The sequence below is a fragment of the Callorhinchus milii genome, unplaced genomic scaffold, assembly GCF_018977255.1.
Source record: "Callorhinchus milii isolate IMCB2004 unplaced genomic scaffold, IMCB_Cmil_1.0 Scaffold5, whole genome shotgun sequence".
Taxonomy (NCBI): domain Eukaryota; kingdom Metazoa; phylum Chordata; class Chondrichthyes; order Chimaeriformes; family Callorhinchidae; genus Callorhinchus; species Callorhinchus milii.
In genome coordinates, this window is record NW_024704746.1 from 45,094,582 (window position 1) to 45,163,132 (window position 68,551).

The 68,551-nt window shown below is 41.2% G+C and overlaps 1 long non-coding RNA gene across 1 annotated transcript; it reads left to right on the forward strand.

The window, feature by feature from the left end:
* Positions 1-14,609: 14,609 nt before the first annotated feature.
* LOC121849236 lies at positions 14,610-59,536 on the forward strand. The gene is made up of 4 exons (XR_006085168.1): positions 14,610-14,694; positions 21,035-21,120; positions 29,951-30,005; positions 59,293-59,536. It is a non-coding gene; the product is annotated as an uncharacterized LOC121849236 (long non-coding RNA).
* The last annotated feature ends 9,015 nt before the right edge of the window (positions 59,537-68,551 follow it).

The following is a 68,551-nucleotide window of genomic DNA, read 5'->3' on the forward strand; positions in this document are numbered from 1 at the left end:
AATGCCGCACGAGACGGTGTGGGGGCTGGAGTGAAGCCATTTGCTGAGACAGCTTCCATTTGCTGATAACCCAGCAGAGGTTGGGGTTCATTGAGCTTGAGAATTAGATTGCTGAGAAAATTTGCATTGAATTGAAGTTTGGGAGCATTGTGTGTTTGGGACAGATAGATTTTGTGAGATTTTACCTTAGCTCTTTTTAAATCGATTTTGTTTCAAAATAAAAATGTGTCGAGTCAATACGAGAAAAGTTTCTTTGTGAAAGTAGAAGTATTTTCCTAAGACGGAGAAAATTTGTCTGAGAAATATAACAGCGGAAGAGGTTTGGTATTCCATCCAGAGCATTGGATGTCATTTCTTATCAAAATATCATGCAGGTTAACCCCCTAAGTGATATGCTAAATTAGCTAAATCAACAATTTTTGTTTGGTTTTATTGAAAAACAGTGAATCTGAAAAGCAGTGTTGCAGACCAGGCTGGAACCTGGAGCTGATATTGGATGGTGAAGCAATTGGCTTGCTTCTCACACATATCCTAATAATGCTGTAGTCCCAAAGCAATAAGATTTATTCGACTGTTAAATCTGTTGAAGGTAGCCCGCCGGTGGAGAAAACCACAGACTGTGTTTTTACATTCTGAATTTCTATAAACAGCATTTGCTTACATGCCAAATCAGCCCCTGAGGTGTACAGTATGGAATTTAATTGGAAACAAACAATAAAAAGGTTGCTATTTGTAGCATTAGACCCAGCAACCACACAATGAACATCAGAAATTCAGTCATGTTGTTCTGTACTAACTATTATATCAATATATTAGTTGATGTATGAAATTAAAATCTTAAAAAGCCGAATTGACAACTTTCTTTACCACATAGAGACTGCCACTAGCTTTTTAAGAACAAAAAGAATGAACAAGGATTTAAATAGTATACATTAAAAGCAGAATCAGTTTGATGACCAATTCGTTAACTGGCTACTGGGAGGGAAAGCGAAAATTTGTTCCTACCACAGATGAGTGAACCAGGTCTTTCGCTTTTTTGTTTAACTGAATGCTAACCAGCTTCAGAATAGCAGAGCCTAAGCCTCCTAATAACTAAATTGAATTTGCACAGTTGACCACACCGATTTGCAATTTTTGTTCATTTTCTTTCGAGTTTGGATTTAAATGTCCTATTGAAAAGCTAGTCCATATGGAGCTCAATGCTGGATCTGACTAAGTCAAATTAGATGACTTTGATGTTTAGACTGACTAAAAAAAATCTCAATTGGATTTTTTTCTTTTTCTTTTTGATCTGATATCAAGTTAACAGATATCATTACACACTGACATTTTCTGTCACAAACAATTTATAGGTTGTCTGTCTTCAGGGATATAAATGTTCCAGCTTTCTCATCAACACATTTTGGATCTTGAGCAATGGAAACAAACATTGATTTCTGTATTTGTAAATGTTGAGAGTCCGAAGTAATACAGATTCCCTACCAGGCGAAGATCAACAACTCTGAAGTGCTTTGAATTCAGAACTAATTTATCATAATTTAACAACAAAATTGAAATAGCAACAAAAGAACTTGTTGTAAAACAGAGTTGTCACACTCTCATACTGTAACATTTGTTTTTGGGAATCTCGGCTTGATACACAATCTCATGGTAATAATATATGGCATCTGAAGATCATTATATCATACCTCACCCTGATAAAGTGCTTGTTTCTGTTTATGTGTGCATGATGAAAAAACATTCTATTTTCTCTAACTGTCTTTTCACAAAAAAATTAACTGACCAGACATGCATAAGCTTTTTTGCTCAATATTATACTGAAATGAAAATATGTCTGGCAGTTGTCACATAGTATAAAAATGAACAATGGATGTAATGCTTCAAGTGGTGCTGACGCTTTCCATTTCCCCTTAAACAGTTTTGTTTAATAAAAATAGATACATTTTCCAGAGAGCAGCTGTTTGCAAGCCTTTATGTAATTTAACATTGAGCCTGTTCTACACTCGGACTCTTCTGTATTTCTTTGATTTGTGTATAATATATTGCATACCTTGACTGAGCTGTTCAGGTTAAATATTTAATGATAAGAGAAATGTGAGAGAAGTTATTGAATGAGACGTATTACTAATTGGGACACTTTCATCATAGAGCATTGAGAATAGTGGATCCTCACAATAATGATAAAAGCTTCACAATTTATTAACTTGCTAGTCACAAAAAGCATGAATGAACCGGTGTGTCAATTTATGCAACCCTGACTTCAACAGCTGCATTAGAAAGGAAATAAGGCAGCACAGCTGAGCTCCTAAATGTGACAATTCTTGTATTTGATATAGCACCTTAACATGTTGTCAAATGTCTCTGAATGCTTTATCAGGATTTACTGTAAAGTGTAGTGACTGCATTTAGTGCAGATAGACAAACACGGCAGCCAATTTGCACACAGCAATGTTCCACAGCAACCATGAAGTGATTGACCAATTTTATTTAGGGAATTGTTGGTGAAGCCACTTGGAGAAACTCCTTTTTTTGTCAAATTCTGCCATTGGAATGTTAATGTTCACCTGAACAGGAAGATGAGACCTCAGTTTAATATCTCGATGTCTGAAGGATAGAAACTCCAACAACGCAGCACACCCCTAGCTTTGCATTGAAATGTCAGCCAGGGCTGATGGAAAGCCATCATACACAGCAGTAACCCTGACTATTATTACTGCCCACTGGCAAGCTGCTGTTTAATATTGTTCTGCTAAAAAACGTAGCACTTAATTTATTTCAGATACAAAGTGTTGTAGTTACTGAATTGGCTGATCTCATTTGGGGCAGTATAATCTTCCTGAGATATGAAGAGAAAAAGAGTTGGATTTTTGCACCCGAAAGGGATGGAATGATGACCAGTTAGGGATGGAGTGATGGGAGTCAGGGATGGAGTGATGAGGAGTCAGGGATGGAGTGACGAGGAGTCAGGGATGGAGTGATGAGGAATCAGGAATGGAGTGATGAGGAGTCAGGGATGGAGTGATAAGGAGTCAGGTGTGGATTGATAAGGGGTGCATGTGTGTTATTATGACCAGGTGCAGGTGGTGCTACATGAGCAGTGATGGTTGGATCGGAGTCTAGGCTGCTGAAATGGTTGGTCCCTCATGTTGTGCCGGGCGGGCGGCCACATGCTTGGACGGTTAAGAAGATGACTCGATGCCACCGGGCAAATAGGTGGTGCCGGCACCCATTGCCTTGACAAGAAATGGTAAGTTACGTGTTTCTCCGGAAAATAAAATGTACCGACATCAATGGAGAGTTATCGAAAAGGGAAATAGCTGCACACTGAGTCACTCAGGTTCGTCACCTTTCGGAGGAGACGGTGCAAGGAGTGCAGTAGAAATCACTCACGATTTACACTCGCCGTAGTTTCAGGTTTTAGTGACCTTTTCACTTTTCAAAATCTTTATTATGTCAACTAGGCATCAGGAAACCCTTCGCATGTGTGTGTGTGTTCCTATCTATAGGATTTATGTGAAATGCAGAAGACTATTTTCCAATTTTGTGGGGGCTTATGTTTCAAAGGCATTTTTATTAAGGGTTTAATTGATCATAAGTACTGTGAGCCGTGAAGTCATGATTAACACTTCCCCTCCCCTCCTCTTGGAAAATGTTAACAACCCAGCACCCCTTCACGGAAAATGTCCCTGTCTTTGGGAAGTTTTCTGCTAGGTAAACCGAGGCGTGTGGAGTAAGGAAACTTGCCCAATGTTTTTGCCCTACCGGGAATTCAACCCAGGTCTACTCGCTTGCGAGGCGAGTGCTCTAACCACTGAGCTACTGGACTCCACGCCTCAAAGCCTCTCTTAAACATTCACCAATAGGTTCTTATGTTTCCAGAAAATTGTAACTCAATTGGCTGCTGCAGAATTTGTTAAAAACAAGCTTTTCCTTCATCCACGGTCCATCCTGAATTCATTCTCCTTCTCCAGCTGAATGAATGAGACCTGGCTCTGGCACCCCATCGGCGAACAGTCACAGTTTCTTCTCTGGATGGAATTTTCCTCTTTTCCTTCACTATCTTTTTCTCGGCATCTATTCCTTTACTTCTGCCACCCTGTTGTATGACACCTCTCAAATAAAACGAAAACATTTTCCACTCCAAACTTGAAAAAGGTTTCAACTTTACTCCAGGTCCACAGTCTTCACTTTCTCACCATTATCAATCATCTCTGGGCTTTTAACCTTCCAGGTGTTTTCCCATGGGCTCTTCTAGATCACATGTTTTATCTCTGACAACAATCACCTATTTTGCATCTGAACCTATGCAACATCCCCATACCCCTTCAAGCCTCAAACTTTCGTACATGTGTCTCCTTCCCTCTTGAAACTCACAATGGACTCTGCCTCTACCAACTTTCTTGGCAGGACATTCCACATCCCAACAGCTCTCTTTGCTTCAATGAAAACAGACCCAAAGTCTCCAATCTCTCCTCATAACTATAGCTCCCTCATTCCTAATGTCATTCTCGAAAACCTCCTCTGCATCCCTTCTATTTTGTTGGATTATTTCTTATCTCAGTCATTATTTGCATTAACAGCAAGGAGGAGACTTTAGCTCCGCTGTGATCCAGTTAAGATATAGATGTTAGCTACTCGACTTCAACAGCAAGGATGTATTTTGTGTTTTCCTCTAATTTTTCTTAGAAAAAGCCTTGAGTCATTTGATGTGCCCTGCCCCAACTTAGTCAGTTGAATATTTTGTACGTTTCTCCGGTTTCTGTGACTAACACCTTGGAGATTTGAGTTTAAAACAGCAGCTCCAAGAAAATCTATAGCCAGCTTCTGACATATCTCAAGAAAAATCAATATAAAATTGTCTGATTTATAACAAAACAAAAGGTTACCTTTTCTCAGAAAACCTATTACAGCTTCCATAAAATGTTGTGTGTTCTTTTCATTCTGTTGCTATCAAAAATCAATCCATCCACACTTATTATAAAATTCAAGGTTAGAGCACCATTTCTATGGTAGGATTAACTTGACCTTTTTATATTATGTTTTATGTTGCATCGGAGCTGGGTAAAACCAGCTGCTTAAAATAACAGGATCATTAATTGTGCTGTACTCAGGGGAATAACTAAATTTAGTAATACAGTATTTGATCTTGAAGAGTATAGGAGCCAGCATTGAAGATGAAGTATCTGTAATATATTAGCACACAAAATAGGAAGTAAGAGCTGTGTAATGTTTAACAAGATTCAAGCCTCTTAAATTTTTTATTATTTACGAAGACATACAGGGAGAAATTCCACCTGGGTCTAGATTTACTCTACTCTATTTTTGTAGAATTTTGTGCAAGTTGTTGAATTCAGTCTTAATATTAAAACCTTTTCTATGGTTCTATAAAGAAGCTGTAGAAAAGCTGCTTGAAAATTAAGGCTAAGAATTTTAAGAATTAAGAAAATGGAATAAATCTAAACCCAAGTAGAATTTCTGCCCCAGAGTAGTACATTGCCCGGGGGGTGGGAGGGGGGAGATAACTGACAGTGAGGGTCTTACCACCCCCACCAAATGGATATGAGCAAACCCTCTGTGTCTGAGGCAGAATTTCCTGTGCTGTGGTGTCTTGTGATGTGTTGTGCTGTATGTAGAGTCCTGTAGGATAGTGTTTAGTGCGCTCGCCTCGCAAGCAAGAGGACCCAGGTTTGATTCCCGGGCAGAGCAAAACCCTCGGCAAGTTCCCTTACTTTCACATACACGTCTCTGTTTACCTAGCAGTAAGTATGAATCCAGTTGTTAGTCGATTGGTGGATTGCTTTTCCGGTGGATAATAATCCCTCCAAAAGAAAATATTTTTAAATAATGTGGTCACTCAATCTACGATGGTCTGTGGGACACTGCTGTGCGCAATTGGCTGCCACATTTCACCCATAAAATATACAGTCAATTCACTTTACTGCATACTCTGTCAAGTGCTTTCAGACGTCTCAAAGATGTGATAAGGTGCTAATTCAAATGTAAATTATAGAACCACAGGAATTTACAGCACAGAAGCAAGTCTTTCAGCCCACTGTATCTATGCTGGCTCTTTTAAGAACAATCCTTTCAGTCCCATTTATCTGCCCTTTCACAAAACCTCTATAATTTACTGCTTTTTAGATATTTATCCAGTTTCCTTTTGAGGATATAGTATAGTATTCCATATGGAATAATCATTGACCTCTCTGCTGCCTTTGACACCATTGACCACTCTATGACCACCATTGGCACACCCCACCCTCCCTAACACACAAATGTGGTGTCTTGAGCTTCATAATTGTCCTGGAATCGAGGGAGGAGGCAGACAGATAGAGTTGGATGTCATTTGTACATGTGGAAGTTGACCCCATGTCTGTGGATGATGTCAGCAAGGGAAGCATGTATACATTGAAGAGGAGAGGACCGAGGACAAAGCCCTGAGGAACACCACACGAGACTGTGCGGGAGCTGGAAGAGAAACTGCTGGTGGAGATAAATTGGAGGCGGTGTGAGAGTTAAGATCTGAACCATTCAGGCACATAACTTGAAGATTGAGTGAGAGGAGAGGCAGTGGAGCAGGATGGAGTGGTCCATGGTATCGAAGGAAGCAGGGAGGTTGAGGAGAATGAGGAGGCAGAGGGAGCCCTGATCACAGATGGACAAAAGGTTGTTTGTCACCTTGACCAGAGCAGTTTCCGTGCTGTGAGCAGCACAGAAACCCGATTGGAAGGGCTCATGAAGTGAATGGTAGAGAGGAATGAGTGAAGCTGGGAAGCAACTACTCTTTCAAGGACCTTCGAAAGAAAAGGGAGGTTGTAGATGGGTCAGTAGATAGAAGGCAGGGATAGGTCCAGGGAAGGTTATTTCAGGATGGGAGTGATTGTAGCTGTCTTTAGGGGGATGGGAACGGTACCAGATGAAAGGGAGAGATCGATGGTGTCGGAGAGTAGAGAGGCGAGGAGCTGGCACTGGGAGGTAAGGAGAGGGGTGGGGATGGGGTCAAAGGGAGCAGGTGGTGGATTTCTGCTGGATATGGTGGTGATGAGAGAAGAGGGGGACACAGGTTTGAAAATGTGGGAGGAGGGATGGGTAGGGGTCGGAGTGTGAGGAGGGAGTGCTGTTGGGAGGGTGGAGGCAGCTGAATGGATCCCCTTAATTTTGGACTTGAAGAAATCCAGCATCTCCTCACAGCTTCATAAAGTTGAAAACTTCATTAGGACTGGGACAGAAGGTACCTTCAGTTACATCTTGCCTTCAGATTCATATGTCCTGATATACATGTGTCCTGAACTGTGACTATTGCTTCCAGTTGGATGGGAATTGATGGAATTAGCTTTGTAGTCAAGATTTCACAGTAACATCTTTACAAAATACAATAATGTCCTCCAGGTCCGCCACATTTCCCGCCTCCGACCATACTTTACCGCAGCCAAAACACTCGTCCATGTGTTCGTCACCTCCCGCCTCGACTATTCAAATGCCCTCCTCGCCAGTCTCACCAGTTCCACCTTCCACAAAATCCAATTGATCAAATTCCGCCACCCGCATACTTATCCGTTCTAAACTCTGCTCCCATCACATTGGTTCTAGCCAGGCTCCATTGGCTCCCTGTCACTGAACAGATCGATTTCAAGATCCTCACACTGGTCTTCAAATCTCTTTATGCCCTGGACTTCCCTACTTCTCTGACCTGCTTACTCCCCAATCGCTACCCACTGCCTATGCTCGACTGGCTCCGCCTCCTGCATGTCCCTTGTGCCCTCCGTACCACCATCGATGGGCGCGCTTTCAGCTATTATGCCCTGAAACTCTGGAAAACTCTTCCTCGATCCCTCCACCTTGCTGCCTCCTTTCCCAGCTTCAGGTCATGTCTGAACACCAAAGGCTGGCATCTGCGGTTTAATTTCATCCTTCATCTCCATAAATTCCAAGTACTGATGCATTCGACTTTGGCAGAAGACGTTCTTGGCCAGAGCAACCACTGTGTTTTTAAGTCCTCCAGTATAACACGCCAAATTTCCAAAATCAAGTTCAGAAGATGAGCAATGCATGTAATATGTATTGCGTTAGGAAGCAATCCCCACAGAATTGTGTTAAATGCTTTGATCATGTCCCTTGTGCCCTCTGTACCACTTTGATAAAGTGCTTGCAGTTGCCACTGTCTGTGGCAACTGCAAGCACTTTATCAAAGTTAACCATTTTTACATTTAAGACTCTTAGAAGAGCTTGTGACACAGTGTCATGGTTGATTCGCTGCAAGAATTCTACTCCAATAAGAAGAGGCTTCTCCCCAACTTTCTGCAGTGGCTGTGCCAGCACTGCCAGAACACTGCACCCGCTGGAATCAGTGGTCTCATCCAGGAACAAGTACACATCCATGTCTTCAACAAGTTTCTTCAAAAATGCTTCATGCTCAGGAATAAGCTCTTTCAAGTATGTATTACAATGCTTTGATGGTGTTGGATTAGTCCCTCCTAGTTTTGTGTAATTGCATACAAACTCTTGGAAGGCAGGAGGTTTTTCAAGCAGTTTGTCTGCTTTAGTCAAACACCTCACAAAGTCCAATATGAATTATTTCCTCTCCATAGATGATGCAGTGGCTCTAGAGAAGCAGGTTGTCAGAGCAAGTTGCAGTTGAGATCCAGATCAAAAGTAAAGTGAAAGCAAATAATGATACATTTTCATTTAACATTATACATATCAAAAGTATTTTACCTCAATTTTTTTTCGTTATTGCCGCTGCCTTGCATTCACAAAGTTTCCAAGATTTCATGTGCTCCTCAATAGTTTGGTTGCAAACACGGTCAATTGTGTGACAGCAAATGCGACAAAACCAGTGCCCACCGTCTTCATAAAAGTCATCTGGACAGAGTACAATTCTATCTGAGGGACAGACGGAAAATGAGACGTGTGTTGCCCCTTGGCTTCCTCACGGGATTTACAAAAACGTTTGGACATTTATTTCCTGAAATTGTAGTTATGTTTAAAATACAAAATATTTTAATTTGAATAGTACAGTACTTACCGAGAATTTGTTACAGTAGTGTGTGACGCAGCTGCTTTTCCTATCGAGGTTTACTCACCAGCGAAGTCTATTTCCCGCACACGCCGCCTATGAGGGATCGGCTCCACTCCGGCCATAGTAGCGTCCGTCGAGCAAACAACGTGAGCAGCCTGGGGCCTAGCGCACTGTGTGTAAAGTTCAGTACCCGAGAGGCTGTTTGTGGTCACTATCTTTTTCATGATGTGTTAAAATAATAAATTGCCATCAGCTTATTAAGAATCAGTGTCAAAGACAGGCCAGCCACATTTGTTCCCTCATAAATGTGAATCCAAACATTCAATGTATTTCTCTTTACATAATGGTGGGTTCTCACTTGGCTCCATGATGCACCTGAGAGGTGTTACTCCAATTGACTGTTGTTGTCCTTCTCTTTGTGTCCCTGATGTTTTCTGCAAATTTACAGTGACATTCGTATCAAAATGCTGTTACAGTGAATGATGCCAAATTACAGGGTTATAAATAGCTGCCAGTGATTTGCAGAACAGCAGTGCAACTGTTGATCTTGACAGTATCAGCAAATATAAGAGAGACGTTTGAGTGGTAAATAAGTGGTTCATAAATATCTGAGAAAATTCAAGATTGAGTTGTTGCCTTAACTGCTGGATGAATTGTATTCTGTTCATCTTTGCCTGGTGTCCAGTCAGATTTATTATGTTGATTTTCACCTCCTCCTGTTATGCAGAGGGTATGTTTAATTCAAGAAGGACTTTATGATGTCGATGAACGTTTTGTAAAGATTGTGGAGGTAATGGCCTCATTAGGTACCGGACCAGTAGGAGGAGTATTCAGAAGTAGATAAGAAAGAATAGTTTTGACATTGTGCATTTATATTAATTATATATTACTGTAGAAGCTCTTCCCTACAGTTAGGGACCCCTTTTCCGGGGTTTTGGTAAAATACTGTGAAACATGGGCTATGGGGAGATAGCGAGGCAATGGGATTGATTTGGATAGCTCTTTTCAAAGAGCCGGCAAGGACACGATGGACCAATGACCTCCTTCTGTGCTGTATAATCTTTTGATTCTATGAACCACTAATGATGATATTCCTGTTTTTGTGACACCCTCACAAGCAAGGAACGCAGTTTGACATTTTATCCAAGATGAAATTATATAATTGGGCCAAATTTGGATCTTCTCTAGTGGATTATGAAGTGATCCATAGAGGTCATATAAAGTGATTTTATTCTATTTTCTTTTCTAATTTCTAAATTGTTTTAGTAGTGTTTGTTAAACAATTCAATAATAGAACTCTCTCAAGATGAAAATTTTACTTCTGTGACTGTGTACTCAGTTGTGGATTTACAATTAGGCAAAAATCTCACTGAGAGCACTCTCTCTCTCTTTAATATGAATTTAGGGCCAAAAGGTCCTGTATGAAGACAGAAAAGGAACGAGAGAGAGAACTATTGAAGAGCAATTAATTCATTAGCAGTAATAAGCTGTGAAGGTAGGATTTTTGTGAAGGGTTTCAGTGAAGGTCATCTCATGCATTTATAACACTCATTAGTATTATTTATACGAAATGCTCTAAGTGCCCATTGGTGAGTGGGCTCAAGTGTTTTAAAATGAAACAATTTAGTACCAGGACTTAAGTTAGCTTGTGACTTGCAGAATAAGACCACTTTGAATGAGTTAATACATTGACTATCATTTTTATATGTAGGAATATTGCTGACACATTAGTTTCCTTTGATTACTTAGTAGTTAAGGTAATTAATGATGTCATTTAAGATATTAGACACAACCCATCCAAATTGCGGGCATCAGGTACACAATACAAAACAGTCATTTGCTACTTGGTTAAAGTAGAGTTCTTTAAATTGCACAAAGTAAATAACATCTTATGGTACTGTTGAGTCCTGAGAAACATATGGCTGTTATATGTTTGTGAAGATTATGTGAATATGAACCAGTAGAAACCAAGGTGCGTAACTATCATAAGACCTGAAAGTTTCATAACATGGAGGATGAACTTGGGACAAGACAATTAATTAAAAGTGTATACTGCTGTGGAGAGGGTGAGAATTTGATTGAAAACTTGAATTACTATCCAGTGACCTTTCTGTATAAATCAAGATTAGACTTGCTCGTAATGAGCCTCCTCACAGCCCCCATTATGTTTCCATTACTATCTCACTCTGTATTGATAAAATGAGTAATGAGTCAAGGTATGCAAGATCTCTTTCCCAAAGTCTCTTTCAGCTTCTTCTTTGTCAAGTTCTATTCCATCCATGGAATACACATGGATTCTTACATCCTATGCACAGTAAGTTGCATTTGTCTGCATTGATTTGCATTTGCCATTCATTGGCGTATGTGCATACCCATCAAGATCTCTGTGCCAGACCTTTGTTGCCTCCTATGATTCCACAGTTCCCCCAAACTTGGTGTCATCTGCAAATGTCACTACTTTACATTGAATCTAGAAATCTATTATTATATTCAAGGTACAGGAAGGCGTCTCAGCACTGGCCTCTGAGGCACTCCACTTTTTACCTAGCTTCCCTACCAACAACTCTGCTTTCTTCCCTTCAGCTAATTCTGAATCTATGTCCATGTCTTGTGATATCCAGTGACCTAAAATTGTGAAAGAGAATGTCAAAACATATTTTCTAAGCACCTTGGTCACTTCCTCAAAACGTCCATGAGATTTATCAGGCAAGATTTTCCCTTTCTGAACCCAAGTTGGTTGTCATTTATTAACTGTTTTCATAGAAATAATCTCCCATTTCCTTAATGATAACTGACTCCATCATTTTCCAAATATTGAGGTTAGGCAACAACAACAACTTGCATTTATATAATGCCCCTCACACAGGATAGTGTCCCACGGTACTTGACAGTGGTAGAACACGACCCCGAGCTGGGGGGAGAGGGTGTACAACAACAACAACAACAAGATTCCATTTATAAAGCGCCTTTCACGTCAGGAGGACGTCCCAAGGCGCTGCACAGTTGGGTCATGACCCGAGCAGGGGGGAAATGGTCAGGGTGAGGGGAGGGAAGGGGGGGAGCGAGGAGGGGGGAAATGGTCAGGGTGAGGGGAGGGAAGGGAGGGAGGGAGCAAGGAGGGGGAAGAGAGTCGAGAGGGGAGCTGAAGGCTCGGTCAAAGAGAAAGGTTTTGAGACCGGCCTTGAAGGAGGAGAGGGAGGAAGCAAGGCGAAGGCACTGGGGGATAGAGTTCCAGAGCCTAGGGGCTGAGAGGCTGAAGGCCCGACCACCGATGGTAGGGCGATTGGGGCGGGGGACGTGGAGCAGACCGGAGCCGGAGGAACGGAGGGTACGGGCAGGTAGGTAGGGGGATAGTAGGTTGGAGAGGTAGGAGGGAGCAAGGCCGTGAATGGCCTTGTAGGTGAGGATGAGGATCTTGAAATCAATCCTCTGGGGGATGGGGAGCCAGTGGAGGCGAGCGAGGGTGGGAGTGATGTGGTCCCGAAGCCTGGTGCGGGACAGTACACGAGCTGCAGAGTTCTGAATGACCTGCAGCTTGTGGAGGGAGGTGGCGGGAAGGCCGGCGAGGAGAGAGTTCCCATAGTCCAGCCTTGAGGTGACAAAGGCGTGGGCCAGGGTTTCAGCAGCGTGAGGGGTGAGGTAATGCCGTAGTCTGGCGATGTTCCGGAGGTGATGGAAGGCGGTGCCAGTTGTGGTGCGGATGTGAGGGAGAAAGGACAGCTCAGGGTCGAACAAAACGCCGAGGTTCCTGACTGGCTTTGAGAGGTGGAGAGTGCAGCCTTGGATGCTGATGGTGTCGGCGCCTGAGGTGCGGAGGCGCTGACGTGAGCCAATCAGGAGGGCCTCGGTTTTTCGCACGTTGAGCTGAAGAAAGTTGTCTCTCGTCCAGGACTCGATGTCGGACAGGCAGGCTGTCAGGACATCGGTGGTCGTGGAGTTGAGAGTAGAGGAGGAAAGGTAGAGTTGGGTGTCATCCGCATACATGTGGAAGTTAACTCCATGTCTGCGGATGATGTCACCAAGGGGGAGCATATAGAGGGTGAAGAGGAGGGGACCGAGGACAGAGCCCTGAGGGACACCACATGAGACAGTGCGGGGGGTGGAGGAGAAGCCATTTGTCGAGACAAAGTGAAGACGGTGAGAAAGGTACGACCTAAACCACTCAAGGACAGTGCCTTGAAGGTTGAGGTGGGAGGACAAGCGGTGGAGTAGGATAGCGTGGTCGACCATATTGAATGCTGCCGATAGGTCGAGGAGGACGAGGAGGCAGAGGGAGCCCTGGTCACAGATGGTCAGGATATCATTGGTGACCTTGACCAGGGCAGTTTCTGTGCTATGGGCAGCACGGAAACCTGACTGAAGGGGTTCAAAGTGTAGGCACGGTCAAAGAAGAAGGTCTTCAGGCATGATCTGAAGATGGGGAATGAAGGAGCAATGCAGAGGGATAGAGTCAGAGTGTTCCAACGTTTCGGGGCAAAGTGGCTGAAAGTGCACTTTCAGCCGGAGGGCACGAGGGACATACAGGAGGGCGGAGCCATTCGAGCGGTGGTTGGGGAGTAAGCAAGTCGGAGAAATAAGGAGGTGCCAGGGCATGAAGGATTTGAAAACAAGTGTGAGGATCTTGAAATCAATCCATTCGTCGATAGCTAGTGGAACCTGGCTAGAACTGGTGTAATGGGAGTACAGAGTTTAGTACAGGTGGCAGAGTTTTGGATCAGGGTTTATAGTTGCTAACTATAATTCTGTCACCTTTTTGCTTGCTTCCAGCGTGTTACAACTTCACTAGTGATGATTAACTCTCACAATATCTGTCAGTGCTGTACAAATCTTCTGCCTCAATTCCCTAAGAATCCTGGGATACAGTTTTTCCATTCTGGGCAATTTGTTAGTTTCAGCTCCTTGATTTTGTCTGGAACCTCAACCCTATTTATGTCAAACATGATCAAAGATTTTTTTAAAAGAGACAAATAGAGAAAAGGAAAGTAGGACAGAATGGAAGTATAAAAGGGATAAAAGAAGCAAAGTTTAAGTGTTTAACATTCTCTTTAATTAAAATTAACTTTCAGTGTTCATTGTTTAATGCATTTCTTTAATGTTGCATAGAGCAGTAACTAGTTTTTGCTTTTGGGATCTGTGTTCTGCTTTTTCCAACGTTCAGATCAGAATCTGGTAAGATTGGCTAACACAACTTTTACGATTATCTCAATTGAATTACCTCAATAGCCCTGTTTTTGGTCACCATCAATTTCATTTGCACCCACTTCATTCCTTCCAAATTTATTCTGTTGCATATGCCGTTTAAATGGGTGCAAAAGATCAGCTCAGACTAATCCAGACTGACAATAAAACACCAGAAAATGGCTCTTCAGTTTCTACAAAATAAGAATGGAAATATATCAATGGAGTCCTGTTGTTTGGTGGTTAGTATTGGATACTCCTTTAAGAGTAAATTGACAATTAACAAAAGGACCAATAAGAAGAAGGGCAGGAAGTACAAAAGGACAATTATTGACAGTTTAGGTTAATAAATTAAAAATCTTCCAACACAACCTTGATTTGGTTTGACTTATTACATGGTGTCAGTAGTGAACCGACCTTGGACTGAATTAGACTGAGATTGGAAGCCGAATTAAAGAAACAAAATGCAGACTAGAACAAAAGAATATGGGGCCAAGGTAAGATATGTGCAAATATCTAGACCACTGAAGTTAACTAGCAACCTGATCATAATAATTTGGTCACTCAATCCACGAATGTTTGTGGGATACTGACGAATGGTTGTGGGATACTGCTGTTTGCAATTGGCTGCCGTGTTTCGCCCACAAAATATACAGTCAATTTACTTTACAGTATATTCTGTGAAGCGCTTTGACAAGTCTTAAAGACATGATCAGGCACTATATCAAATGCAAGGATTATTATTATTACTATTCAAAAAGAGAAAGGAGATTTCTGCAAATACTCCCCCCAAGGTCCCAACCATTATGCACAAATTGCTGCCATATTTACCTGCAAATGCAATCACTACAAATTCACAGTAAAATCCTGTGACACCCATTAAGATGTCTCTTCTCAAGCAAAGCATTTAAAAAAATGAAGTTCAAATGCCTCTAATTTGCAGCCCATTAAATCTTCCTGTAAAACTTATCATGCACCCACTGAGAATATTTTATGAGGAATAATAGTTAAATATACACTTCATTGATATCAAAATTCTGCTCTTAACTAAGGAAGCTTGAGAGGTCTAAAATATCCTAAACCAAAATACTGTAATATTTTTCACTGGATTTTGATAAATTTTAATAAATAACGGTTGATGTGCATCCAGCCAGTGCACCAGAAAATTAAATGAAAATTTAGATGCCAAATTGACATTTGATCAAATTCAAACTGAATTTATATGAATTATAAAGGTATGAGATTTCACCATTTCAAATATGTGGAAACTCAGAGGAGAAACTGATTAAATCTATTTGTTGCAATACATTTTGGATTCATACACTAGCTGTACGCGTTGGAGCCACGCTTGCAACCAGTTTCATTTAATCGACCTTCTCTCTTTCGGCTGACATTTTTATTTGTCTGTGAAAGGCTTTATCTTCACTTCTTAGGCATCTTTATCTCTTAAGATTAAGAAAATGTGCTATTGAACTCATTCGCATACCTTGTTCACATATTTGCACATATATCCTTTTGGGAGGACTCAGTGGGAGGACTTCTGACACATAGACAGATATTTTTGCCTTTATTAGTATAAATGTACCTCTCTAGAAGGGTGTGTGACCTCTGTTGCTACTTTGTTGCAGCCTACCATGCAAACCTTTTTTGGGGGGGCTTAATTAAAGCATTTTAAAATATATTTTTGAATATAGCTCATCAATGATAGGAGATTCCCCCCAAAAAAATATGGCCATGACTCTTCCCCCATGCAAGACCTTTCCAATGAGGTTTAATCATGTCTCTATATCAATCGGTTAATTGCGTTTTTGGCGGACACACAGACACACACACAAAAACATTTTGTCTTTATTAGTATAGACTAGTTGTACCTGTTGTAGCTTCGCTTGTAACCAAAGGATCCAATAAGGAATGTAGATTGACACACAGACAAACATTTTGTTTTCACTTTATACTCAGCTGGGAGGACTCCTTTTGAGAGAACTCCTTTTGGGAGGACTCAGTGGGAGAACTCCTTTAATATATTTTCTCTCACAGTCTCTCTCACTCTCTCTCAGTCTGCTTCTTTCTCTGTCTCTCCCACAAAACACACAGTCACTACACTTTATGATATATTCTCTCACACTGTCTCTCTCTCTCTCTCTCCCAGTCTCTCTGTTTCTCTCAGTCTCTCTCACTATTTCAGTCTCTCTCTCACAGACTCTCTCTGTGTCTGTCCCATGTGGGAGGACTCTAGCTCTTATGACTACCAGAAAAAAGTAGCATACATTTGTTACAGAATATAGATGTATCTCTCTGAACAGTGTGTGCTTTCCTCTGTCGCTACATAGTTGCAGAATATGATGCATACCTAATATTTTGGGGCTTAATTAAAGATTTTTTTAATATAGCTCATCAACGATAGGAGATTCCCCCCCCCCAAACAAATCGGCTCATGACACTGCCAGGTGCAAGACCTTTCCGTTGAGCTATAAATCATGTCTCTACGTCAATTAGTTATTGTGTGACTGTTGGATACACTGACACACAAACAGACACTTCGTCTTTATTGATATAGATGAACTTAATTGGGCCATCTAAGATAGTATCTCCCTCTGATTAATCTTGTTATAGATATGACTGTCAAGAAAAATGTCATTAACATGTGAGATCATCAACACTGAGTGTCAACACAAATCTATTTTCATCTCTTGACCTAGGTATGAATCAAGACCTGATTGATGGGAGCCAAGTCTCTCACTGGGTGCAAGGGCCCTACATGAAATACATTTTGCTTGCCTCAACCAAGTTCTTACTGAGTGCAGATTCATGGTATAAAACTAACCATTCTTGACTCAAATTGAAACAAAATTTACAATAAATTACTCTTTAATTCTGGAAAAGCAATCCGCCAATCAACTAACAACTTACTGTTAGGTAAACAGAGGTGTGTGGAGTAAGGAAATTTGCCTAACGTTTCACCCTGCCTGGGAATCAAACCCAGGAACTCTGCTTCTCCTGAAACACTTGAAACTCAACACCTGCTCCCTTAATCCTATTCCCACACCACTCCTAGTCCTTCCCCATGCCCCTGCTATGTGACATTTTGAACGCCTCTCCCTCCACAGTAAGCCTCCCCCCAGTCAATCCCTGCCCCCCAGCCAGTTGTGTAAAAAACTTTGAATTATTCCCCGGTATCAAAGGCACCATATAGATATAAGTTGCATTGTATTATACTTGTCTAGAATGGTGTGTAGACTCACTTCTAGGTGGAACTTATGCTTCTTGCCTGATTTAGGAAAGTATTAGGTGCAGGTTGGCAAGAAGAAAGGCTGAGGTACCCCAGAGTGTGCATTGAGGAATTGCTGGAGTTCAACTAGTTAGAAGTTGCCATTAGAAATATTGTCTGGCAGGCTTTCTCCTGCTCATCCAACTCAGAACACCTATCCATTAAGACTTTGGCTTGGATGGTTAACAGGAGCTGAGTGGGAAAACTCACTGCCCCCATGATTGGTATGCCCTCCAAGTCCTGCCAATGATCCAGATGACTTATCTGTCACCAACAGCGCCTTTGAATAGTGTGAATCCATCTCGCTCAGGAACCAGTCTACTGAGAACCCCAACAAGGATTGATTTGATTCTAATATTCCATTGTCAAGCACATGATCTTGGAGTAATAACAATAATAATAATCCTTGCATTTCATATAGCGCTTTTCACGTCTTCTAGACATCCCAAAGTGCTTCACAGAATATACTGTAAAGTGAATTGACTGTATATTTGTGGGCAAACGCGGCAGCCAATTGCGCATAGCAATGTCCCACAAACAGTCATAGATTGAAGATGACCAATTTATTATTGTTTTTGTTTTTTTGGAGGGATTATTGTTAGGCGTGTGGAGTAAGGAAACTTGCCCAAGGTTTCGCCCTGTCTGGAATTGAACTCGGGTCTCTCGCTTGCAAAGCGAGTGCTCTAACCACTGAGCTACAGGACTCCAGGAGTAAGGACCATTAAGGACATTTTTTGACCAATTTTCATTTTTTTCCAGTGAAAGTCAGTTGGTAAAAACAATTTTCACCTGAATTTAATTTTTAAAATTGAAAATTTCAGATTTGTTTTGGGATCCATGAATGTGCACATGCATCCCATAACTGTTTTTGCTGGAATGCCGGTTCCCGCAATGTGCACGTGTTTTTAGGATGGAATTTTTTTTAACTGCTACCATGAACAAGTGGTCATTAATTGAAGGTTATGAAGTGCAATTCTTAGGTATAATCTGTGTGTATGCCTTGCACACTATGCAGCAGGCATCCTATCATAGAATATTACATCACAGAACGAGGCCATTCAGCCCATCATGCTTGCGCCAGCTCTTTCGAAGAGTTACCCAATCAATCCCACTCCTCCGCTCTTTACCCATATCCTTGCAAATTTTTACTCAATTACCTATCTAATTCCCTTTTGAAAGTTGTTATATAATCTGTTTCCACCACCCTTTCAGGCAGTGCATTCCACACCGTAACAACTCTCTGTGTAAAACAATTTCTCCTCATCTCCCCTCTGGTTCTTTTGCCAATTATCTTAAATCTAGGTGCCCTGGTTCCTGACTCACCAGCCAGTGGAAACAGTTTCTCCCTACCTACTCTTATCAAAATGCCACATCATTTTGAACATCTCTGTTAAATCTCCCCTTAACCTTCTCTGCTCTAAGGAGAACAATTCCAGGTTCTCTAATCTCTCCACATAGCTAAAATACCTCATCCCTGGTACCATTCTGGTAAATCTCTTCTGCACCCTCTTCAAGGAGTTGATATCCTTCCTAAAGTGTGATGCCCAGATTTGGACTAACCAGTGATTTATAAAGGTTGAGCAGAATCTTCTTGCTGTTGTACTCTATGCCTCTATTTATAAAGCTATGCATCTCATGTGCTTTTTTAACAGCTCTATCAACCTGTCCTGCCACCTTCACAGACCTGTGAATGTGAACCCCCAGGTCTCTCTGCTCCTGTACGTACCATTTATTGTATATTGCCTCTGTTCATTCTTCCTCCCCAAATGCATCACCTCACACTTCTCTGCATTAAACTTCATCGACCATGTGTCTGTCCATTTCACCAGTCTGTCTATGTCCTCCTGCAGTCTGCTACCATCCTCCTCACTGTTTACTACGTTTCCAAGTTTTGTGTCATCTGCAAACTTTAAAATTTTGCTCTCTATACCCAAGCCCAAGTCATTTATGTTTATCAAAAAGAGCAGTGGACTTAATACCGACCCCTGAGGGACATCACTGTCTACATCCCACCAGTCTGAAACACAACCACTCACTACTAGCCTCTGCTTTCTGTCTCCCAGCCAATTTCATTCCATGCTGCCACTATCCCTTTTATCCCATGGGTTTCAATTTTGCTAACTAGTCTATTAAGTGGCATCTTATCAAATGCCTTCTCAAAGTTCATATACACTACATCAACTGCACTAACTTCATCAATCCTTTCCATTATATCATCAAAAACTAAATTAAGTTTGTCACGCACGATTTGCCTTTAACAAATCCTTGTTGACTATCATTAACTAACTTATATTTTTCTAAGTGAAAATTTATTTTATCCCGGATTATGGTCTCCAGAGATTTCCCCACCATCAATGTTAGGCTGACTGTCCTGTAGTTACCAAGTTTATCCCTCTCCCCTTTTTTGAACACGGTTGTAACATTTGCAACCTTCTAGTCCTCAGGCACTACTCCCATATCCAACGAGGATTGAAAGATTGTGGCCAGAGCGTCCGATATTTCCACCCTAACTTCCCTCAGCAACCTAAGATGTATCCCATCTGGACCGGGAGACTTTCCTACTTTGAGCGCTGCTAATCTTTTAAGTACCTCCTCCCTTTCTATTTTTACGTATGTGATATACATTTATGGCAGGCTCAACAGCCATCCTGTTGTTGCAGATTAGCTTTTATACAGATGGACTCTGGCAGGTTTCACATATCCTCTGGCAGATTTCACAAATTCCTCTCAGCAAATTCTTTACAGCAGTTGAAAAGGTGAAGTCATGTTGCCTCGTTACAGCTCACCAGCTGAAAAAGTAACAGATCCCTACATTATTGGTTTATATATGCAAATTGTTGTTGTTTATGCAAGGATGCCAATGAACACTTCTAATCAGATGAACATCTATCTGGTCATCTGTTGAAAGCCGCTCAGTTTAGAGAATATCTAAATATCTCCTCTTATCGAATGTCTTCAATACTAGAGATTTTGCTAAAGTGCATCAGTTTACCTTGGCACATCTTGTTATTATGACAAATTATGCAAATAGGTTTAATTCATTTTGGAGGTAAACCAATTGTCATTAGCCCTCAGCAACAACCTTTTCCACATCTCTGGCACAAACATCAACATATCAAAATGATCAAAAGGAAAAAAAAATTCAGATAGAAACAATAAATCTTTAAAATAAAAGTTGAAGATGAATCTGTTAAATATGAGAGCTGTCAGTCCCCAACATTGTAACACTTTTTCCTTTTTACTCAGCTTTAAAACCAAGAATTCACGAATTCGAAAGTTCTTTGCACTTGGCCCTGATAGTGTCCTTTAATAATCCTTATATTTGGTATAATGCCTTTCACGTCATGAGAAAGTCCCAAAACACTTCACAGCATATAAGTGTAAAATGTAGTGACTATATGTTTTGTGGGTGAATGAGACAGCCAGTGGCGCACAGCATGTCCCACAAATTCACTTCCCACATGAAGTGAATGATGAATTTTATTTGGAGGATTGTTTGCCAGGATATCAGAAGATACTCCCTCCTCTTTTCGAATAATGCACAAGATCTTTAACGTCTATCTTAAAAGGGCCTCGATTATGACGTATCATCTGAAAGATGGCACCTGCCTCAGAAGCGAGAGTGTTTAACCTTAACCCCAACCGGAGAAAGAAGGTTCGTTAAAACAATATGGCATTTTTGTTTTCCACACTTGTCTATCTACTTAGCCTTCTCAAAAGAATTAATAATTCAAACGCAATAAAATAAGCACAATATAGTGATTATAGTAAAAATCCAATCTGACCTGTTGGATGGAAGGGTGGTTGATCTAAGATCAGTGAACTAATTTAAGATACAATAGGGTTTCTGTTGTGAAACGTTGACATCAATTGGGCAAATTCTGGATCAGAATCTGTTTGATCTTATGATAATTACAGTTATTTTTGAACACTTTGGACAGAATGATCTTGTTTCAGTGACATGAGAATCCATTTATATCAATGAAAATCCATGCCTGGTAGTTGTGTCAGTTGCTTGGGCTCTAAATAAGCTCAAATGATTTACTAGACACAGTATTTTAGCATTTCATCAATACAATATATGTGCTTTTGACCTTTAGGCAACACCTTTCACCAGGGTGGTATGATCGTGACAAGCTTTGAAATATCTATGCAGACTGAGCAAATGTTCTATGATGTGTGCATAAACACAGGTGCAAGAACATATGCCTCTGAGTACTGACTACACTCACCAGACACAAATTGAGATATTTATGTCCCATTATAAGGACACATCATCAAAGTCACCTACACTTAGCAGTATGAAAAGTATCTTGAATATTTGAATACTTCTTTGATACTTCATACTTTTAATGCTTTAAGAACGCATACAATGCTAATAAAAAAGCAGAGACAGTACATTAACCACGCTTACTGGTCTGAGAACGCATAATTACAATATTGAGTGCTTCACAATATACATTTTAACTATGTATATGCTTTGCTCATATTTATAGTAGGTTTTTACCTTTAAACAAACAGATTTACTACACATTAATGTCAAAATATCTCAACATTTACTCAAATAATATTATTGCCTGTATTCATAATTCTGATTGTTTGGGGATATTCAAAATTTGCAAATTGCCACCTGACCTGAGTATGTACGAAGAGTGCCATTTGCTCTTGTTCACTGAATCAGTTTCAACTTTCTGTTCTGTGTAACTGTGTAATGAGTCCAGATTACACATGACCCACAATCATACGCTGTCTCAAAATCTTCAATCAACAATTCACCCGAATTTATTGTATCATTTTATTGTATCAGCAGATGAACGTGCACAATATGCATTGGTTCTTTTAAGCCAAAACTATTCTACCTTTACAATGAAATGAGAAAGTTTGATGCATTTGGAGCCATTTTGTATAATGACTTATGAATCCAGTCAGATTTTAAGGAGCAAAACATTTGAATTGTGGGTATTGTGTCTTTAACACATCTTGTTTCAGAATTATTTAATATCCAGTGCCATCTAGTGTTTGACTATACACGTGGCACCAAGTTTTTTTCATTGTATTGATAGTCTGTGCGATATTGACCGTATAGATTTGATCAATGCAATGCTAATCAAAATGGCAACTGTCCATTGAACACTTGAATGTTTTGTTAAATCTGACACTACCTGGGAATGTTTAAACAGAGAACAACTGGGAAGATATTCCCAGGTAATAATCACATTCAGACATTCCCCTTGCCAGACTCCATTGGCTCCCAATTACGGAACTGATCGATTTCAAGAACTCTCTCTTGTTTTCAAATCCCTTCATGTCCTCGCACCTCCCTACCTATCCGACTGCTTATCCCCCAGTCCACCACCTGCTGTCTCCCCAAGGCTGGCTGCAGCCTCCTGTTTGTCCCTTGTCCCCTCCGCTCCACCATCAATGGTCGTGCCTTCAACAACTGCCTCCAAAACTTTGGAACTCTCTCCCTCTTTCCCTACCTTCAAATCTCACCTAAACACCTTCCTTTTTAGGAACATGGGGACATAGGAATTAGGAGCAAGAGTAGGCCATTCGGCCCCTCGAGCCTTTCCCGCCATTCAAAATAAGATCATGGCTGATATTCTAACCTAACTCCATCTGCCAACCTTATACCCATATCACTTAATCCCTCTATCCTTCAGAAACCTATCAATCTCAGTCTTGAATATGTTCAAGGACTGAGCATCTACAGCCTTCTGGGATAGAGAATTCAATAAATTCACTACCCTCTGAGTGAAGAAGTGTTTCCTCAACTCTGTTCAAAAGGGCTGTCCCTTAATCTTAAGAATGTGACCCCTAGTTCTAGATTCTCCTACCAGGGGAAATAGTCTCGCTCATTTTTTGATCATGTTTACAATCACCTGTCCCCTCCCTCTATCCCTGGCTCATTGTCAGACTCCGCCACCATCAAGCACTCGCTATTTAAATGCAAGTTGTTGTTGTATTCAAGTGAGTTAACCTTCACCTGAACTACAGGAATAGGATTGCTCAGAACTGAATCCCATACTGTTATTGTATTGTGTACTTCGTGGAGTTAGAGGTAGGTTGGTTAATTTTACTTTTTTTTTCCTGTCACTGTGGCAGCCAGTGATGATTTGGTTGCTTCCAAGCAATAATGTTTAATGAAGCCTCATTGAATGATTGTCACCAAATCAAGGGACATTTAGCGAGTAAAAGTTGTGATAACTCATTTGGTAAATGTGTATAAAATATAATATTCACGAACCAGGCACATTGCATTCACTTTTCAGTTTACAATTGAAACACAATACGTCAAACGTGAAGGCCATTTTCTTGGTCAACCAGGTGTCTAACACATGTGGAAACCTACCACCATGCTTAGAGTATCCAAACCAGAGTTTTATGCATTCCATTTACACATGGAGATTCCAGAGGTGATTATGGAAATTGAAAGTGCACTTTCTCTCCGGAGGAACAAATCTTGCTTTTCTAATTCCAGAAAGTATTAGGCGAGGTTGGTAAGAGCCAAAGTTTGGGGCCCCCAGATAAGCTTTCCCACAACTTGTCAACCAAGGACCACCCAACCAGTTAGGGTTTTTTGGTTAATGGGAGCCGATTGGAAACCATCCCTCCTTCCGTGATTGGTCTGCCCTTCCAAGTCCTGCTGATGATTTAGCCTGACTACTCATCAGCAGTGCCCTAGAGCACTGGCTCAGGAACTGGACCATCAGTACTGCCACAGAAGGTGGGCTCAATTCTGATATTCTGCTGCCAAGCATAACACCTTGGAGTCAGTTCAGCTTCATGGAGACCCAGCTTACCTCTCTCAAGGAGGATAGTCACTAGTTGGTCATTTGACAGCTGAAAAGCATGTGTTTGAGCCCTCACTAAGTGGATGGCAAGTACAAGAAACTCCCTGTGGGCTTCTTGGTGGGCAAGACAGCACAACATGATGTGCGTGAGAGCATTGCCACCATCTTCTTGCCTTCGCATTGAGCAATGGTTCTATCAGTTGGAGGTGTAGAGCTTAAGCAGCAGCTGCTTACCTTTATAAGCTAATAAGGTTGATTCCAGGGGCTGGATGTATGAATTTATGATCATGAGTTCAGACTCCCTGTAACGCCTTGTAGCAGCTGTCGCTGGAAGCCTCAGAGTTTCCTCATCAGATGGACATCTTTCTTCAGCATGGTCGGAGGATATTTACAGGGCAACTTGCGACATGTCAGCCCCTTGATGTTCTCAAGATCCAAGTGCAATGTCACAAGGCAGACTTATCCAGCTGTTTAATCCAGATCCTCATGGGAGGGGCCTTGGTAAATAGATGTGTCTGCTGTGCAACTGCTTCCACCTCCAAGGTGTTACGTGATGGTTCACTGTAGGCTGGAGCTCTCCCTCCCTGCAGCTACTTCCCATGTTTGCCAGAAATCTACCACACTGCTTAATCCTGGGATCTGCAAATGGGCCAGAGGAAGCCTCTCTTCTGCATCCCAAGGAGCTTGGATTCATAAAAGAGGACTGTTTGCCGCCTGCAAGTCCACACATCGTTGTTGCAGCTCCTGTATTTTCAACTGCGCTATTTTGACTTCTTGGTTTAAACGGTTGTTATTCTTCTGTAAAGCCCCTGTCTGGTGAGCTCCCAGCTGTAGGCTGCTACGCATTACTTCCAGGTCTTGATTCCGCGCACTTAACTTATCAATCACCACCTGTTGCTCCTCCTGAGCCTGATAACTTTCCTTTTTTAAACTCAGTGTGCGCCTCTAACGACTTAGATAACTGCTGCTGCAGCTTCCCGACATCACCTCCCTGTTTCCATAACACGATTTTCAGCACTGTTCTTTTAGCCTTATCACTCAACCTTCGCTTTGTGCCTTCTTCCTGAATACAGTTAACTATACCGATCAACCCTGCCTCCAGCTATCTTTCCACTTGCCAATATACCTCCTGTATTGGGCCGCGTAGCTTCTTGTTCAACCCTCTCTGGAACTTCTCATGCCACCCGTACGTCTCCATTGTAGCTTCGCTTGTAATCCTATCTACCAATTGGTTCCACTCCCAGTGGTTTTTGAATTCTGTTCCAATACTAATGAGTCGACGCTTGATGCTCGATTAATATTGTCAATTCCTTCTGACGGTATAACCGCACCGTTCCACACTCGCGAGTCACGCCGTCAAGTCCTTCTGAAGGTTACCGGATTGGCTTAACAGATTTATTTTGCTGGGTCCCTGTTTGGGCGCCAAATATTGGATATCAAGAAAGGTCACCCAGCATTCCGTTTAGGCAAAATCTGTTAAGCCAAACTTTACTAGTTCCATAAAGTTACACCATAGAGGGATTACAACAAAGCAATACTACCGCGGGTCGAGACGTTCAGCAGTCGAGATTCCAATCTGTCTTGTCTGGGTATTCAAGCTTTTTGATCTTCCATCAAGTCTTCCCTCGTGCTCCTCCAATCTTTCCCTTCTTCTTTTTCTCCTTTGTTCTCCCTATCTTTATACTCTCATCCCACTTCCTCTGTACCTTCCTCCGATCTCTTATCAGTCATTTACAATCCGTTATTAACATATCCAATCATGTTTCCTTCAACCATCTTTCTTTGTACTGACTCCATATGTTCCATGACCTCTCATCCATTTTGACCCATTGTTAGTATGTTAATTCTGCACCCTTATGCTAGCAATTAATAAGAATATCAAAAGGCAAAAGAACCATAGGGCAGATGAGCAGATTTTTTTTAACACAGTGAGTTGTTACAATATGGAATGCATTGCTTGAAAGAATGGTGGAAACACGTTCAATAATAACTTTCAAAAGAGGATTGGATATTCACTTGAAAAGAAAATTATTACAAGGCTATGGGGAAAGAGCAGGGGAGTGGACTAATTGGATAGCTCTTTCAAAGAGACAGTACAGGCATAAGGCTGAATGGCCTCGTTCTGTGTGGTGGATTCTATAATTTGTTGTAAACACAAAGAAATCTCACTATTCAAAAATCCCTGGTGTGGTAAATATTCCTTGGATGCATTAAAATGTGCTTTTTTAAAAAAAAAGTATGGAACAGAAGTACATTCTTAGGCCAGAGTAATATGGATCTTTCTTCACCGCAACTGAGAGTGGAAGCCTACTGCTATGGAAGTCATACTGAAAATGGTGTTTGGGGTCTACTTCTACCACATCTGAGTACAAAGAATGTGATAGATACTGAATGTTTTGTTAAATTGACTTATTAATGAAGCATTTTGAATGCAATAGAGCATATTCCAACACTGTTTCCATTTGTTTGGATTTCATCATATAACTCAAGGACACAACAAACTGATTTTCTGCCTTGCTTCTCATATTATCTGTCAAAATCATAATCCTATCCAATGGGACAATTTTTGACCAGGGTGTGATTTCTTTTCACTGAGAAACCTTGGTGAAAGGTGTAGGCCTGGCATTGGCTAGAAAAGATTGTGAAACAGCTTCTCCTGGATGAAAGGAAATCTCAGGGAAGCAGGAATTCTTGGTCATCAAGTATATAAATATACAATAAAAATCTTCAGAGGAAAATAAATAAGAATCTTCTAAAATTTGTGATACTAACTCTTTGGAATGGCAACGACACGATTTTTGATGAAATATTTATTTTAAAAAATGAATAAACTCTATTCATACAACCCAGAAAGAAGAGACATTGATTGTTGCATGACTTTTGACATATCCATCAAAAAGGAAAATCAATGTGTGGGCTTCCTTCCTCATGTGAATCAAATCTGAATTGCAAAATAGATTAATAAAGAATAAATGGCAAACCTACAGCACTTTCAAAAGTTATTCACATCAGAGAGACTTAATAAGCTCCATTCCAAATAATCTTAAAATAAAATTGGAGATTTTTATTGATTATAATTACTGAATATTTTCATGGAATGCTGAAAACACTTGAATGATGGAGTTGTTGAAATGGAGTATATCTTACCTTTCTCTTGCTTGGCCTCATTACCTCTCTGCAACAAAGCAGGTTTGTTGTTTATTACCCTGGTGATATGAAGTTCTGCAGAAGCTGGAAAATAAACAGTGACAGACAATTTGGGTTCAGAGGCAAAAGGAATCTGAGTTGTTACTTTTTCAAACTTTGATTTTGAAAATGATTGGGTAGAAAGGCAAATCAATTGTGTATAATTATTCTAATTATTCTTAAATCTTCCTCCAAATCAGCAGTTTTACTCTGATGGGAAAATGATTAATTTATCTTTTGGTTAACTTTTAGGCTTTTGCAGTCGTTGATTGATATTTTGATTGGCCTAGCTCAGCAGCTGTTATGTGTTGTAAATGAAGAACTGTTCATTACTTTTTAGCTGCATCTATCCAGTATTTTACAAAAGATCACTACTCTTTGTGTATTGTTATGCAAATGGAGTTCTGGAACACGTCCCTAGACAAATCACAAGAAACACGTCTCCAAACACTCTACTTGCTTTCCTCAAATCAACAAATCACTAATGAAAGTTTCAATGTATAACTTTAAATAAGGAAATGGTAAAGACCTTAAATCAGCTGGGATTATTACTACCTGGTCAGTACAGGTGTTTCTCATTCTACAGTGTTGCATGAGTTAACTTCAAATACAAAATAGCACAGTTTCAATTTTTCACCTGTCATATCAATCATCGATGTGGCCATTGAATTGCAAATCCTTGCGATTGCCAATTGCGAATCCTGGGATATTTATGCTGTAGACTTCTGTGCAGCCCACAGACCAGAAACAACTTTGGTCAAAGTGACAAATGATATTTTGTACATCTGTGACCAGGGCTCCCTCTACCTCCTCCTCCTCCTTGACCTCTCTGCTGCCTTCGATACCGTTCACCACTCTATCCTCCTCCACTGCCTCTCTCTCCTCAACCTTCATGGTTCTGTCCTTGAGTGGTTCAGATCTTACCTCTCATACCGTCTCCACTTCATCTCCACAAACAGCTATTGCTCTCCAGCGCCGTCTTGTGGCGTTCCTCAGGGCTCTGTCCTTGGTCCCCTCCTCTTCAATATCTAGATGCTCCCTCTTGGTGACATCATCTGCAAACATGGGGTCAACTTCCACATGTATGGGGATGACACCCAACTCTATCTCTCTGCCTCCACCCTTGACAGTAGGACCACTGCTGTCCTGACAGAATGTCTGTCAGACATCAAGTCCTGAATGAGAGCTAACTTTGTACAGTTGAACGCCAACAAGAACGAGGCCTTCCCGATTAGCTCCCGTCAAAGCCTCCACACCTCAGGTACTGACAGCATTACCATCCAAGGATGTACCTCACTGAGCCAGTTCGGAACCTTGTTTGTCTCTCAACTATTCTTTCTACCCCACATCCATGCCATGACCCGTCTGCCTTCCCCCACCTCATCGCCCGGTTCCGCCACCGCCTTACCCCTCAGAACGCCCAAACCCTCATCCACACATTCATCACATCTAGGCTCAACTACACCCTGCTCCAACTCCCTGCTTATCGGCCTTCCCAACTCTTCCCTCCACAAGCTGCAGATCATCCAAAGCTCTGCAGCTCATCCAAAGCTCTGCAGCTCATGTCCTCTCCCGCACCAGGCTCCATTATCCCATCAACCCACCTAGCTCCACTGGCTCTCCATCGCCAGAGGATAGAGTTCAAAATCCTCATCCTCGCCTTCAAGGCTCTCCACGGCCCCCAGCTTGGGTCTAAATCTCTGACTGTTCAGGACCTCAGGACATCCTCCCGACGTGAAAGGCACTATACAAATGTAATTTAAATGTAAATGACAAGAACTGGAATAAGACAGTTTCAAGATCCTTAAAACTTTTCTAATCTGCAAAAGGAGGAGACTTCCAACCTGTCAGTCCAGTGTGATTGAAAACCAGGTGCCAGAGATGTACTAAGACTTTGGGATTCCCCCAAATTAACTTCAAAATCCTTTTTTTAAAAAACCTTTAAATCTCTACACTGTCTCATCCTTTTTCTTTGGAATCTTTCAGTCTAATTCCCCTGCTAATAATAATAAATAATCCTTGCATTTGAAATAGCAGCTTATGTCTTCCAGACATCTCAAAGTGCTTCACAGAATATACTGTAAAGTAAATTGACTATATTTTGTGGGCAAAACAAGTACCTTGTTCTCTTCTGATTCTACACTTTACACTCCTCCCATTCCATTATTAATGATTGAGCATTAAGCCCTCCTAAAGCTTCTTAATCCTTCTTGCTTCCTTCTCTATTTTTGAAACCCTCAGAAATAAAATGGAGCTAAATTTGTGAGGTTAAAACTATTCAATGTGATGGCTATCAATAATTTATCAGAATTTACAATTGTTTTGCATTTAAGGTAAAATGATGCATTCGGGCAGAATATCTGTCTTAATTCCAGAAAATGTTTTCCTCTGTCTGATTGCTGTTAAGTACAGTCAAGATTTTGATAAAAGTGAAACTTTTTTTAAAGAAATTGTTAAAGAATGTCCTCTAACTTCAATTTTGTTTGTTTAAAAATTATGTTTCAGCCATTATCTAGTGACGAAGCATGAAATCCATAACCCTGAAATATAATTTTACCAGGTAAGCAGCTTATGCTTGAGGCCTCAAATCTAGTCAACTCTGCAGTAGCCAAACCAATTTGTGACCTGAAGCAAGCATCTCACAGTAATCTAAGGAATAATTGGTAATGGATTTTTCTGTCTGTCCTAATAATTGGACTTGGAGGGGTAGAGGTATTTGAAGGGAAAAAATGAAATCTACATTTATTCGGTGATTCTTTTCCTCGTCCTCAGAGAAAGCTGAGCAATTTCCAACTGCAATTTGCCAGTGTTCAGTATTCATGGGGTGAAAGAACTGCTTAAGCAAGTAAATCTATAGGACTGTAAACAACGTTCATTTTTACAAGATCACAAGCGAGTTTAGATAACAACAAATTTGTATAGAGCCTTTCACGCAGGGAGGATGTCCCAAAGTGTTGGACAGTCATGGACTGTACTCGAGCGGGGGTTTAGATTCAGGAGGGCTGGAGGGCGGGGAGGGTTGGGGTAGGAGAGTGACCGAAGGTGCAGTCGAAGAGGAGGGTCTTGGACATATCTTGAAGGGGGCAAGGGAGGGAGCAAGGCGAAGGGACTGTGGGATGAAGTTTCAAAGGGTGGGAGCACCCTTTGAAACTTCATAAATACTCTTTCATCTTTCCATGATAATATCAAGCTATTTCTTGAAAAAGTGGAATATCCTGCTTTAACCACTCTTGTAACATGTGGTAACTTGAAATACAAGTGTTTGTCCTGAAATTTCCCTCTGCAAACATAAGGAAGCTCGGAACAGAACAATCCTCTTCTCCCCTACCCACCACCTCTTCAATGTCCCCTCTCAAGCAGCTTCGATCCTCACTTCAGATACCAAGTGTGAAGAGGTCCTGGATTCTTTTTTATCTCCAAGACAGACAACATTCGCCTAGCCGACTCCTTATCCGTGTCCTCTTTTTCCTCCCCCCCACCCAATCCATGTTCCCTCCCCACCCACCCCATGTTGCCCCCCACCCATGCCTCCTTCACCACCCGCTCCTCCTACTACAGCTCACACTCTACACTCCTTTGCTCCCATCTCTCCTTTTTTCTTTCTCCCACCATCACCCAGATGAAGCTCACTACCTGCTGATCCCTCCAACCTCATGAACGTCAGACCTATCTCAAACCTGCTCTTCTTGGCCATATTTATTGGCAAATGTCATTGCAAATCAACTTCGCTCACACCTCTCCCTCCACTCCCTACTCGAAACCCTCCAATTGCCCTGCCCACAGTACAGAGACAGCACTCGTCAAAGTAACAAATGATTTCCTCTCTCTCTGTGACCAAGTCTACCTCCTCATTCACCTGGACCTCTCCAACGCGATCACACCATCCTCCTCCATTGCCTCTACTCCCTCATCCACCTAGTGGGACCGCACTATGTCATGGTTCGAGTACTACTCAACTAACCACCAACAGTACATCTCAGCAAATGGTTTCTCCTCCTGCCCCCGCCCAGTCAACTGTGGGGTAATAGATGAAAGGCATTGGAATTTGCAGTCAACAAACTAATTGTGCAATTCGAAGGGGAAGAAAGAAGTTGCAGAGTTGTTGAGAGCATCATCAACCAAGCTCAACTCCATTCCATCAAGACATCTATTCATAAAAGTTAATAAGATTCATTGGAAGGAAAGGCACTGTACAGAAATTCTTTTCAATAAAAATGCAACCGTTTGCTGGTATTGTTTTGGGAAGGTCAAACTTCAGGGGAAAAAAAAATCAGTTTGGTGGTAATGCTTTAAGAAGTTCAGAAGTTTTAGTTGTAGCTTGCTGTTGGTTTGGATGCTGGTAACTGCTGAATTATTATTGTGCAGCTTATTTCAATGGAGATGGTTTATCTTTCAGTTGCTGTTGTTTTTAATGATGCGGTGAATTTTGAATGGACTGTGTATGCACTGATATCTATTTTCTCATATTCCACAATGTGGCTCTGCTAAATTTTAACTCGATCCCCACAGAATGTAAAATATTTGCACAACATTTGGAACAAGATAAACAGATTAAGGTTTAAATTATTCTCCAATTTTATTTATTATTTGCATAAATTGTTGGAGTGCTTACAATACACAAACATAACGAGCTTCAAATTTCTGATCTTGTATAAGATTAATTGCTTAAATTAATGATGAACTCTGGATAATAATCAATAATTACATTTTACAAATGTATTTTGCAATACAGGAAAACTATGAAACGTACTGAGTCACCAATTAGCTGTCAGGAAGTTGGAATTTCACTAGATAAATTAGTTCAAATAGTAAACAAAGAAACATGAACAAATATTTCAAATAGCCAATAGAAGCATTATCAGCTGAATGGCCTGCATCTATTGTATAATGTTCTATAATTCAATTTTAAGATGTTGGACAATTATTGGAAATGGACAACAATGGATCAAATCAAAGAAAATAATAATACTAGTCCTTGCATAGCACCTGATCATGTCATCTAGACGTCTCAAATAGCTTCATGGGGTACACTGTAAAGTGGACTGACTACAGTAAAACTTTCATAAGTCTGATCTGTATAAATCATATTATTGCCCAAGTCCCATTCAATTTCCTATTAAATCCACTTAAATGAACATAAGTCGTAATGAATCATAATGCTGCTTCCGCATTTGTTTCTATCAAATTTACTGACTGCCAGGTCAAAATTTATTTTCTCCCACCTGTCTTTAATGGAACACCGCACATGCACACTCCAACATTCTCTACGTCCTCTTCCTCAGGGGTGTAACATCAACATCGTCATGCACAACGGTGGGGGGGGGGGGGTAGTGGTGAGGGGCTGAAAGGAGTGAAAGGCACGCCTGCTCCCCCTTTCTCCCATGATCCGTCCTCTCAAGGCAGCAGAGAGGGAGAAGGGAGACAAGGGTAGTGATTGAGAGCGAGAGAGCATCAGGAAAAGGGGGAAAGAGAAACAGCGAGTAAGAGAGAGAGGGGGGAAGTAGGGGCATTGTTTTGTAGTTGCATTGAGGGCGTCATTCAACTTCATCGAAAGATTCATTGTAACTCACTTTCCCAGTTACTGTATTAACTCAAATGCTAATGCAGAAATGGCCTTGGCCTTTGTACTCACTGAGTGCTCTGCTAAAACAGACTGGTGCTCGCTGCCTCTCTACCAATAAGTAATACACAGGTACACCAGCCAGGACTGCAGCGCAGACAAATCCAGTATTCACAGGGTTTGAGTAGAGTGTCATGATTGTAAAGAAGATGCATGTTCTAGAGAAGACCACAGGAATGATGAATGGAATCTACAGAATTAAATTATGCCTCTGAATGTCACGCAGCATGTTATAGTGTGATCGGGTTGCAAATTTAAAACTTTAGATGAGAAACCCTATTGTAACAAACCCAGGGATCAGGTTTGCCTGGTAGATCTTGAAGCGGCAGGGGAATACAAATGGAGCAGCAGAGCACATTTGTTTCTATGCTTCTGGGAAACACACCATTGGAATGGAGCGTCCAAATAACCCAGCAGCTGGCTTATGAATGTTGATGTTCCAGCCGAAATGTGTACATATGGGGAACGAGCAAGTTGACTCCTATGCCTGCTACAGGTGTGGTGAACGTTTATGAGGAAATAAACATTTTGTTTTACCAGATAGCCTTGTTTTGGACACTATATCTTGAGTTCGCATATAGTTCACATTTCACCCTTCCTATGAAATCTAATCACAGTACCCTAACTCGTATTAGGTTCTGAACACCCATCTCTTCAGTTCTTGCCAGGCTCCATTGATTCCCTGTTGCAGAATGGATCGATTTAAAGATCCTAACTCTTACTTTCAAATCACTGTGCACCCTGGTAACCCCCTTCCTCTTCTATCTGCTCACACCTCACTCCATTGCCTGCTGCCTTCGCTCAGTTGGCTCAGGTCTTTTGTACGTCCCCATCCCCTCCGCTCCACCATTGGCAACCATGCTTTGAGCTACTGTGCCCCGAATCTCTGGAACTCCCTACCTAAATCCCACCATCTTGTCCCTCTTTGCCTGTCTTCATATCATACCTGAAGATTATCCTGTCTGACTGTGCCTTCAGTCACCTCCCATCCCTTTTCAGCTCAGCGTTAAACCACACTGTGATTAAGAGCTCCGAAACTCCACCCCCCTGAAAGGCACTATATAAAAGCACATTATTGTTGTTGGAATCCAACCATATTCTCATGCTGATGCCCTCTGGTATTCTGATTCTCTGTATCCTCTTGGGAGAGGTGAGGAGAACAGTGGGAGAAGCTAAACTGGCTCCAAAGTGATGTAATTCAGCAATAAAATATCCGAGTCAAGTCAAACTGTTCCTTTGTTCATTTTCTTCTTTCTTTTACAATTTCTAGACGAATATTTTTTAAGCTTTGCTATTCATTCTCTTAAATTTTCTTTCTTCTCTTCCCTGCTCGATGCTCTCTACCATCCGTGTGAAGTGCTTCAAGACATTCATCTTATGTGGAAGATGCTGTAAGTGGACCTTTGTTACTCAGCCAATGAAATTTTACTTAGCAAGTTATATAAGATAATAATCCTTGCATTTGAAATAGCGTCTTTAAAGTCAAAACCTCTTGAAGTGCTTCAGAGAGAATTGTTGTTAAGGGTACTGACAGTATGTCATACAGCACTCCTATTCCTTATTATTATTTAGAGCTTTACAAAGATTTACAAAGAATGTACAGCACGGAAACAGGCTACTCAGCCCAAATCGGTGGCTATACTCTACAAGAATCTTCACCCATTTCTTACACCCTCCCAAGCCCTTCTATTCCCATCTCTCTCATGTGAAGGACTGGCTTCCTCTTGAATGCACTTCCACTATCTGATTCAACTACTGCTTCAGGCAGCGATTTCCACACTCTCACTACCTTCTGCATGAAGTAGTTCCTCCAAAATTCTCTTTTAGATCCCCGAGTTGCTATCTTGTGCTTCCCCCCTGCCACCATCTCCCTTTGCCACACTTTCAGACCCCAACTGAATCATCTGCCTGTTCTCACAATTGAAGATCAGGCTTTAATATTGGGCCTCATGGACAAGATTCCAGAGGGGATCAAAAAGTAAACTGTTAATTCTCGTAGAAAGACAAAATAAATCAAACTTCTTCATGAAAAGAGACGAGTAAATTGTGAAGAAAATATAAAAATGTTTTCATCTTACTATACCTTAAATGGACGATGCAATTTAGGATTTGTGTAATGAAGTTTTATGAGTCCAACTCCCACCAGTCCAGTAAAGAACCAGGAGACGAAACTATAGGAGTTCAGTAGACCATAAGTGTCACAAGAGACAATCTTGAGCAGGATCATTGGGTACTAGTGCACAGGAGAAATAAATAGTCAGAAATATGTTTGGTGATTCACAGTCCTCAACAGAATTTTTCAGGAAACTTTACTTCATTTTCCAGCACTATTCGCAACTACTGATACATTAGCTAATTTTCACACTTCTTGTTTTGTGCATGGATGACTGGAACATTTCTAAGGTACATTTTCAAACTGATTTTTCCTTTATCCCTGTCGCCTAGTGTATTTTTAATTTTGCAATCTCTAATTTGCGTTTATATAATATCCTTCATGTAGCATAATGTCTGGGAGCAACTTACAAAGCATGGATTGGATGCAGGGAAGAAGGGAGAGTGGAATGGGGTCATGATCATTAGTGTGGTCAAATGGGTCGGTTTAAGGTCAGATTTAGACAGATGGAGAGGAGGAGAAATGAGAAGATCAGAGAGATATGTTGGTACAAAGGCTGGAAAAAATGAGTGAAGTGAGGACCTTTAAATCTATCTTTGGGGAGACAGAGAGACAAGGAGACAGTGGAATCTGGGAAGGATTGAGCTAATTGGTGTGCAAAGTTTAGCGCAGGTTCGGATAGAACTGAAAATGGAACAGGGATCATGCTCAGATTGTGTATTTCAGGGTAACAATGTGGAGTACAACAACAATTATATTTGTTTAGCGCCTTTCATGTCAGGACAGCTAGAATAGGTTTGGATGGTTGCTATTATGTTGCAAGCTAGCTCAGAAAGGAGACATGTATGAAGGCTGTTCAACACATTTGACCTTTCCTGGTAATCCATTCCATCTGTTAAATGCCATCTGTGCAAAGAAATATTTTCTGGTGTCTGTCCTAAAATTACATTGATTCATCCTAAAAACAGCCTGACAGCCTTGCATATCTAAATATAACTTTCAGGCATTAATCTTGTTTGCCTTTTGTTCCGTTTATATTCTGGTTCTGACTACTAAGGTGGGACACAATGAATCATATGTAGTAGTGCAGCAAAAATTGACATATACTTGGATAAAGAGAAATTGAGCTTTTTTTGTATTCAATGGTTTATTTCGTAGGAAATCTCATATCCCTGGAAAATTGAAAGGTTTAAGTACTTTGAATAATTCAAAACAATGCAACTAAGTTCCAAAACGTTTTATATTCATTTAACAGACATGTTGTGCAAAGGTTATTTGTCTCAGTACATGAAATATATAGTGGATGTTCTTCAGAATCTAAAATACAATAGCAATGTCATACAACACAAAAAGTAAAGTTCTCTTGTGAGAGAGCATAATCATTAACATAAAGTCATTAATCATTAACATAAAATAAAATTGCACTAAATTTTTAAATTCATACTTGATAAACATAATCATACAGGAAAAAACTATCATTACCAGGATCAGTAGTTCACAATGTGGGAAAAGCTTGAAACTTAAATATTTATAGATATTATTATTATTTTAAATGTTTCTCCTTTTTCTTCACTGAACTTCTGACACGTAAATGAATGGTCTCAATTATCAATCACTTTATCAAATGATTGTTCTATAATTATGAGCATAGACACTTTTAAAGTGTTTGATATTTATTCAAGTGTGTGTATCACTGCAGCCTGATATTGCCACCAATTGATTAGCAATTATCATCCTTGCATTTGATAGAGTGCTTTATCATAATTATTAAAAATACAGTCACTACAATTTACAGTATATTCTGTGAAGCACTTTGAGATGTCTCAATGACATGATAAAGCAATATATCAAATGCAAAGATTATTATTATGTCATTGGGATGCATCAAAGTGCCTTACAGGATATAGTGTAAAGTGTAAAGTATTTTGTGAGCGAAACGTGGCAGCCAGTTGCGCACAGCATTGTTCCACAAACAGCCATGGAGTGAGTGACCAATTTTATTTGGGAGATAATGCCGTGGAAACTGAAATTTCTACCTGAACAGGCAGATAGAACCTAGGTTTAATATCTCATCTGAAGGACAGTACCTCCAACAATGCACCCGCTACACTGAATTAGAGAATTATCTTAGACTAGGTGATTCCAATTCCCGATGTTGAGCTTGAACCCACAACCTTCTGACTCAGAGGCAAGAGTACAACAACTGCGCCAAGCTGACACACAACAGAGAGAAAGAATTTCATTTCACAATTATAGTATAAGCAAGAAAGTATAAGCAAATCAAATTACATTATCCCAATTTGTTCCCTACTAATAAAGTACATAAATAATTTGCCTATTTATATCCATTGTCATCACAGATCAAGCAGATGGTATCAGCTATATGGTGGCATATGCTTTCTGGTCTTTTCAAAATTCTCAAGTTTGAAGGCAAGACTAAATGACTTTGATAAAGGTTATCTCAGTGATATCAGCCAGATAGAGTCGGACTGGAAAAACTCAAGCAGAGAGTGAAGGGACAGGTGGGAGCGAAATTCAGTCGCAACAATGCATTCTAGGGCTTTGAAGGTCAACTGGTAGTTGTAGAGTTTGAAGGGATCTAGGGTAGGTATTTTGAAATGACATTTGTTTTGAAGGTGGAGGGGTGGGGTGGGGATCAGTGCCAAAAAAGGGTGTTAGGTTAGCTCTATCTCCCAGCAAGGGACAAATAATAGGTAATTGGATGGTCAGCAGCTGGGTGGGTAGTGAGTCAAGGAGGAAAGTCAGGTTCCAGCGCCTTGGGATGTCCTCCCGACGTGAAAGGCGTTATACAAATGTAATTGTGTTGTTGAAAGTGTTACATGTGGGTTAAGAGGTGGAGAGTAATGAGGCAAACATAAGGCTAAAAATGTATATGGGTATGGGCAGAAGGGAAAACCCTAGGGAATGGGGAGAGGGTAGCATAGAGGGAAGGGAGAAGGAGGACAATGCAGCCAAGCAAATGTATTGGTTTTGTTCACAAGGAAGTCCACAACCTACTTAAAGTTGGAATCAGAGGTCAGGAAGGAGAGGGACAGAGGAGTTGATTTGTGGTGGAGCAGGTGAGCTTGGGGTTGCCTCCAGGGTTATAACCTTGCATTTTGGAGGTGGTTGAGCTAGATTTGGTGATGGACCACAAGGCCAGTTTTGTGCCGTCTGCATTTGAATGCCCAGGATTGGGATTTGAGAGAGTGGAGGTGGCTGTTGTACCAGGGGAGCAAGAGGGTGGGAGATCGTTTGGGATTTCAGGGGATCAAGTGATAAACGAGGAAGCATAGCTGTTGTGCAGTTTGATGGTGGAATTAGGATCACTGTAGGTGGTAGGCCAGGGGGTGAGAAGGTCAGAGGATGAGGTGGGTTTTGCGAGGGATTGAGGTGGAAGTTTGTTTTGAATTCAACTCGAATTCAAGATCCTCATCCTCACCTACAAGGCCATTCACGGCCTTGCTCCCTCCTACCTCTCCGACATACTATCCCCCTACTTACCTGCCAGTACCCTCCATTCCTCTGGCTCCGGTCTGCTCCACATCCCCCGCTCTAACTGCCCTACCATCGGTGGCCGGGCCTTCAGCCTCTCAGCCCCGAGGCTCTGGAACTCCATCCCCCAGTGCCTTCGCCTTGCTTCCTCCCTTTCCTCCTTCAAGGCCGGTCTCAAGACCTTTCTCTTCGACCATGCCTTCAGCTCCCCTCTCGACTCTCTACCCCCTCCTCGCCCCCTCCCTCCCCTCACCCTGACCATTTCCCCCCTACTCGGATCCCAATCCAACTGACCAGCGCCTTGGGACGTCCTCCCAACGTGAAAGGCGCTCTATAAATGAAATCTTGTTGTTATTTTTCCTGTGAAGGAATGAGGTAGTAGAGGATTTTGCAGAGGGGATGAGTATGTGGGAGGAAAGGGAGATGAGGAAGTTGCAAGGAGAGCTGAGAAATCAGAGGAGATGGGGCAGGAAAAATTCAGGTGGAGTTTGAAACTGCCTGTGAATGGAAAGACACTCTGTACTGAAGCAGATGGTTTGACAGGGGGCATAGACTATCAGAATCGTGAAGGTGCAAGATGCATGTTTGCAGAGTAACGTGAACCATGCTAATTTTATTATAAACACAGAACTGCCTCAATATTTCACTGAGCAGAGCATCATCAGATCCACTTAAATAAAACATTTCTCAATAGAAAATCAAACAATGTTTAGACAATAAAAAGTAGGCTGAAAGATAAACTTTATCCTTTCTCTTGTCCAACTTTCAAACTCACCGATGTGGATTAATTATCTCTTCTCTCAACAAGAAAAGGTGAAACCTGATAGAAGAAATAAATAGTCAGCATAATTTGAAACTGAAGAGAATATCAGCTATAGGGTAAGCTTATAACTCAAATTAGGAATCATAAACCTGTTTAACTTTAAAATCCAAAATATGAAATAATAAAAATAATAATCCTTGCATTTGACATAGAGCCTTATTACATCTTCAAGATATCTCAAAGCGCTTCACAAAATATACTGTAAAGTATATTGACTGTGGAGTCCTGTAGCTCAGTGGTTAGAGCACTCGCTTTGCAAGTGAGTAGACCTGAGTTCAATTCCAGGCAGGGCGAAACCTTGGGCAAGTTTCCTTACTCCACACGCCTAATAGTAAGGGGAACATCCAGAAGGGGTGGTCGATGTTGGGATCCATGATGTAGGGAAAAAAAAGCCTGAGATCCTACAGGGAGAGTATCAGAAGCTAGGGGAAAACTGAAGAGTAGGACCTCAAAGGTGGTGATCTCTGAGTTACTCCCAGGGCCTTGTGCAAGTGAGTATCAAAACAGCAGGATCAACAGCTGGTGCAAACCTATGATGGGCATAATGGCTTTCTTCTTCGGAGGTAAATGATTGTGATTTTATGGAATGCAAAGAGGATGATTAACAACAAACGTACCTGGATTTCCTCCAAGTGTTGTACACATGGTCCTGCACAGCAAATGGAGGATGCCAATTGACCACGTTATATTACCACATTACCATAATTTTAAAATTACACCTTTTTAACAATAGTGCATGATGCACCTTTTGTCAATTTCCAGAAGTACTGCAAACGTTAACAAATGCAAAGGAAATGAAATGATAGCAGAGCTCCTTTGTCCATTTTGTTTAAATTATCTCAAATGCTTAAGAATGTTCAAATGTTTAAGAATGTTCATTACTGTTTGTACCTAATTTCACTTACCTGATCAAAAAAAATTCAGACCACAGACAGAGAAAGGCTGGCAGAGGGCCCAGTGTTTGCAGCAGGTAGGTATAATGGCCACCAGACTTTGTGATGGATGCTCCCAGCTCCGCATAACACAGGGCACCTAGTGCACACAAATGGAAAAGAAGCACTTGGAGCATCAGGTTCTTTCTGCAAATCTCAAAAGACAAGTTTCAATAACTGTGGACTGAAATAGATTCTATGTAAATACCTAATTGTGAGTGCTTTAAACAAAGATCTTCACTTTGAGGTAAATGGGCCAAAAGACCTTGTGAAGATACACTTCTGTGTGTTGTGTAATGAAGTTGTACGTTTTTTCCAAAGCAGTGAATTCTGAAGTCCATCAAACTGTTTGCAATCGGCAGGGAGTTGAAGTTCAGCAACTCCTCACAAATAAGTGACAAAACTAGACTTAACACGAAAATGATAAATCTAAATGAGCATTCCATCAAAGGATTTATAAACTCTTTCTGACAGAAGCAAGTTGTTTCAGCCTTCCCATCCAATTCCCCCAAGAGAGTAAGATATCAAAAGGATCATAAAGCAGCTCAGGAAACAAAAGTGAGCAGACATCGAAAATAACCTTTCTTCACTCACCAAACATTGACAGTATTCCACAGACCAGCCAAACCATCAGTGACATTCCAATAGTACCAGAAGTTTCGAGAACTCCTTTTGGTGTGATGAATATACCACTCCCTATTATTGTACCCATTATCAATGACAAGCATTCAACCAAACCAACTTTCTTCTTCAGAAAGACAACCTGTTTCTCTGGCTCAGATTCACTGTTGAAATTCTCTGTTGCACAATTCATGGTGAGAGTTGATTGTAAAAACAAATAAATGTTTCTCAAATTGTTAAAAATGTTTGAATAAGTTACAATGCAGCTCTTCCAAATAGTGAATGAAATTAATTGCAGCAGAGTGTAGATTTGTACGGCAAATCTATTTGCAACTGTGGAGGATCTGGATTTCTTCAGTGGTATTTTCACATTGAAGTCTTTTGAATATCTTAAGTTTCAAAAAGGAGAGCAATATTATCCAAAGCTGTGAAAGAGCAGAAGTGTTAAGCTCATGAACTTCACACTTAAGTATTCTTTTGCATCTAAACTACTTTAGGTATCTGTTGAATTTTGGATAATGTTCAATGGAGGTATTGGTGTTTCGGAGATACCATAGAAATATGGGGCAGGGCCATTAATTGTACTTATTCCATGCTGCCCATGGCCTCTTGATAGTCATTGTCTGCTTTAAGGAGATGTTAGCGGTGCCTGCCTGGTTTTTAAAAAAAGCTTGAGAACAGCAGCTCAGCTGTTCTTTTTTAGATTTTCTTTGTGTTCACATATTGTGTATCCTAACGAAAATAGAAGGTACAGATGGAGCCACCTCTCTGCTTATCTTAGTCAGACAGTGACCTCGAGTTTTTCATGAGAAAGAACTGATACAGTGACCATGAAGAAATCGACATCGGAGTTGCTGCTCTCCCAAGCAGAAACCTGAATGGTGTCCAGAGTGGTGAAACAAAAATAAATGATTGAAAACTCAAATTCATCTTGCTTTACCCAACAGGTATTCAAATTGTATCCTTAGCACTGGAAGTTTTCTGCATGTGGTGGCACACCTTGTCATGTTTCTTCTTCTGTGATATCTGCACCACAATTATGCATATATTAAGGCTAACCATCTGTCTGAAAAATCTGGGATTTTTTTTTTACCAGAACAGCTGTACATGGTCTTCACTTTAGTAAACACCACTTTTCTTGTCATCTAGATGAATAGGCCGCTTGCAATACCTACAAGGTTTTAAACAGCCCAAGGTGCACACACCATCACAGACGGTACGAGTGCTGCATATGCTTTTGTCTGAGCTTCAAATTTAGAATCATTCCAGCAATATATACTTTACAAAAAAGGCAATTTTAAGCAGTTGTGTGTCGTTCCCGCCTATCAGTTCAGAAATTGACTGTCACATTGCTCCGCGTCGTTGATGGGTGAAGGCTGTTGAACCATCGTTTGTGTGAGTTTAGCTACACAATAATTTTTAAAGATTGTCAAGAAATCCTGTCTCCAACATATATTTTAATTTGTCATTTTCATATATCATGCAGGTGCAAGAAGTAGGATTAATTTCTTAATCCAATAAATCTCCCGAAGAGCTTCAATTTTTACTGAGGATTAAAAAGTATTTTTCTTTCATTGGAATGTCACATACTTAAACAATTTTGATAAGTTTTTCAGTCTCTAACTCACTAATGCTGTAAATTAGAATATTGAATCCGCAGGTTGGAAAAAAACTCAGATGAAAATGTTCTCCAGGTACACTGGTAAATCGTATGATATTCTCGTAATAAACAGAAAGCTAAACAGTCAGAAAGCTAGAATGTAAAGGGCTTCCATACGAGGATATTGAAATAAATAATTTTAGGCCTGTGTATCTTGAGAATGTATTTGAGTAGAAAACATAGTCATTGTGTTTTACAGAACAAACATTTGAAGTGACTTTAAAGTGATAACGTGGTATACAATATCTTCCTTGGCTGATAAATTTTCAATTAATACCTGTTAAAACAAGATAGCAGATAAAATCTCTAAAAATATTGGAAGACTCCCAACTATTTTTGTCAAAGTGAAAATACATGTAATGTGATTATAAAAAATGCTAAGTATACAGACTGAGGCAATGCAATGTTTCATGGGAAGCAATGGTTCTATGGGGCTGAGAGAAGGCAAATGATGTCTGTGAGAAGGGCAGTTGAATTGTGGACTTATAGAGATTGATAAATATTCCTGAAGCTTTGATTTTCACTTAGTATTGTTTCAGTTCTAATACTCACTTTCTAACGCTGAACTCCTCCACCCTTAACTCCTCCATGAGTCAATTCTGTTGCAACAACTACACAATTGATTTTCAATTCAAAGTAGGGTTTACCTTGTAGAATTCAGAATAGAACAGCAAACGGGGGAATCTAGATGCAATTTGTTCTGTATCTCTTTACATATGAGTAAATTGGTCCGTTTAGCTTTAAGATTCATTCAAAATGAGTCCTATTTCAGCTGATGAAATGTTTCCACCATCAAATAAAAATTATTTTCAGTAATTGTTTAACATCGTTATTGGCCAGAAATTAGCCCCTCAGCTTCTGTAAGTTGCCACCCAGTAATACCATCTTCATAACTGAATAAAATGACATCTCGAACGAAGGTTTATTAAAAAATATATAACTGAGTTTTACACAGCAAGTGATGCCCACTATTGCAATTGAGCTCTACTGGATTCTAAAATTTAATTTTTCAAAAAAATTAATTCTTATGTTAATCCAATTGCTTCAACTGCTTACATTTTTTATGATTGTTCTAATTTTTCAGCAAAATGAAACATGTAATTGTTTTGAGAAGACAATTCAGACAAGTGAAAACTAAATATAACAAAGACATATGAGGAGGAAAAATCCACGTACTTTTAAATGAGTTTCAGAAGGTTCTTCCAGTAACATCATTTGAATTATTTTGATTGTAATTGTAATCACACAAAGTTTAGAAAAAAATCTTCTGTGGCAATGACACAACCCTGAGCTCGAAATCAATACATTCTGAATTCTGGTTATCAAGTAAATATTGTATCTGATTTGCTAAGAATAGAGCAAGTGAGTCACGTCACCATAGCAATGGATGAGCCAAGCACACCGTTACCTAGATACGCAAATGCTTCCATCTAGTATTGTGCCCTTTTCTTATTTGCACATGGATAGTGATGCAAAGCATAAACTCATTTCATCGTGGAGGACAACGTGGATAACTGGTGTAGATAAGTAGATAACACATTGCAGTTGATAGCTGGTCGACTGCATGTGTGACCCAGATCAGAAGTTAAATGAATCAATAGCAGCTCGATTGACACAGAGAAAGTGAGCTTTATATTTAGAAAAACAAAAGCATGCCTCAAAAACAATGACATATATTGGCATCATCTTGTCTTTATACCTTGAAAGAGACCTCAAAGGTGTAAAATGTTCAGTCGGCCCATTTGCAACTAACAATACATTAAATTCTGCTGTATTGTATTGTTAATTCTCAAGTGTTATCCTGGCTCTGTGAGCAGTAATCTCACTCCTAAATCAAAAGGATGTGCATCCCACTTTGGAACTTTGACCTCACAGTCTACAAATGCCTACAAATACATTTTACAGTAAAATCCTGGTAAGTGTCGAGACATTTTGATGATACAATAAGACTGTAATGAAATCCGAGAATTGCTATTCAGTGGTCGTTTGTAAATGTAATGTTTTGCATTGCTGCTTTGCCAAATGGTACAACTGAGCTGACCACCAAATGGATTTACAATTCTGAAGAATCACGGATCTGTTGCACACTAATCACTAAAAGAGCAAATTTTTTCGTAACTTGGTTATTTTGAGGTTTCAATATTTTGCACTCCATGGCACAATACATTTCAGGACTATGTTCCTATGCATGTCCAATGTACAGTGGAAGCCACTTTAGCCGGACTCCGATTCTTTTATATTATTACCCGTTTTAAAAATGGCAGTTAATTCATACAACAATACGGTTAATCCGGGGGGAAAAAAGCTCACTGGTCGCTACTGAATATACTCACTTGCTCCTTCTGTGTCTCGAGCGGCTATATTCAGGCGCGAGCGGTTCCAGGATGCAGATGGGAGGAATCAAATTGTGAATGATTGACAGCGGACTCCAACCATTCACAAACGGCTGGATTTGGGCTGTCAATCAATGAGTAGGTGGAGGAATGGGGAAGAAGCAAGGGAGGGAATAGGAGAAGTCAAATCATGATTGATTGACGTCTGGAGCCACTTGTGAATGGATAGAGCCCATCCATTCACAAGCGGTTCCAAGGCTGACCTGTAATTGGTACCTTTGAATCCAATGGGAACGGCAAAAGGAGGGAGGCGTTGCCATCGACGCTCCACTGCGGGGTGGGAAGAGTTAATGGAACCTCGGACCCTGCTTAAACCGGACAAAACAACAGGCCCCCTGTGTCCAGCTTAACCAGCTTCCACTGTATATTCAAATACATTTCAAGAGGCCAATGCTTCATGTAAATGTTATCATTTTTAACTCTTTGATAAAACTTTAGTGTAATAATAATCCTTGCATTTGATATAACGCTTTTCACGTCTTCTCGACATCTCAAAGCGCTTCACAGAATAGACTGGAATAATTTACACATTGGTTGAAAAAGCTTTTCTCAGAAAAGTGTAATATTGCTGGTGCCTCACCCAGCTGAAAAAGTACCTGACAGCACAAACATTTTTGGGGAGGAAATTCCTTATAGGTCACATTGGCTCACCTCAAAGGGTACTTTGGTTGTTCCAATCTTCCTTCATTGATACCAAAGTGTCATTGAAGGTTAAGCTTGGTGGTGTTTAAGAAAAGTGGCCAAACAGTGACCTGTACAACAAGGGATCTTTGATGACAGACCAGCCAGCTAGGTTGTAGGCAGACTTGGAGGGGTAGACCATTCACTGGGTCATGGATTCTTCCCACCTTTCTGGTTTTGCGTGCAGCAAAAAGGCTTTCCCATGAACCAAGCTGAAAGGTGATTTGTGGTAAAAAGAGGATCTGGCTACAGGGAGGGAGACCTCTGGTCTACACTAAAGAAGGACACTCAGTCTGTGATTTGGCTTCACCAAATCTTTGCCAAAGCTCCTAAAATAAGGGCCTGGATAAAGCAATTGAGCTTTGTGTGTGGCATTTGATTTGCATCACTAGAATGTAAAGGTGACTTACATTGCCAATTACCTGTATAGGTCCTTCTATCATGTTGAAAACAACAATTCCCCTAGGACAGATGAAATGTACCCCAGGCTACTTAGGGAGTCAAAACAGTTGTTCTTTGCAGCACTGACATACATTATGAGGGAGTCACTAATCACTGGGAGGATTCCAACAACAACTTGCATTAATGTACTGCCTTGACATCAACAGACTGGAGAAGGTCATATCATTCTGAGAAAGATCACAATATTAGATAACTGGAGAATGTCGGGCAGGCTAGTGAAGAGAGCTATATTTTCCATTAAAATGTATTTAGAAATGGACATTTTAAACATTTTAAATTGAGATCGGATCTTTGTTTTGCATTGAATTCAAAGGGGGCAAATTTTTCATTCAAAGGTTTGTAGAAATCTGGAACTCTCCTCCCCAAAAGGCTGCAGATGCTGGATCCATCCATACCTTCAAGAGTGAGGTTGATAATTTTTTGGTAGGTCAGGATATCAAGGAATATGAGGAAAAAGCAGGAAATTGGAACTAATAGGATTAGATGAGGTACAGATCAGCCATGATCTAATTGAATGGCAGAACAGGCTCGAAGGGTTGAATGGCTTACTCCTGTTCCTATGTTTCTATGTTCCCATGAATTATTTTTAACCTGACCTCTATGCAAAAAAGGTGTCAGCCTGGCTCAGTTAGTAGCACTCTTGTCTCTGAGGCAGAAGATCCACATCAGGACATTGAACTCAGAGTCAGCTTTTCGGTATTAGCTTGGCTCAGTTGGTAGCACTCTTGTCTCTGACTCAGAAGGTTTTGGTTCAAAGTTATGTTGAGACTTTGAATCTATATAGTCTAAGATGACATTCCAGTGCAGTGCTGGAAGTGTGCTGCATTATTGGAAGCACTCTGAGATATTAACAACAACAACAAGATTCCATTTATAAAGCGCCTTTCACGTCAGGAGGACGTCCCAAGGCGCTGCACAGTTGGGTCATGACCCGAGCAGGGGGGAAATGGTCAGGGTGAGGGGAGGGAAGGGAGGGAGCGAGGAGGGGGGAAATGGTCAGGGTGAGGGAGGGAAGGGAGGGAGCAAGGAGGGGGGAAATGGTCAGGGTGAGGGGAGGGAAGGGAGGGAGCGAGGAGGGGGAAGAGAGTCGAGAGGGGAGCTGAAGGCTCGGTCAAAGAGAAAGGTTTTGAGACCGGCCTTGAAGGAGGAAAGGGAGGAAGCAAGGCGAAGGCACTGGGGGATGGATTTCCAGAGCCTGGGGGCTGAGAGGCTGAAGGCCCGACCACCGATGGTAGGGCGGTTGGGGCGGGGGACGTGGAGCAGACCGGAGCCAGAGGAACGGAGGGTACGGGCAGGTAGGTAGGGGATAGTAGGTTGGAGAGGTAGGAGGGAGCAAGGCCGTGAATGGCCTTGTAGGTGAGGATGAGGATCTTGAAATCAATCCTCTGGGGATGGGGAGCCAGTGGAGGCGAGCGAGGGTGGGAGTGATGTGGTCGCGAAGCCTGGTGCGGGACAGTACACGAGCTGCAGAGTTCTGAATGACCTGCAGCTTGTGGAGGGAGGTGGCGGGAAGGCCGGCGAGGAGAGAGTTTCCGTAGTCCAGCCTTGAGGTGACAAAGGCGTGAACCAGGGTTTCAGCAGCGTGAGGGGTGAGGTAATGCCGTAGTCTGGCGATGTTCCGGATTAAACCAAGGTCTCTTGGACATTAAAGATCCCATGGACTATTCAAAAAGAGAAGGGAGTTTCTCCTGGTGTCCTGGTCAACAATCCCCCAAAGGATTTTGCTGTATGCAAATTAGTTGCTGCATTTGCCCACAAAATACACAAAGTCACTTTGCAATATACCGTGTGAAACGCTTTGGGATGTCTCGATGATGTGATAAGGTGTTATATCAAATGCAAGAATTTTGACTATTATCATGGGTTAGACTGACACTTGGGAAGCACTACTTTGTTTAAGATGCTTACCGGAGATCCCATCTACTCGTTCAAGTAGACGTTCAATATCCTATGGCACTATTTGAAAAGAGAAGGAAGTTTCTCCTGATGTCATGACCAACAATCCCCCAGATAAAACTGATCATTCACTTCAAGGTTGTTTGTAAATAAATCGGCTGCTGTATTCAATTACAAAGTACATAGTTGCTTGAGTTTACAGTGCATCTAAAGCTCATTGAGACATTCGTATTTATATAAAAAACATTTTTTAATAGTGTTAACCTTAGAAGACAAAATATGATTGTATTTTGCACTTCTGTGTTTAGACTATTCAGAAATGCAATATCTTATGACAGCAATGCTAAAAAGACAAGGACTCAGAGTGCCATCTTGTGATAGCTTAAGTCACATGCATCTCTCTGATCGTCATTTGTTATACAATTGAAATGCTCAAGATGGAGCTCTGCCAACAGATCTTTGCGAGGTGGCATTTTGGAAGCTCCACAGTATTTTACTTCTCAAGTTGGGTGTTCTGATTATTATGATTATAGCAATTTTTCAGTGTGTGGTCAAATATAATGTCAGGTGTCTAAAATATGAAAAACTGATCTCTTGAAAATATTGCCCATTAAAATTTGCAGAGAATGCGGTAGTATCCAATCTCCTATTATTATCATAATAACTTGTAGCATGCTTTAGTTTACATCTTTATAAACAATGCAATTTAATATTGGTATGTTTTTCACAAACAAAGAATCACTTTCTGTTCAAAGGCGAGAAGCACTTATTTTGTTTGAAAAATTAAGTCCTGCAGCATCAAGCAATAAGATGTTAAATTTGGCCAAAACTACTTTACAGTGTCAGATAATTTTGTGGATCAGTTTCTGCTTATTTGAACCAGTATACTAAGGTTATTTTACTGCACCAGATAATGTTAGCCGGTTGTGAAGGTGCAGCACCAAACAGTGAGGTGTATTTGTGGTAAATAGAGGAAGTTGTTGCAGGAAGTAATGGAGGCTTCTACCTGCACTGACCTATTGCTTAGCACCCCAGGGTAAAGATAGCTTCACAGTGGGTACACCTGCCAAAACCCCTCACATGAAGACCTGGAATAAGCAGTTGATACCGAGTTAGCCTGAGAAGCGGCACTGGGCTTGCACCTCAAGAACATTAAGGTGGATAGCATGTCACAACAACAACAACAACAACAAGATTCCATTTATAGAGCGCCTTTCACGTCAGGAGGACGTCCCAAGGCGCTGCACAGTTGGGTCATGACCCGAGCAGGGGGGAAATGGTCAGGGTGAGGGGAGGGAGGGAGAGAGGAGGGGGGAAATGGTCAGGGTGAGGGGAGGGAAGGGAGGGAGCGAGGAGGAGGAAGAGAGTCGAGAGGGGAGCTGAAGGCTCGGTCAAAGAGAAAGGTTTTGAGACCGGCCTTGAAGGAGGAAAGGGAGGAAGCAAGGCGAAGGCACTGGGGGATGGAGTTCCAGAGCCTCGGGGCTGAGAGGCTGAAGGCCCGACCACCGATAGTAGGGCGGTTGGGGCGGGGGACGTGGAGCAGACCGGAGCCAGAGGAACGGAGGGTACGGGCAGGTAGGTAGGGGGATAGTAGGTTGGAGAGGTAGGAGGGAGCAAGGCCGTGAATGGCCTTGTAGGTGAGGATGAGGATCTTGAAATCAATCCTCTGGGGGATGGGGAGCCAGTGGAGGCGAGCGAGGGTAGGAGTGATGTGGTCCCGAAGCCTGGTGCGGGACAGTACACGAGCTGCAGAGTTCTGAATGACCTGCAGCTTGTGGAGGGAGGTGGCGGGAAGGCCGGCGAGGAGAGAGTTCCCATAGTCCAGCCTTGAGGTGACAAAGGCGTGAACCAGGGTTTCAGCAGCGTGAGGGGTGAGGTAGTGCCGTAATCTGGCGATATTCCGGAGGTGATGGAAGGCGGTGCCAGTTGTGGTGCGGATGTGAGGGAGAAAGGACAGCTCAGGGTCGAACAAAACGCCGAGGTTCCTGACTGGCTTTGAGAGGTGGAGAGTGCAGCCTTGGATGCTGATGGTGTCAGCGCCTGAGGTGCGGAGGCGCTGACGTGAGCCAATCAGGAGGGCCTCGGTTTTTCGCACGTTGAGCTGAAGAAAGTTGTCTCTCGTCCAGGACTCGATGTCGGACAGGCAGGCTGTCAGGACATCGGTGGTCGTGGAGTTGAGAGTAGAGGAGGAAAGGTAGAGTTGGGTGTCATCCGCATACATGTGGAAGTTAACCCCATGTTTGCGGATGATGTCACCGAGGGGGAGCATATAGAGGGTGAAGAGGAGGGGACCGAGGACAGAGCCCTGAGGGACACCACATGAGACAGTACGGGGGGTGGAGGAGAAGCCATTCGTTGAGACGAAGTGAAGACGGTGGGAAAGGTAAGAGCTAAACCATTCAAGGACAGTGCCTTGAAGGTTGAGGTGGGAGGACAAGCGGTGGAGTAGGATAGCGTGGTCGACCGTATCGAATGCTGCCGATAGGTCGAGGAGGACGAGGAGACAGAGGGAGCCCTGGTCACAGATAGTCAGGATATCATTGGTGACCTTGACCAGGGCAGTTTCTGTGCTATGAGCAGCACGGAAACCTGACTGAAGGGGTTCAAAAAGAGAATGGGTGGAGAGGAAAGAGCGCAGTTGGGAGGCGACAACTCTTTCCAAGACCTTGGAGAGAAAGGGGAGGTTGGAGATGGGCCGGTAGCTTGATAGCTGCGACGCATCAAGGGAGGGTTTTTTCAGGGTGGGCGTGATGATGGCAGTTTTTAATGGAATGGGGACAGAGCCAGAGGAGAGGGACAGGTTTATGATGTCAGTGATGTGTGGGGCAAGAAAATGGAGCTGGGAGATAAGGAGTGGAGTGGGGATGGGGTCAAGGGAGCAGGTGGTTGGTTTTAGGGATAGGATGAGTTCAGTGACAGAGGGTGGGGAAACGGGTACGAAGGTGTGTAGGGGAGGATGGGTAGGAGTCGGAGTGTGGGAGGGAAGGGGTGGGTGGTGGGTGGAAGTTGGAGGGGAAGTGACCGCGGAGCGGATTCCCTTGATCTTGGATTCAAGGAAATCCAGCATCTCCTCGCAGTGAAGGTTGGAGGAGATGACCTGCGCGGGGTGGCGGGGGGGACGGAGGAGTCGGGATGTGGTGGAAAACAGTAGCCTGGGGTTGTTCTTCGCCTCCAGGATTATCCTGGAGTAGAAGGACGACTTGGCCGAGGCTAGAGTGGAGCGGTAAATTTTGAGGAGGTCCAGCCAGATTTGTCGGTGGACCGTTAAGCCGGATTTGACAAAGGTGCGCTCAGCAGCCCGCACCTGGCATTTCAGTGAGCGGAGGTGGGTGGTGTACCAGGGGGAGGAGCGGGAGTAGGAGACAGTGCGGGAAGTGATGGGGGCAAGAGTATCGAGTGTGGAGGAGAGGATATTACACAAGCTGTCCTGTAAAAGTCTTCTCCCATGCTGAAGGCAGAAGTCCATCAGTGGTGACAGCTGCTGGAAGACATTACAGGGAGTCTGAGTTTGTGAACACACATTCATATATCCGATACTTGGAATCCACTTTGATTGGTTTGCAATCAAAGTGGATTCCACTGTTTGGAGGACTGCAGCTACTGTTCAAGCTTTGCACCTCCAACTGGTGGAACCATCGCTCAACCATCGCTCAAAGGAAAGGGACGTGCATCCATGCTGTGGGCAGAAAGATGGTGGCAATGCTCTCACAAATTTCAGGCTGAGTTGTGTTGCCCACCAGGAAGCTCACAGGGAGATCCTGATACCTACCATTCACCTAGTGAGAGCTCAAAATGAGCTTGTTGGATGTCAAATAATCAACTTGTGACTATCCTCTTTGGAGGTGGGGCGGGCATAAATGGGGTATTCTTGGAGCTAAACTGGCTCCAAGGTGACATGTTTGATGACGGAATGTCGGAATTGAGCCAACACTGGCAGTTTTGGTTGTCCAGTTCCTGAGCTTGGCGGGCCTGAAGTACTCCAGGGCACTGCAGATGACAGCCCAGCCAGTCTGGCTCATTGGCAAATGTTGGAAGGCCGGTCCAGTCACTGGGGGCTGACTGACTCTTCCCATTCAGTTCCCTTTAACCCTACAAGCCAAGGTCCAAACGGGTAGGGTTGTTCTAGCTGGCAAGCAGTGGGAATGTTTGCCAGACAGTGCTCTCAATGGCAAGCTACAGGGTTTTAGCTTGTTAGGCTCCAGCAGTACCCCCAACGCATACTTTGAGATTGTAAAGCCCCGTCTCTTGCCAACCTACTCCGAATACTTTCTGGAATTAGATAAGCAGGATGCATCCCTTCAAGGAGAGAGTGTACATTCCATTCCAATAAACATCTCTGTAATTTCTGTAGGTGGAATGCATGGAACTCTTAGTTTGGTTTGGATATTCTTAAGTATGGTTTCCTCAGGCATCAGACACCCAGCTGACTAAGAAAGGAACTATGTGGTACAGTGGGTTTTGGGAACTTGGTTTAAATGCAACCCAGATAAGCAGGATGAAAATTTCCTGTGTGCATTGGTTGAGTGATGTATAATGAGGTGGTCAAGCCTCATTGCAATTGAGCACTTTCTCATGGCACAAGATATGCTTTACTTGAGCACTGAATTGGGAGATGACGTAATAAAGCGCTATGTCAAATGCAAGGATAATTGTTATTATTAAAACAAATTTATATTGAGCTTTTCACTTTGGACAGACAACCCAAGGTGCTTAACAATCCTGGCTCAGCACCCTAGCTGGAAATGGGAGTCAAGGGGGATATAGAGAGGAAAGGTGACTAAAAGCGCATTCAAAGAGGTGAGGCTTGAATCTCGAACGAGGTGAGGGAGGGAGCAGTTTGGAGGTATTCTGGAATTGGAGTATCGGAAAGTGGGGACAGATAGGCTAAAATTCTGTCTTCTGCTGAAGCGGTGGGTAGGGTGGGGCACATGAAGTACCCTATGAGTGAACGGAGCAGCCGAGTTGGTCGGGTTTCAGGATGTCGCGGAGGTTTGGTGCAGCAAGACCATGGAGAGATTTGAAATGAGAACAAAAATCTTGAATTTGATCTGCTGGGTGTTGGGGAGACAAGGAGCAAATGGAGCCAGACAAGGATGGGAGTGATAGGATCACGGAGCCACGTGTAGGATAGGACACAAGCTGCAGAGGTCTGGATTGTCTTAAACTTGAAGATTGACAAGCATTGCAGAAAATTCTTACATTTAGTCTTAATTTGGAATTCGGTTTTCTAAAGTTCTTAAAAAGATTCAGTTTTCAAATTCAGATGAAATTTTGGATTTTCTTGTATAATTTTGTACAGTCTTAAATTTTAAGACAAAATGGTCATACAGGCTAAGATTCAGTGGAATTTCAGGACAAGGATATCTTGGTGTGAGCTATGGAAAATATTGCATGAATGAAGATGGTGGATGCTCTTTTGAGATTGGAATAATTGGCTAAGTGTTGAATTTGTCAGGCCTGAGATTAATCTCAACGCAAAATACTGCAGATGCCGGAAATCTAAAACGTTGATTTTGTTGCAATCCCCCCCACTTTGTTTTGCATCATTACCACCTCTTTAACCCATCATTCCCTGTCCTCCACCCCATTTTCTTCGTCTTCCTTGCCCTGCCTCCCCCCTCTCTGTTAGTCCTTAAAATCCTCTCCCTCCCAACATACCCCAGTTCTGATGAAGGTGGACCTGAAAGTTGACTCATTTTCCTTTCTCCGTAGATGCTGCCTGACCTGCTGATGTTCCCAGCAACTTCTGTTTTTGTCTGAGATTAATCTCGATCAGCACAAGATTCAGCAAAATATAAGGAGCTTAAAGAAGCAGGTAGAATACATAAGTATAAAAAAATTACCAACAGCCTTTACATTCTAGAAACCTCTTCAAATTCCAGCCTACATCATGCATATTCAAACCTGCCCATCTATCAACAGTAAAACTGTCTGACCATGCACTTTGTACAATAAACTCATTGATCAGAATCTGGCAATCAAATCTGCTGCCCTCATATAACTAGTTTCCAGCTATGGGAACATACTTTAATCATTGTAAGTAATTCATAATAGGAATGTATTTAAAAATTCAACCTGCTATCATGTGATTTGCAATTCCACCATCCCCAACTATAACAGCATCTGACTCCTGTTTTTTTCTTGGAACAAGTGCCTCAAACTAATTAATGGACACACTGTATTAATTAGCATTCCAGCCTCACTTCCAATGTTGAGACTTCTGTTTCAAGTACATAGTTATATTTGTCATCTCAACCAATACTTCCTGCCCCTCTCCGTTTGCCATGTTTTAACTGGATTCTTCATTACATTCTGCACAGATGGCTGCCTAGACCACTGGTGAGCCTTCGAGAAACATGCAAACATATTTTTCTAGTAGTTGATCCACATGACCCCATGCTGTCTTTTAAACAAAGTGCAGTTTCACTTGTTTGGTAAACACAAGCTGTCCACCTCTAGTTCTTCATTGCATGAATTCCCAACCTGCAGCTCCATTAATCATTGTTATTTTCTGGCCCAATTCACAGTGTGAACAGATAGATAGCACTAATAACACACACACAAACCAAACACAGAATCTATGTATTTCTTGCACCAGGGTAGCAGCAGTCTTCATGGACTCAAATTTAATAATCTCATCTTGATGGCATTCAGGCATGAAGGAGTTTAGATATTTTACAGGTCATGCTTTGGAATAAACTGAAATGTAGCCCTGAGCCAAATTTCATGTTGAGTTTTAGAAGAAACTAGAAACTAGAAGAAACTGATTTGAGCCAGGTTTGAGCTCAGCGCAATTTATCATTACACAGTCCATGCCTTCTTCACCTCCAGACTCCCCAACTCACCCCTACACAAGTGGCAGACCATCCAGAATTCTGTATTCCATGCTATCTCCCGCACCAGACTCCACAAGCCCAATACTTGTTTCTCTTTTAGTTTCACTAGCTCTGCATCCCCTACCAAATCAAATTCACGATTCCTGTCTTCACATTCAAATACTTCCATGGCCTTGCCTCAGCCTATCTCTGCAACCTTCTTTGACCTAGCTGTCCAGCCACTCCCTCCAGACACTTGCCTAGTTCGTACCTTCCACTCCACCATTGAGTGAGCCTTCAACCATTCTACCCCCATTCTCATTTCATCTCTCCCTCCAGTTCAGGGTCTCAGTCAGTTGTATGATGTACTTTGACATGTCCTTCCAATGTGAAAGGTTCTATATAATAATGATAAAGCTTTCATTTGGTATAGCATCTTTCATGTCAGGAGGATATCTCAAAACATTTCACAGGGTATGTGTGTGTTTTTAGTGGCCGAATGCTGGAGCCAATTTTGAGCACAGCAATGTCCCACAAACAGCTGTGAAATGAATGACCTTTATTTTAATTTCAGGCCAGGACAATATACACATTTGTTATTCAGTAAACTTGAATCAGTTGGACCATACATTTAATATGACTTATGCAAAGTATGAGTTATGTCAAACTTGCATAAGTCATATAATGTATGATTTATGTAAAGTTATGTATAAGTCAGATTTTATATGACTAACACATAACAATTAGAATACACAAGTACTGTACAGGCTGGTGAATTAAGGCAAAGTTTCTGTGCCATGTTTAACCCATGCATATTAAAGCTATGGTAGCCCCATCCTTTCCATATACAGTACTGCACAGTACTGTGCCTCATGTTCAGAAAACATGTATTGGCACACTGGCAATGAATAGCACAACTAAGCTGTTCTGACGAAGGGTCGTGGACCCGAAACGTTGACTCACTTTCCTTTCTCCATAGAAGCTGCTTGATCTGCTGAGTGTTCCCAGCGACTTCTGTATTCGTAAGCAGGTTTCAAAACTGAACTATTTTGTTACAATATAAACTCTTACAAAGATTGTTTCACATGAGCAGGATGCTCCAACCTTTTGGATGCTGAAGGACGGATGCCCTGTTTGAGAACCATAAAACACTGCCATCACTTCCCTTCTCTCTCTCTAGCTCTCACTTGCTCTCTCTCTCTCTCGCTCTCTCTCCCTCTTTGTGCTCTCTCCAGATCGCTGTTTCTCTCTCTCCCCCTCCTGCTCCCTCTCTCTCAATCACTCTTCCTTCTCTCGCAATCATTCTCTCTCAACCCTCTCTTCTTCCCTTCTCAATCAGTTGCGTGGCTCATTAGTGAAGAGGGGGAAGAGGACAGGCCAAAGCGAGAGAGTGGCTAGAGAATGGCATTGCTTGGGAAAGAGAGAGAGGGTCCTCCCAACCCTCGGAGCCTTCTGCTGCCCTGAGAGGATGGTTCACCAGGGAGAGAGGGAGTGGGCGGCCAAAGTTTTTCTCTTTCCGCTCTTGCTCTCATAGGCATAGTGCATAGGCACAGTGGTTTAGAAATATTCAGGAAATTCTTGGTGTGATGGCTTTCATCTATAACAAGAACAATAAAATTAAATCTATATCAGAAGGACGTCGCAAGGCACTGGACAGTTAAGGGTTTGCTGCCAAGCTGGGGGGTGGAATCAAGAAGGGTGGGAGGGTGGCCGAAAGTATGATCTAAACAGGAAAGCCTTAAGATGGACCTTGAAGGAGGTAAGGGAGGGGGAGAGGTGGAGGAAGGATGAAGTTCCAGAGGGTGGAGGCAGAAAAGCTGAAGGTCCAACCACCAATGGTGGGACGGGCAGGGCGGGGAACATAAAGCAGGTCAGTGCTCACCGAGTGGAGGGAGCAGACAGGTTTGTACGGTGTGAATAGGTCTCAGTAGTTACTGAGTAAGGCCGTGGAGAGCTTTAAAAGTGAGGACTAGGATTTTAGATATTCACCAAAGTACATGTTAATTGGTCATTTGCCAGATTGCTTTTTGTGGTATGTTGCTGGCAAACACCATACTTTACTACTTACTATGTTTGTCAATAAAATAATATTCATGACCACTTCAAAATAATTAATTGAGTAAAGTGCTTTGACATGTTTTGACCAGATAAGGAACAATGTTAAATGTACATTTTTATTTATGATATCCCTCAAAACAAACAGTTCTAATCCATGAGCATGGCATGGACTTGCCCGTATTAACTTGATTAGCCGCTCCTACAGAGAGAGGCCCTTCAGCAAGTCTTTGACTAACATTTAAAGTTCACATTAGAAAATGGGATATTTCACATCGCTGTGAGTTAAAGAAACATGAAATGTCTGTTATATGAATGGATATGTCAGGGTTTTAGATATTGTGAATGACACAATATTCAATTATTGCAATATATATATATAGCTCCTTATGCCTCTCCATGCCAATTTTGTAATGACATGTAATGTAATGATTTTTCCAATACTCTCCTTGCAAGTCTCCCCAGCTCAACCATTCATAAAATCCAATTAATTCAAAACTCCACCACCCGTGTCCTCACTCTTACTAAACTCCGCAACCCCATCACCTCAGTCCTTGCCAGGCTCCATTGGCTTTCTAGCGCAGAATGGGTCGATTTCAAGATCCTCACAATCACATACAAGTTACTCGATGCCATGGCACCTCCTTACCTCTCTGACCTGCTTAAGTGTACACATTTATGAATCAAAATATTTTGATACATTGTTCTCAAATAGCCCATATTTTATTTATTTTGAATTAATTGATGAAGATTTTGAAGAAAGTAAAACAAGACAGAGAGTTGGAGTAAGTCAAGAGCAAGAAAAAATGCTTAGTACTCTTTCGAACATTACATTGGAGTCTTCCCATATTAAAGTAAAAGACAAATGGAGTACGTTAAAATGAGAGAATGATCTATTGCTGGCTCAGATCAGAGAGTTAGACTAAAAATTGTAGGAAGCGTAGGGGTATGGGTTCCCCTCGTTTAAGTTTGAATTTACCGATCGGGTCTGAACTCTTTTGTCAGGGGCAGCGTCTGCTATTCCTATGCCTGCTGCTCTTATGTTTCCTTTAAACCTAGTCCCTGGGTTACAATATGTAGCGTCTAGAGCTGGGACATTTGACCCTGAAAAACAATCACTTTTCCCACACTTGAGATGCATGCTTGTCAATTGTATGGGAATTACGGGATAATTTCGAGATTTTGATTACAGGGAAAATAATCATTGGTCCTAAGAATTTGATGAGTATGATAGTGATCCATTGGAATAATTTAGCTGATTCCTTGGCTCGAAAAGAATTCAAGGGGGGGACTGGTTAGATACATGTGAATCAAATAAAGCCCTTTAAACATAAAAACATAAGAAATAAGAGCAGGAGTAGGCCATTCAGCCCCTCGAGTCTGCCTCGCCATTTAATAAGATCATGGCTGATCTTCTAACCTAATTGCATTTACCTGCCCTATCCACATATCCCTTAATCCCTTTAGTTTTTAAAAATCTATCGATGTCAGGCTTGAATATGTTTCCATAAATTCACTACCCTCTGAGTGAAGAAATGTTTTCATTTTTTTAAAGGGAATGATCCTGGCCGTTTAAAATGAACAATAACATAATTGTGGATCAGATCACGTGTTCAGACAGTAATTTGCTTTAACCCCACGAAAAACAATTTCAGTATTAATAAAGTGATATTATTATAGTGAATGTGAGAATATTTTTAAATATCCTCAAATTCAAGGGGGGGTATGTGGTGATCCCATTGTGATCCCATTTCATAGCTAAAATTGTGAATATATGTTAACCCTTGTAGTCAAAATAATTATTTTAATTAATGGTTAAAAAAGCTTATGTTGGCTAGAAAAATGCCAAGATGACTTGTTTATTGTAGCTGAAGGTTGTTGAAGATGTTTTCCATAACAAATTCATGTTTGTGTTAAAGATGTTTTCTATAACAATTCAAGTTTTATAATAATTCATGTTCTTCTATAACAATAACATTTCTACAGGTATAGTAACAATTCTCCAGATTATAATTTATTATTATTTTTATGTGAGATAATTGTTTCATGGACATGAGAATGGAAAGATTTTACATTTCCATCCTGACTGTGGAGAAAACGATTGTAAAAGATGTATGATTGAACTATAATTCGTTCAACCTCAGACATAGCATATCAGGTGCTGTCATGAGCCATATTTTATGTGACGATATAAAGTGATGAAGCAAATGCGTTGTCTTCCGGGTTAAAATATGTCAGACTTAGACTGTTCCATCGTTTCATCAACTTTTTTTGATTTCAGCAATTTCAGGAAGAAGGAAAGTTAAAATAACTAACATTACGGTTCAAAGCATTTGGAAAGCAACAGGAGAAGAATAACGAAGTATAACAACTGCAAAGTAAAGTATATAGCTCAGCTGTCCATCAAGAATTCAAATTTGATTTCGTACTCAACGAACCCAAGCAAGAAATTTCTGGTCTGAAGCAAGAGTCTGAGCAAGACTTTTGCCTACTGTTTGTGAATTTACCAACTGACTCTACCAAAGAAGCAAAGATTGGAATGATTTATGTACTGACTAACTACTGGTTCTGTTACTTTGATACGGACATTTGTCTATGCTATTGACCTGTCTGTTGTATTTGCGATAATTGAACTAGCAAACATTTCTTATTAAGTAAAAAAAATTACAAGCATGAGTTGCTGAGTGTCTATGGTTCCTCTGTTCTCGGATCCTTAATTAAACGAGGCTAGAAAGAATAAGCTGGTCTTATTGTGTTCATTGCCCAGAATCCAGCAAGCTGCAAAGTGTTTTGTCACATTTCACTCTGTGACCTTGTTACACGGATGAATGCACACGTGTACCTGAATCAGGGCATTGCAGCAACAAATCCTTTTTGCCTCATGAATAATTATTCCAAATACAAGTACTCTACCTGATAAATTAATTGTTATAACAATAATAATCCTTCATTTGATACAATGTCTTATCACGTCGCCGAGATGTCTCAAAGAGCTTCACAGGATATAGTGTAAAGTGGATTGACTGTCTGTGTATTGTCTGAGCAAAACATCCCTGTTTGTGGAACATATTTGAATTCCATAGTTACATATTAACTACAAAAGGAGCAAATGAAAAACATAATATATTTAAAATAGAGCTTTTAACAGAAGTGTGAAAAAGCCTAACCCTTTGACCTCTGTTGTTAGACTTTTGAATAAATTTTTACTGCCAAGGACTTCACCTAGCAACAGCTGGGAATATAATACTTCAAGCCATTTCCTCATGAGGTTTCAAAGTGTAGACTTCATCACCCACGCACAACTGAGAAAGATTGCGTTGCTACAATTTTTTGCAATAAAACACAAGGCCTGTTCATAAGAATTCTTAATGATAATATTTATTCTTGCATTTGATATAGCTCCTTATCACATTGTTGAGATGTTTCAAAGAGCTTTGCAGGATATAGTGTAAATTGGTGTTACTGCTCTTATTGTGTGGGCAAACACGGCAGCCAATCTTTGCACACCAATGTCCCACAAACAGAACTCTCACTCGTTCAGCTATTCCTCACCGGCACTTACACCACTACCTCCCCTGTGGGCTGCCGAAACCCTCGTCCATGCCTTCAGTACATCTTGAGTAACCAATTTTATTTGAAAGATTGTTGGCCAGGACACTGGGAGAAACTTCCTTCTCTTTTCAAATAGCACCATGGGATCTTTAACGTCCACCTAGACAGAACCTTGGTTTAACGTCCCAAAGGACGGCACCTCCGACAATAAGTGGAGCATAGAGTGTCAGCATAGACTGTAATAGATGCAAAATGCTGCACAACTGGGTAATGGCACCCGTAAATCTCCATGAGCAAGCTTCTGATGTCAATGATGTCATGGTGGGCTTCTTCATGGATACAAATAGGCTGATAATTGGCAAATTAAGTTTAATCCAGAAAATGCAAAGCACCAAAATATGCGTTAATGTTAGGAAATACCACAGATAAGATAAACGTCTCCAAGGGAGAAGTTGAAAGAAATCTAGGTGTGTTAGTTGACTTATCGTTCAATATATCAAAACAGTGTGAGGCAAAAATAAATTAGGCAAACAGTTTGCCGGACTAAATTGCTAAATGAGTTGAGTCCAGATTCCCAAACATTATTCCCTTGATTCCAGGTCCTAAGCTGTTCGGACCAATTGCCTATCAGGAATCAAATCCCAGATGAGCTTTAACGTTCTTCATTTGAATGTCAACAAGGCTCACCTGCTTGGGTCCCATCAGCATTTTCTCATTTCTGGTGCTGACCGCATCAACTTGAACAGAAACTCACTCCACCTCACGGAGCGGGTGAAAAACTTCACGAGCTCTACATCTGAACTCTCACTCGTTCAGCTTTCCCTCACCGGCACATCCACCATTACCTCCCCTTTGTGCTGCCAAAACCCTCGTCCATGTCTTCAGTACATCTTGGCTCAATTGTTCCAACACCCTGCACGTCTGATTCCCCAACTCCTGCCTATATAACTGCAGGCCATCCAGAAATCCAGCAATTCTGAGGCCCAGGTCTTCCCTTGCAGCTAGGCTCTAAGCTATCATCCCTACCCTCTCTATCATCCCTATCCTCATTCATTGGCTCACCATCTCGCAGTGAATCAAATTCAAGATACGTTCATGTCCCTCTACTCCGCCTTGTAACAAGTAGCATATAAATGTACATTGTTATTTTAAATTGTGATCCTGACATGGAACATTGGCCTCCCAATCTGTAGCTAGTGATCATATCTTTCATTTGAAATCTGTATAGATGTTTCTTGAATGAGTGGATGGTATTTAGCTTTTTTTGACTTTGGAATACGAAAATGAGAGGGTAAAGCATCGAATTCCAGTTTAAACAAAATCCTGGCAGGCAGGATTGTTGGGAATTGATGGACAGACTGTGGGGTTGTTGACTAGGAAACCAAAAGAAACTCTCTTCTCTTTTTGAATAATGCCGTTATAATTTTAAAATCCCCCTGAACAGGCAGTCGATGCCTCAATTTAATGTTTCATTCAAAGGACTTAGCTGAGGACTACACTTTAGTGCCAGTCTAGATGACAAGTTCAACATCTTGACATGGGGCTTGAATCCCAGTATTCTGACTCAGAGGCAAGAGTGAGCCAGGTTGACACTGGATGTGTTGTTTCAGAGCCCAGGACCTTCAAAGACATTTTGTATAATGCCAAATAGATAAAATGATTCAATGATCTTGAAAGATTTAGCAGATGTACTCAGACTTGGCAAAGTTTATTTGTGCTCATCAGTATTAGAAAGTTCTTTGGAATTTTTGCCCTCAATATTTGTACCAGGTTGTTTCAGGTGATATACAATATGAAGAATATAAAACTGAATCTCCTTTACCACATCATCTATCCACCACAAAACATTTTTTCAGGATGAGTGATTATTTTTCAAGATTTCCAATTCGAACTGCAGAATGCAGTTTCAAAACAACAGATAATTTTGAAAAACAATTTCAAAATGGTATGGTTGAAGATGAATTCAAACATCCAGACAACATGCTGTAAGTGAAGTAAAATTCATCATTTTGTTCTGTAGATGGATTTCTGAAAGATTTCATGGAAGATAAGTTTATTTTGACGTAAAGGACGGTGGAACTGGCCTCAACGGCCTGGTGTAGGTAGCAGAAAAATCAGCCAGGTTTCTTAATCCTGATTACTATCTCATAATACTGAAAAATGCATGTGTTTGTGGACATCAGGTCAGGTCAAGATTAATCCCAGCTATGACATCCCCACAGTTCAGTTTCTGGTCTTACACATAAAAAATTGCCACTTGGTCAAGGTACCAGAGATCAGCTACTACTCTTGGGGAAAAAAGCTGAATTTGGGGAAAAGATAAGATGATTTAATCTTTCCACTTAAATATTTTGCCTCAAAGAAAGACACAAAAAAATATTTATTAGCCTATCTATAAAATAAGGTGCTCATTCATGCAGTAGTATAGTTGAATAGATGTCATCTGATTGCTACTAAACCTGATTTTCATATGTAAAAATCTTGTCTTGCGTTTCACACACACACTCACTCACTCATCACCTAGAGATTAGTGGATGGTGAGCAGGAACAGTTGATAGAGACCAGGTGAGGGAAACCTTGTATGTTTTGCTCACCTTCAAACGTCTCTACCAGCTTGCGCCTCCAACCCCTATGACCCTGCGGCTCTGCCAACTCTGGGCGGCTTTGTGTTCATTCCCACTCCTCCCCACTATCAGCAGACAACCCACTTTGGCTTTCAGCCACTTTGCCTTTGCTCTCTGGAACACTTTTCTGAAATCCTTCTGCCTCGCTCTCTCCCTCTCTGCTTTCAAAACTTGTCTAAAAACCTATCCATTCAATTGTACCTTCAACTGCCTCTACCCACCCCCAGTACCCTCCCCCAGCTCAGGCTCCACTCAATCTGTGCAAAACCCTTTGATGCATTTTTCTTATATAAAAGGCACTTTATAAGTGGAATTTTTTTCTTGCGTAAAACAGCAAGATACAGGGAAATAAGAAGTAGCATTGACAGTGCAGACATAACAGCACCATAATTTACTCCACACGCCTCTGTTTACCCAGCAGTAAGTTGGAACCTGACTGTTCCTCTGATTGGAGGATCGCTTTCTGGGGATAATAATCCCTCAAAACAAATGTTTAAACTATTCCAACTCTGAAGATCTTACGTTATAAAATTATCTGTAATGCTTTTTTATGGTTGCTTTCAATATAATAATAATAATAATCCTTGCATTTGATATAGTGCTTTTCACGTTTTCTAGACGTCTCAAAGCGCTTCACAGAATATGCTGTAAAGTGAATTAACTGTATATTTGTGGGCGAATCGAGGCAGCCAATTGTGCACAGCAGTGTCCCACAAACAGTCGTGGATTGAAAATGACCAATTTATTATTTATTACCAATTTATGAACTTCATTCGCAGCAAAATGTGACAAGCTCTTTCGTTTATGGTGTTTTCTGTAAACAGACAATCTCTAATGTCAAATCCTGTTTCTACTTTTTGAATTGAATGGGTGTCCAGTTTCAAGAAGATTTGTGTTGGATACGATACATAGTGTGAAAAAGTCTCATCCAGGGGTTCAGATACAATGCAAAAAACTTAGAGAGGCGCATATAGCAAGTACATATGACAAGGCAAGTCCACAGAAAGAAAGAGAGCACAAAAAGCCCGTAACATTTTAAAAGTGCATTTGGGAAGTTGGTAAGCTCTTTTATGAACTATTTGTTTTTAATTTTGTTCTGCTTTTTACTTATTTCTTATTTCTTTACACTCTGGACTGCATCGTGTTTTGTCTTTAGTATTTCATTAGTTGAAAAATTACAATTGGAAAATGATACAGCCATAGAGTTTTGATATTTTCATTTTATAAGGATGAGTGTATAACGTATCCTGATTTTCTATTGTTTGATGCTGGCAGTTTCCATTTATTGTGATTATGATGACCTACAGGAAGTTAGCACACGCTGTATGGGGTTGAGAAAGCTATTTTGGGTGCTGCTGGAAATGTCGTCCAATTAAAACATAAGTAACAACTAAGGGCATTCAGTAAGGTGAAATTTGGCAACGAAAAATTGGGACATGGACATTTTCAAGAGTTACATAAATGAAATATATGTGGGTCAAGTGAAAAATGCCCGAAAAAACACGTTCTCAATAAATATTATTCAAACTGCAATAGTTTGCCCAGCAATTTCTTCAATGTAGATTCCAATCAAATAGTTGCAAAAAATGATACGTAGCTTTAAGGGAATATCGTCAAATATTGGACAACAAACTGATGCCTGAGCAATTCTGCAAATAAATCAACTACACATATCATATACTGCCCCCAATGGAATGTTGTTATCCTCTTCTTGTCTATACCCTGATGGAGGAGATATGATTATGATCACATCTTTTTATAGTTTGACACCTTCTCAATATGACCTTACTTATCTCAGCGCTGTATCTTCCAACAGCTTCTCTACCTACCTGCAGCATCCTCAAGGGTTTATCCTTGGTCTTCTCCATTTCACCATCGATTGTGACATTATCCATTGGTTTGAGTCCATTTCTACAAGCAAGCAGACTGTACCGAACTCTATCTCTCTGGTTCTACCCGTGATTTAAATCCTGGATGAGTTCTAACTTTCTCCAGATAAACATCAAGTAATTTCACTTCAAGAGCTGGACACATCTATCTGCATGGATAGACACTGCATATCATGGAGCCAGTGAGACAATTCAGTGCCCTGTTCAATCCATCCTCAACTGCCCCTTGAGCACTACATCCAGGCTCTATTTTGCTCAGCTTTCCCTCACATAATAATAATAATAATCCTTGCATTTGATATAGCGCTTTTTATGTCTATGAGATGTCTCAAAGCGCTTCACAGAATACACTGTAACGTGAATTGACCGTATATTTGAGGGCGAAACGAGGCAGCCAAATGTTCTTCTCCCACACCACTTCTCTACCCTACCCTCTTTGCTCAGCCAGCTCAGGCCTTCTGCCCGTCCCTTGACCCCGGCACTGCACCATTGGTGGCCACGCTTTCAAGCCACTATGCCACAGCCCCCTGGAACTCCCTGTCTCAATCTCTTTGCATTGCCCCTCTTTGCCTGTCTTCAGATCACACCTGAAGACTTTTCTCTTTGACCATGCTTAGTGTCACCTCCCCTTTTTCCCTGACTAAGCATCAAATTATGCCATTATTAAGTGCTCCAAAGCGCTATCCCATTTGAAGGGCGCTCTATATAAATGCACATTGTTGCTAAAGTAAAAGCAAGTTGTTGTTAAAATTGGTGTTGTTAAGTACCATGCCTCCAGGAAACAATCTGATTTAATTGATTCTAAAAACTGTAAAGTATGTTTGCAAAGGGTTGTTTCTTTTCCACAGGCTCAGATCAGATATCTACCAGAAATCCTTGTGTGATCTCTGGTTTCTCATCTCCAGAAACTTGGCATGTTTTTTTTGAAAACAATACATCACTGGTTAGTGCCATGGTGATGCATTCTTCCAGCCACTGAATGGAGCCCAGCAGCCAGTCCTGGAGCAGAGTACAGGCAGCCACTCTTGAGTCACAAGCAGGTTAGCTCATTCAGATCTACATAATGACAGTCACTATGAATAAGAATAAAATAAGTAACCATGGGAAAATATGAGGCATTTAGAATCCCACTCAAGATGCCAGTGTTAGTAGTTAACTGCAGGTCTGTTTTGCATAGAACAAGCTGGCAGCTGTTGTGACCCTAATTTTTTTCCATGGTTTGCGTGTCTCCCTAACCTTGTTCAATACAGTTATAGGTAATAAATCTTGTCATTTGCCTTTGCTGAAATAATTGCAGCTAAGAGATAAGAAAAACATATACATGGATTAGTGACTATATTATTTGACTAAAACAGCCTCCTATACCAATAAAGTGTGACATACCACTGATTTATATCTGTCTTCCGTGCTGCAGAATAAGCTAATGATGAGGAACCCTTTCGCAATTTAAACACTGAAGTAATCAAACAAAATCAAACGGATTACAAAGAATCATTCTATCTGGGTGTTCAGGTGTGTTGGTTTGTTTTCCTGAAATGTTAAGGAAGATTATCCTAACCATATCACATAATAATAATAATAATCCTTGCATTTGATATAGCGCTTTTCACGTTGGGAGGACGTCCCAAAGCGCTTCACAGAATATACTGTAAAGTGAATTGACTGTATATTTGTGGGCGAACGCGGCAGCCAATTGCGCACAGCAATGTCCCACAAACAGTCGTGGATTGAAAATGACCAATTTATTATTGTTTTTGGTTTTGGAGGGATTATTATTACATATTATTACATATAAGTATCCCTTTTTCCTTGTCAGCAAAACCTGAGTTTACTTCCTAAGTTTCAAATTACTGTACATATCAACAACAATTTGCATTTACATGGCGTCCTTCATGTCGGGTAGCATCCTGGAGCGCTTAACAGTGGTGGAGTCTGACCCCAAGCCACGGGGAGAGGGAGGGGGGGAGGTGACCGTAAGCACTATCAAAAAGGAAGGTCTTTAGGTGGGATTTGAAAGTGGAGAGGGAGGGGGCAAGGCGGAGGGAATTGGGGGAGAGCGTTCCCGAGCTGAATTGTTATGGTAGAAAGTGTTACAGTATATCATTGGTATTGGTAGAAAGCTTTAATACCAGTTTATGTTTTTGTGCCAGTTCAGTCGTGCGCAGATATTCCGAGGGTGGCACATAACTTCCCCAGAACTGTCCAGCAAGTGGGAAGTGGGACAGCCAACCGCAGACATGCATGTAAGAGGCTCTCTTGACAGCCCAGTTATCGAGCTGAACATGATCGAGGAACCTAGCAACGATGCAAAGGGGAGGAATTTCCCAAGGTTGGAGCGCAGAACAGTCTATTTCAACTGGGAACCAGCTCAAGCACATATGCTATTCCATTCAGAATTCACATTCTCTGGATTTTCTTCCTTTTATTGCATCATCAAATCCCTACCAAATCTCTGCTCAGATCCAACTGTGTATCCCAGACAGCAGCTCTGAACAGTAAGCAAATTCCCAAACCAGTACACACATACTTATGGAGTCAAAACGCTTTATTACAAATCAGGTACAGGAGCGCTGCTCCTAACGAGAAAACACTGTAACCATTTGTGGAAACAAAGAAAAAATATAAGCAGCTTGATAGAACTTGCATGTGTAAATGTCATGTAACTGATAAACCTAGTCATGTAACTGTTCACACCTACAGGAGCCAGTAAAGAAAATGCTTGTTGGTACTTTTTGTGCAAAGTGATTTTAAAGTAGACACAAACCGTGGAATTCATAGGTAAAATGATGCTGATCTACAGCTCACTCATTAATAAGAGCCAATTTAAGGTTATAAATTGACACTTTTAATGCTCGATTAAAGAGATTTGCTTGGATTTTAGCACAGGTTGTGGTATTTTATTCTTAAAATTCGGTCACAAAGAACCTTTTAATGGAATTTTGATCCACCTGTTAATTTATTCCTACTCAATATTGGCATTTCATGCTTTTGGCCCTCAACTATGTAAGAAGCCTCAATTGGTAGATTAACATTGCAAAAAGTAAATTATGCCTTAATCTCTACATTTGTTTTCCATCTCTCATATACACCATCCTTTTTTGTAAAACTGTAAAAATATATTTTTTTGTATGTATCAGTAGATACAGATATTCACTTCCTGGAAACTTTTGAGGGGAACCAACATATATATAAATTCGATTGGTTTGAATATTTAAGGTATCAGCCTCTTTCAGTTGGAGGCACTCTCATCTGTGAATCAGATTGTTGTGAGTTCAAGCCCACCGGTGGTATTTTGAACCCAATGCAGTGCAAAGGGAATGAGGAATTGTTGGAGGTGCAGTCCTTTGAAAAGAGAAAGAGTTTCTCCCAGTGCCCTGGCCAATAATCACCAAGATAAAAATTGTCTTTCACTTTATGGTTGTCTGTGGGACATTGCTGTGCATAAAATGACAGCTGCATTCGCCTTCAAAATACA